The sequence below is a fragment of the Neolamprologus brichardi genome, chromosome 18, assembly GCF_056152115.1.
Source record: "Neolamprologus brichardi isolate AB-2024 chromosome 18, ASM5615211v1, whole genome shotgun sequence".
Classification (NCBI taxonomy): domain Eukaryota; kingdom Metazoa; phylum Chordata; class Actinopteri; order Cichliformes; family Cichlidae; genus Neolamprologus; species Neolamprologus brichardi.
Genome location: NC_142121.1, coordinates 18,776,159 through 18,848,226, shown reverse-complemented (window position 1 = coordinate 18,848,226; position 72,068 = coordinate 18,776,159). Strand labels below are relative to the sequence as shown.

At 40.3% G+C, this 72,068-nt stretch overlaps 2 protein-coding genes across 3 annotated transcripts; one reads left to right on the top strand and one right to left on the bottom strand.

Annotated features, from left to right (window-relative positions):
- Positions 1-11,389: 11,389 nt before the first annotated feature.
- On the bottom strand, positions 11,390-24,767 carry wnt3a (wingless-type MMTV integration site family, member 3A). Of its 2 annotated transcripts, none has more exons than XM_006786335.3 (4): positions 24,489-24,767; positions 19,543-19,784; positions 14,214-14,479; positions 11,390-14,115 (listed from the first exon to the last, which is right to left on the bottom strand). In XM_006786335.3, the coding sequence occupies exons 1-4, from the start codon at positions 24,608-24,610 to the stop codon at positions 13,636-13,638; spliced, it is 1,110 nt and encodes a 369-aa protein (XP_006786398.1). In that variant the 5' UTR covers positions 24,611-24,767; the 3' UTR covers positions 11,390-13,635. The 2 variants fall into 2 exon arrangements, with proteins under 2 accessions (XP_006786398.1, XP_087687674.1); XM_087831548.1 differs by lacking the exon at positions 24,489-24,767 and adding an exon at positions 20,154-20,223.
- A 10,995-nt stretch (positions 24,768-35,762) lies between these two features.
- On the top strand, positions 35,763-53,315 carry wnt9a (wingless-type MMTV integration site family, member 9A). The gene is made up of 4 exons (XM_006786334.3): positions 35,763-35,889; positions 49,341-49,600; positions 49,743-50,005; positions 52,333-53,315. The coding sequence occupies exons 1-4, from the start codon at positions 35,798-35,800 to the stop codon at positions 52,840-52,842; spliced, it is 1,125 nt and encodes a 374-aa protein (XP_006786397.3). The 5' UTR covers positions 35,763-35,797; the 3' UTR covers positions 52,843-53,315.
- Positions 53,316-72,068: the final 18,753 nt, after the last annotated feature.

Genomic DNA, 72,068 nt, shown 5'->3' with positions numbered 1-72,068 from the left:
TACCTGTAGTTAGTAGAGTAAATTAGAGGTTTGTCCACGTTTGTGTAGTACTAACAAGATTAGAAAGCATAACAAAGCATTTCATTCTCCCCACTGTACTGTCATTATGAACATCTGAAGTGAGTGCAATTAAAATATTGATATCTAATGCCATAACAGAGAGCTCCTTTTTGTAATCCCAAGACAAGCTTAAACTGTTGCAAATTTTCTTGTTAAAATACAATCAAATACTGTCAGCTAGCGTTGCCAGCATTGCACTGTTATTATACAGAGCCCTTACTGAAATCTACAGCAGTTTCTTTTCGTAAAAAGTAATAGCGGGCTTGAGAAATAGTTCGTTAATCTTTCCAAAGGACTTTCAAACTTTTTCTTTGGACATGGGCTGCTTTTTCACTCCTTTTTTTATCCAGCCCTTGTACTTCACCATTTTCAGATGAACAGTTATTTTCCCCCTTTGTTTATTGAACCACTTAACACTAACCTATGATTCATTCAGGCATACAAAAGACACCTAACTCAAGCGATCAAGCAGTATCTACACCTACCAGAGAATTTAGCAAAGAACCAATTTTAAATGGCATCTTTTGTCACTTAGTTACTAGCAGCCTGTCACAAAAACAAATTATTTCTTCCCATTTCTTTAGATGAGTCTCTGAAAAAAAATAATGGAGACTGACATGCATAAAACAGAGTTTCTTCACCAACCAAGTGATTCTCCAAGAGTTATTATCCAAAAAACTTGCCGTGGTGTGCAGTGTGTCCTTAAAGGAGGAAAGTGGACAAGTGGAGAAGAAAATAAGGGATAGCAGACCCAAAAAGCTCTCTATAGAAGATGAAAAGTGTATGAAAGTCAGGAAAAGGAAGGGACAGGAGAAAAAAAAGTCCTGACACAGGACCTGAGAGATGCATCTGGCACTTTAGTTCATCCATCTGCAGTTTACTGAAGCCTCAGCAGGAACGATCTCAGCTGAAAGTTGGCTGTCAAGAAATAAGATATGGGATAAAAGGCTGAGGTATTGCAAATTACACACTAACTGGACTAAAAACAATTGGCAACAGGTCTTATGGGGCGAAGAATCCAGATTTCAAATGCCTGCATACATAATCAAATGCTTGTCAATATTGAGAAGGTCAGCAGAGAGTACAACAGTGAGTGTCTACATTCATCTGAAAACATGGTGGAGGCTCTGTTATGGTTTGATGTTGCATTTTACCCAGTAAAGATCCCCAGTAATGCATTTTACCCAGTGGTAATGGGGATCCTTTGAAGGAATTACTAATGCTGGAAAATATCAGATTTTGATCCAGCATGAAATACCGTGTGGAAAGTATAAGATTGGCAACGTCTTCATTTTTCAGGATAACAATGATCCCAAACACACTGACAGTGCAGTAAAAGCACAGCTGGATAGAAAAACAGACAGTGGAACACTATCAGTCATGGATTGGCCTCCCCAGTGCCTGGACTTCAACGTTATTTAATCAGTGTGGGATCATCTTGACAGAGGACAGAACAAAAGGCAGCCAGCATCCAAAGAAGAGCTTTGAATGTCCTTCAAAAGCCTGGAGATTTCTTTTATATATAAAAAAAAAACACAAGAAAGCTTGGACAAGGGAGATCATGTTGTGTTGAAGAATAAAGGGGGTCACACTAAATATCGACTTTCACTTTGTGTGTTTGCAGGTGTTTCCAAGATTCCCTGCACCTATCTCGTGTTTTCATATCAAAATATAAAGAAATGAAAGGTGACTCAAGACGTCTGCACTGTACGGTATATTTTTATTTTCTGCATTTTCCACAGCAACAAAACACTTTACTTTGCTGCTAAATAATTGTTCAGGATAAATCATCAGTAGCCCAGTGAGAGAAAAATTCAATCACAAAGACAACCAAAGAGTTATCAGGACGATTTAGAGATTCACTTTCAAATTTTACACTTCCAGACATCACTGATGTTCACTGCTGATGGGTTTCACTTGTTGAAAAGAAACATTTTATTTAAAACTTTGCACGAATAAAGAATTTCATTTCAAAGAGTTTCATGTTGTGTATCAAAGTTGTTTTTTTCTCAGATAGTGAGAAATATCCATACCGGAATACTTGTCCTTTATCATATCCTGACTTATATTTCTATGATTTCTTGTACTATTGTATAAATCACCATGAAAATGAACACTGGCTGGAGGTGATTAATTGCAACAGTAGTTTCCTCATGGTGACCCATCGCTAAATCTCTACAATCTTCACACATCCACAAAATCAAAGTCTAAACATTAAAACATTCATTGAAGATAAATTGTGCAGAGTTGTCCATAATCTGATCAACTGCCTCCTTAAATTCAGGCAACAGAACTTTTACTACTTTTTGATATGTTTACTTTGAGGCAGACTTGTTGCAAACTGTTGTACCCGGATGACTTAGAAGGCAAACAACAGAGTAAGATATGAAAAAGAAAAATATTGTATTAAGTAAAGACTGAACATTTGGTTACTGGTAATATTTTTCCCCTCGAGGAAATCAGCATTTAGCAACATTAATAAAGAGCTGTACATTTATTTCAAAAATCTCCTTCGTCTAGGTAACTCTTAACCAACTAAGCAGCCATCTGAATGGCTTTCCATTTACGTTTACTGGTCCCATCTGGACCAAGATAAACCACAATACCTAAATCAAAGAAAAACAGAGAGCGAAAAAAGAAAAGAGAGTAGAGAATAAGGCTTTATTTGTGCAGTGAGTTTGTCAGCTTCATCTGTCAAATATTCTCTACTTTTTCACTATAAAAATGTCACATCTCATCCCACAAAAGGTTTGCTAGAAGTTTGGAGTGGAAGATAAAAAAAAAGTAGCATTAAACCTTTATTTATTTCAAATGTACTCCATAGAACTAAAGAAAAACCCCAAACAAAATCAAGTCCCAGTTTTCCTTTTTACATACAACCACAGCACAGGTGCAGCTGTTGAGATGTGACAACTGCGATTAGCACAAAAAGTTACAATGCAACTTGTCAAATTCATATTTTATAACTAGATATTGTCCCACATAATTTAGCCAAGTCATATATCTGGACTTGGAGATAATCCCTTTCGCTGGAAAATTATAGCTTTGGGCTGAAAACAATATTGTCTGTGAACATCTGCAGACAAATAGGCAGAAATAAAGCTAGATAATCTGTAAACTTAAGGATCGTAATAATACGGTGTTATCTTTTATTGAATGAGGATATTAAGTAAAAGCAGCAGAATTTATTGGATTGATCATAATATGCATTTACAACGTACCATGTAGGGAGTTGAAAGTACAGTAAAGATCCCAGAGGCAAACGCTAAATCCAACATACTCCCCGGGGAAAGCCAGCGGTAATATCCAACTGAAGGGCTCTTCTCTGTATTCCTTTTCGTCTTCATATCTCACTGGATACTGACAGCTGTGATGTGTGGACAGACGACTAGAAATAGGACAGTAGGGGGTTTATATGTTACACCCCCTCCCCGAAAGCACACACACAAACAAATTTTGATGGCATCATCACGCTTAACAGCTTTCTCCAACACATGCACAAACTTGCGCGCACACATACACACATGTGCACTCTTTTTTCTTTTTTTTTTTAAATAGCCCCCCAAAAATCCCCTCTTTATTCATGTTAAATGTGTCCCTAGAAGACTTATGCCCACCTGGGGGGCCACGGCCTCAGATGGGATAGATACAGTAGGACTCCAAGAAATGGCCTCTGTCTGGAAGGATAATATGCTTCATGTTTACTTCTGTGATGGGAATATGGACTACGTCTTCACCTATGAAGCATTATGGCCATCTCCGCCTGAGTCAGTCATTTCCAAATCAAAGTAATTTTAAGCCGATGAGACAGAAAGCTGCTGCTGTTAGTGAATGGAAGATGGCTGCCAAGGGGCAAAACAGGCTTTGCACAAGGAAGTGGGTAAAAATCTCAGTAGGGGCCTGACTCCCCTCTGAGACGAGGCCTAGCAAGGATAAAAAACGCTCAGTAAGGGGCTTGGGAACACTGATCTAGTGTGTGTGTGTGTGTGTGTGTGTATGAAACAGGCAGAAAAAAAGAATGGGTGTGAGCATGCATACATTTCTATGCACAAGAGATGTTTTATTTGTAATCTCACGATCCTTCGCATTGCGTTAACTAACTTATTTTGGATTTGGGGTTTTGTGTTGTGGGGTTCCATTAATCTTAATAATTGTGATAATAGTCGCACATTATGAAATGGCTCGGAGGCAACCAATAGACTGCTGTGTGAGTCGTACAAAGGAGTTGGTTTGGCTAAGCATTGTTGGAACTCGGATGGACAGGCATGGGATACCTCCCTCTGCGTCTCATGTACTGGATTACGGGGGTGTGAAGCAGGAAACAAACCGAACATTATTACAACGACCTGCATCGTTGCCATGAGAGGGTCCATGCTGGCCTCTTCCATTGGCAACAAGTACGACTGGGCACCTTACCCCATGCCTATCACAGTAGGGGGCGCCACAGAGAGAGACAGGCCGGGGCAAAAGGATAAATGTGCACCAGTGTCGCCTGCCAGTCACCTTTGTATGGCGATTGTCGGCGGCCTGAAAAGGTCGTTAAGGGGATTTACATAAAATTTTGCACTCCGCCCCGGGCATGTACGTAAATGTTCGATTCAATATTGAGTCAATACTACTTTAAGGTTGTTTGAGTATTTCACGGCACAGTTTCTGGAAACAAAGGTAATGAGGTGGCTTGACTGAAATGCATCAAAGCTCAGGTTTGGAAAACATCAAAAAAAATTTCCCCATAAAACTACTTGCCCAGTGCAGAATTCTTCCTTCTTGATGCCAGAAAGTATTTTTAGTTTGGTCTTTGAATAGTATATTTAGGATGTCTTTTAAAATATTCTTTTAGTTTTACTTACAGTGTGACCCTTTCATTCATTCAGTTACCACTAGTGCAGGATATGTGGGAGCCAGTGGTGTTGATGGGAGATGGTGACATCTGTGACAGATGGCTGAGACAAGCTCTTCAAAGACGCACTTCCTCGGAAAGGACGTGAATCCTCTGGCGTGGTAAGGGTGATGTAATAAGAATGTAAACTGCTGGCTCGAGTATGTGGGTATACTGGCAAGGTGTAAGAGTACACATAGAACACAACGTCCATGCCAGGGAACTGGATTTCCTGGTTAAGGATGACTTGGTCAGACGTGAGGTTACCATGGTCCATTTTTTCGAATTCTAAGTGCCTTCTGATGACCTACCTCGAACCAGATATTTCATCACCTTCATTGAACCCAAATGGGTGCAGTTTGATGGGTGTAATATCTGAAGCTGCCTCTTCTGCTCTCTTTGAAACTCACCTTAAGCATCCACATGGGCTATGACGAGCCATTGCAAGATGAAACAATAGTGAGGATAAAAGTATTTCTTTGAAAGACTTTTTTGTTTCCCTCAGTGGGTTGGTTTGAAGTTGATTCATGTTTGCTATGTATACAAGTTTTTAAGGGTTGTCCCACCCTTGTTCCCTGTTTAAATCCAGCTATATCCCATGTGAGGAGGCATCAAAGATTAGAGTGTGAACCTGTTGCACCTCAGGGTAGATAATTGGTTGGAATGCACAGCATGTTCTAGCAGGGCCTGAAGGACAACCAGCAACAACCAAAATCTGTGGCATCAGAACCGAGGCAGTTTCCAAATTTGGAAATTTATTTTATTTTATTTTTTACTTGTCATGTTGATCTGGTATTATTTGCAGTTCTCCGACATTCAGCTATCTGTGACTTTGACAAGTTGATTATGAGTGGCCCTTTGGCCTAACATGCTACCAAGGTGGTCCAGGCAGCATGTTTTGATTGCTACTGACAAGAGTTTTGTAAGCCCCCCAAAGAGCATCTTTAACTGCCTGAGTAATGATCTGGGATGCATTTCTAACACAGTCTTCAAGCATGGGCATTACAATTAATGAAATCATGCGGAACATAATTAATATTTTTGACAACTGATGCTTCCTCATGCATAGAGACTCTTACCATTGTACCATTTGTCTGGTCACTTTTTTTTTGTTGATAGAAAGGGCTTCCTTGTGTGTGTATGCTTGGTGTGTGTGCTGCTTGACGGCGCACCTGTCTGCCTTGAGGCTGCAGGTAGAGGTACAGCCTCTCATTTCTGGCTGGCACTCGTGTGGTAATACATTAGAGGGCTTGTCATTGTGCTTTACTGAAGGGCGCTGACAAGCAATTTGACACTCTTGACAGGGTCAGGGGTGTCAGCATGCTCAGACTGACAGGGAGATGGTCACACGAGGGCGCAGGTTGCTGCCCGAGTCAATTGGAGGTTGTCGCCCTAGGGCACTTTACTGCCCTGCCAAACCAAGATGCATTCATGTTTGATTTACAAAAAATAGGATAAAAGCTGGTCATGTTTTGGCATGTACAGTCTATATAATCATGTCTTCATGATTATATTTGATGGCTATTGCACAATTTTTGGCCGTATCAACATCTGAGAGGGTTGCTAGTTGAGTGGATAATGACATTGGACATTTTTTTCCCCCTCAAATGCATGTTATTATAAAATGCACAAGACAAAAACAACACATTCTACCAAGTAATGTTAAATATTGTGTGTACACTTGCACTTGTAAAGATGTTAAGATGTAAAGATGTCGGTAGAAGAACTAGGGACTTGTAAAGGCCAAAAAATGGCAAACAATTTAGCTGAAACTGCACAGGATGGAAATAATGGCACAATGAATTCTAAAGTCTCAAATCCTTGTTAAGACCCTCCATCTTTCAAACTAAACTGGATCACACCAAGAATCTCCTATCCCTTTATCCTGTTTAGATCCTCTAATCCCTCAGCCATTTTCCATTCTTTCTCTTTTTCTCATTTCAAATGGTAACTGTTTGGTTGTCCGGCATTGGAACGTTGAGAATTTGTCCTCTCAGTGAAAGGAAAGTAACTATACTGAAGAAAGGAAGAACAGCTTGACAGAGCCAAGAATGCTACGGATCTCTTTAAGTCCCATAATGAGATGTTTTCTCTGCTTGGAGCTTGTATTGACATGGAGACTAATGATTTCCACAAAGTAATAGATTGAGAGAGTAATGCGCAGGGGTGGGAAAGACAACACAAAGTGATTTAAGTCCTAGAATAGCCAAGATGCTCAGCTTCTTGCTTTGTATGAGATGTGAAGAACCTTAATAATATCACTTCTGTGGAGCAAACACTCAAAGAAGCGTTATTACAGAGTTTGTAACCAATGTGGAAGTCACAAACATTTTAAAAAGCTTGTGTTAATTGCTACAAAATAGATTCGGTACAGACACACAAATATGTGCACTCAAGAAATGTGAAGAGATCTTTAAAAAATGAAGAAGAAGACATGAGTTGTATGAAACTTTCCTGAGGTTCGGGACCTTCCAATTAGGGACTAATGTCATCTATATTAACCCTTCGCCCCCTCCCTGACTTTGCTTTATTGAGGGAAGGGTAAGGGGGTTGGGGCTACCTCAATAAAAACAGCACTAAAAAGCAATTACAGTGCTGTGAAGAATGGGACTTGTCAGTAATTTGCTGTCTAAAACTGAGGAGATTGCAGGTCTGGGGCCGACAGGAATTCTGAGCCTGCAGTGCAGTGTGGGAAAAGCAGTGGGAAGGCAAGCACCACCCTTTGTGAGGTAATTACTGGAACTACCAGGGGCCAGCGCCAGACCCTGCTAATGATAACCCCTCTCATCTCACCTGCTGGTCACCTCGTAATTGATATACCCAATCTCACTTACCCGGGACATGTACATAAAAATGCAGAACTATCTGAACCTTTTATCCATTTTTGTTTCAAACTGCATTGAGCAAATCTTGAACTCCTCCAATGTGAGTATTTATCTGGAGGATAAACTGATGATTAAATGCACCAAAAAAAAAAAAGAAAAAAAGGAAAGGAAAGGAAGTCAAATAAGAAACAGAAATAACATTTTTGGCATGATTTACATTCAGATATTATTATACTCAGTGTTACTTGGAACCAGGAAACTGTTTAACTGGTTTTATTTTTCCACCATTGCAAGAAATGACAGTCTATCCTGAAAGTCTGCATTCATTTCAAAGACTTTCAAGGCACATGTTTGAAACTCCCGACACAGGCAGGAACCAACTCTCACAGTTTGCATGCTCTGAAAGCAGCAACTAACTTACCAACTAACAAAAATCACAGCTTTCAGACTTTAAAGTGAAACTGAAAACCATGATGCTGCAATGACTTCTATTCTGCTGTAGATATTAAAATATGATTCCCCAGAAAGAAATGAATGCCAGTGAGAAAGATTGAGCCTGCAGCTGGAGACGCTCATCCTACCTGCTGAACTGCTTTGAGGTGCAAAGAGGTGAAAGGTGGACTAATGAGTGATCGTGTGTGCCTCCTGCTCACGCTGATCTGGACCCCTTGTTAACCTAGATGCTCAGCACTCAATTACCAGCTCATCTTACAAAAGCAGATCTAAACACATGTGGCTTCTTCGACAAACACTGAAGAGGCAAAAGTGATCAGGGTTTGTATCGCATACACATGGCTGTAGTGCATTAGTCTCCCCATATCACCCCCCCCCCCCCCCCCCCCAATGTTATCAGCCCAGCTTAACTAATGTTCTCTTGTAAGAACAGAGGTGACAAAATTCCTTTGTGAGCTTCAACAATACAAACAGGCACTTCAAAAGGGGATGAGGCTGCTTTACAGCTGTCACATCTCTTCTCGTGAAGGCTGCCCTCTTTAGAAATCTCTCAGATAAGCCATCATCCTCATCGAATGCAGGTGACACGCATTCCCCTTCGGGTGTTGATGTTAGGATGTTTCAGCATGGGAACAAAAACACATTTTTTTTTCTGTAAAAGATGATTTTTCTCTTCTCGTGATTCGAACGTTTATCCAAAAGTGGCAAAAAGTGACTGCCATTGTGTGATACGCAACACGTTAAATCTTTATTTAGAATTTAGTGGGTGAGGTGTTGGGTGAGGTGTGAGTGCTGTCAGGGTTTATTTATTTAGAAAACAGAAGTGAGAGCCATTATCACCTCCAGGGCATATGAATACATTACTTAATATACATTTTAATAGCCTGTGATATCAAGACGAGACTTATGATGTGTGTCTTAGATTCATTCATTGGCTGTCAGGCCCTGTAGCAGTACACCACAAATGTTTCTAATATCCATACATATAAAATAGTTTAACGTCTGTTCTACATCCGGACGCGCTGCTATGTTAAATGCGTGAATCCAAGGGAGTGATCTGAATCCAGAGAGAAGAACACCCAGACATCAAAAGACCGGCTTCAAAGTCAGTTACATAATGAAGCGCCCACACACTTCACTCTTCTCTGTAGCTCAATTTTGGTCTGTCACCTCTGCTGTGTACGGCCTACAAAGGACAGCTTTGAGAATCATTCTTTAAAGCGACAAGCTTTGCCCCAGAACATTTCAGGTTCATATTCTGATTTGCTAAGTTTCTAAGATTTAAATCTACCTTTAAATATATTTCAAGACAGATCAAAGATCAAATTGAGCGTATCACAATAAGGAGTGATAATCCCGAGTTACAGCTGAGCATTTGTGATTCTTGTGTTGGAATAAAGATCAAACAGATGCAGAATGAGGAAAACAGAAACTGGCTGTAACCAAAGTGTGACTTCTGTGGGAGTATTTGCATTGTGTCATGAGAGTGTGGGCCTTTGCGCCGCTCCGCTGCATATATGTCGCTCTGGTCTCCTCACAACAACGTGGCTTTATTGAGATGCATGCAGCGGTCTCGACTGAATGCCAGGGTGAAACTAAGGACAAAAACTAAAAAGAGGACACTGATTGCAATTAGGTCCATTGTCTTCCATTTATATGGTTATTGGGTGGCGGCACTTGCGGTCTGGTCGCGTCAAAGTTCTCACAGTCAGGATGCCATCTCACTCAGTGCAGCTTCTGCAGCCTCCTCTGGCAACTATCTGCTAACAATGTTCATCTCACTTGTGTGACAAAGCAGCAAGGAGGGTCTGACCGAAGGGGCTATTTCCTTAAACGAAAGCACACTGTTGCTGCAGGGCCCGAGTTTCTGTTCATCCTGTGATGTGTTTCATGTTCTCTACTCATTCACCCATTGAGCTGGTGTGAAAAATGTCAAAGGTTGCATTGTGGAATGAGCTGCCGACACCCTCCAGGCCGTTAGATAACTCCTGAACCTGGCTGGCTCCCAGGTTCATACACAACAGAGTTTTCAACGTGTCTTTATTCATTTTCAGTCACGGGGAGGGGTTTAGAAGCTGCAGCACTCTAATGAGTGTCTGAGTGCACCCGCGTAATGAGTTAAACTGGGACAGAAAGCCTAAAATATAGCTCGATGTGGAGGTGAGCACACTAGTGAATTCACATGAATGACAACGGAAGGGTATCGCTTTTTTGTGGTGCTTCCACTCTGGAGGGGGTGTGTATCAATCTTTCTGTGTGATAATAGGGTTAGATAGCACTGAGACCTGGCCTCTGGTGGTGACATTGTTGCCGGGCTCAAAGACTATCAGGGGTCCAGCAGCTGAGCTGGAACACTGGTGGGCTCTATTCACACCCAACTCCTAATCTATCTTGAGATAAGGTCTTTCTCCTCAACAAAGCTCCATCTTATTCTAAACTCTCATTACTAAGATTTTTTTTTTTGCCATTATTGTTTCTCAAAAAGCACAGCTGGCCTCTGCAGTTTCTCAAAGGAATCAAATTATGAGTCCAGCCTTATTTTTTCTTCTTTTGTCCCACGACAAATCCAAAGCCTGTGGTTGGGCATTAGGATCTGAATCTATTGGTGTTTATGACTAACTCGACATACCAAGGATGTGACTGTGATTAGGTTTTTAATTTTATGCTTAAAAGATAAATCTATCTATCTATCTATCTATCTATCTATCTATCTATCTATCTATCTATCTATCTATCTATCTATCTATCTATCTATCTATCTATCTATCTATCTATCTATCTATCTATCTATCTATCTAAAATTAATCTAGAGAGTCCCAGTCCAATCTGACCCTTTGGGGAAATGAATTGGCTGCCCTTGTTTTAGAATAGAATAGCCTTTATTGTAGTTGTACATGTACAACGTAATTCAGGGTGCTCCACACCTGTTGTGCATGTTTTTAAAATATAAGTGCATGGACAGCAAGAATAAATACCAGACAAGAGCAATATTTCATGCATTATACTGTCCTCAGTGACCACTGGCCTCTCTTCAGGTAAGTCAAAACTGAGCACTCATGGCCATTGATTTAGTAATTTCTCAGCTCTCGTGACAGATCAATGTTGACATTAAAATATATTAATAAAAATCTTCAACCACTTTTTTTTTAAATATTTTTTTTTATTTTGGTGTTACAGAGTTAACGTTTAGAAATCTACTACAGGCAGTAGGACAAACACCTGTATCCAGTCAGTGGAACAACAGAGATGAGGTAAAAAGGCTACAAGTTACAAGTCACACAACACCATTTCAAAACATGTATTTCCGCAAATATATACTTTTAATTACTAATATGTACATAGCATAAAATAAATAATTATAAAAAAACATCAGCTTTTAGAAATTCATAAAAACACAAGAACTAGTTTGTACAAAACTTTGGATTTAAAGACTTAACAAAAACAAATTAGAACGAACCAAATTATCCATACAGGCGATCACTCCCAGAAAAAGTGTACTGTAACAGCTCTTGTAGTATGAATGCTGGTTGCTGCGTAGTTTGCTAAAAATGATCTAAAATGTGAAACTGGTTATGGCTGTTTTATTGATATTTTCAGTCGTGACGTCATCGAATCCTGGGTGGTTTTGAACTAAACGCCTGAGACGTAGCATTACATTAGCTGTAAACATTAATGAGAAACTCTACACACTCCTCCACAGTGGAGGCAATCAGTGAAACGCACTTTTCATAAACTTTATGTAACTTTCTGTCTCAGCTTTCAGTAGTTTTATATTTTCCACATAAGTAAAAATAATTTTTTATTTTGTATTTCTTCTCAAATTAAGAGAGCACAACGTGTTTCATCTTTGCCCTGATGTTTTAGCATGACTACAAGGTAACAGATGACTAAAATAACATATTAAACTCTATTCTGGTCTATTTGGTTAAACTGTATGCAAAAATTAGTAAAACTTCACATTTTTTTTTAACCCAAACTACTTATAATAGATTTCTTTCACAGAAAGAATCAATACATGCCAAGAATAAACATATTAAACAGACAGACAGACAGACGAGGACAAACTGTGTGTAAGGACCTAAACACGTACACATATTATCGTAGCAGCATTAAAACAAAGGAAGTATTGATAGTTTCAGTGATGCTGCTTGTTGTTTAGTTTGGGAACAAAAAGCCACGGCTGAGGATGATCGCATACACATGTTTTGGTCATCACATTACAGCGACTGCAAATTACACTGCAATATTGAGAGCTTATAAAATACAGCTTTGTCTGCTTTCTTTTTTTGCTTTTCTTAAATTACCATATGTCCTGTGTTTACCAGGGAGTACGCTTCTATTTGATTAAATATCAAAGGAAAGGAATATTATATGTGTATATGGGAATACACCTTTAATAAATAACAGCTTTCCCCACACCGAGTCACGTGGCACATCACTAATACTGTTAAGAATAAGGAGAACATGCTTCATATTCATCAATGGTACTGACTATCACAGCCTCAATTGGTGGATGGGGAGGCTCTTTTCTGGTCTTTGGTCATAACTCTTGATGGGTTTTTTTGATCCAGGTGTTCTCTGGCCTTTCAGGACATGTGCAGACTGCGTGCTATATTCTCGTTTTGCCGACGCTTGTTGGATGTGGCTTCCTTTCTACTCGCGAATAAAATTAGTGGTTTAAAGCAGATATTAACTGGTTAGCTTAAGAGATTGAGAATGTAAACACGTCACAGCAAACAACTACATTCACTCAGGTGCAAGTGCATTCTTACCCAAACATCAGTAACATATAACACTTTGTAAAAGAAACACTCACGCACACAATGATCGTGTTAGTGTTCAAAAATACGTAAAAAAGTAGTCATGTCGAGGAGGAGAAAACATGGTGTTGAGTGTCTGATCATGTGACCTGCTCACAACTCTTGTTACCTTTCACTGCAAAAACAAGAGATGATTAAACATTGAAGGAAACGTTCACTTTCAACGAAATGCCTTTTTTTTAATGTTTTTTTTTTTGCCTTGCAGATTTGAAAGCTTTGGCAGTGCTGGACTATTCTTGATTAAAAGTAACTACACTGGGAAAAAAAATCACCAATATGGTGTTTGTCAAGTTCTCCTTTCCTACATCAGGACACCTTTTTCATGCTCGGTACGGATATCAACATTATTGCCATCATCACAACTATCCATCCATCAGGGTGATGTCCGTGGACTTTGACACCTACTCAGCTGTTTCAGTTAATTTAGGCAGAGACTCACTCTTTGTAGCATCAAAACAAAAACACGAGGCAGTTGTGTTTTTGTCCGCGCACATGTCACAGAGCTTTACAGTCTCTCTGGTCTTGCAGGTGGGAATCTGCATTTGTTCTTCAACCCAGTGAAGTCATTATGTTTTGGTGAGAAAAGACGAAAACCTCTCTATTTGCAGGTGTGCACATCGTACACCCTCACGCACTCTTGACAGCTGACATAGCAGCACCAGTGGAAAATACAGTGACACTTCTCCTTTCTTTTCTCAGTCCTCGTGTTGTGGCCTCTGCCGCAGCACAAGAGGTCACACCCGTCTATGCCGTGGGACGTCAGGTTGCAGATGCGATCCCGAGTGCCAAAGGAGCCGGTCTCAGGATTGGGGTCACAGAAATTGGGTGAACTTTCATAATAAACCAGGTCGCGCTCTGTAGGGGGTTTGAAGTAGTTGTACTTGGGTCTCAGGGTCTCCACCCATCCACGGGACTCCTTATGTTTCTCAACCACCATCTCAGAAGCGCTGTCATACTTGTCCTTCATGTAGTCCCCAACAACTCGGAAGTCAGGCTGAGACCACCAGCATGTCTTGACCTCGCAGCTGCCAGAGAGTCCATGGCACTTACACTTCAGAAACATGTTGTCGTTGAGAGACTACAGATTAAAAAAAAATAAAGTTTAGTTAATATAGCTTTTAAAAGCAGAAGAACTGCTACCACAGACACAGCAAAAACACGAATAAGAGAACTAACCATTCTCCCTGCTTCATTGTTATGGCGGTTCATTGCTGAGCGTGCGTCAGGCCGATTCTCTCTTGCATCAGCAAACTCCCGGGACACCATGCTTCCAAACTCCAAATCCTCACTGCAGCCACCCCACTTCCAGCCCTCACCAGGGGGCCCTTTGTGACGTGTATCACATCCACAGATGTTGGCTGAACCCTCGGCGCAGGCACGGGTCACCGCAAACGCCACTCCCGCCGAGGCAATAGCGTGAACAAAAGCTGACTCTCGAGTGGCTGGAAAGACAAAGACAGACAAGGATCACTTGGATAATGTATCTCTTGAGTATTTCCAGAATTAAATTTATATTAAATTTAAATAAAAATTAATAAGAAAGATATAGCTTTAATACATACTATATAATATATACAATGTGTAAATTTAATAAGATGTAACATATGCTGGCAGCAAACATCTTCAACCAAACAAAACAAGAAAGCATCAAACAAACTAAGTAGACCTTTACTCCTGTCTGCTGCTTGTATTTGGGTTGTATCTACTATATCGCAACAGTGTGTGGGTTAATTTAACCAGACATCAATCGTCCTGTCTCTAAATAAGGCCAGCAAGGCCTCTGCGTCTCTGTCTGACATAGCTAACTGATGAGTCAGAGGGATCAGGATCTTCCAGAGAGATGAGAGGAAGAGACGGGCCTGACAGGCCTATAATTAAGAGACTCAATTAAGCTTTTGAAAGGTTAGGAAACAGCCTCACACTGAGGGGACAGCTCATAGACACAATATGGAGATGGGTCTTTAGCGAACAGATATACCATTCCAAAAAGGGAAAGACTTTCCTTCTATCCTTTCCTTGTCAGCTGCTTTAACATGAATCATTAAGACGGAGTGGTTGCTTTGAATATATGTACTTGTATGGTCTTGCAAAAACACAAGCAAAGACAAAGAAAGAGAAGAGACAGGATGAAGTGGAAACTTCAGGAGTAAACATGAACTGAACACACTAAAGATAAAAAAAAGAGTAAAAGAAATGGTTTAAGATCAATATTGAAATCTTGCACTGTCTGTGTGAGATGTGTTTGAGTATGTGTTTGATAGAAACAGTGCACGTTTCTGTCTGAAGAACAAAAAATGATAAAGAAAGAAAGAAAAGAAAAAAAAGTAAAGGCATATAAAGCTGAGGGGAGAACGAGCTCCTCCCTTACAGCAGGTTCCAACCAGTTCCAGGACTAAAGGGCATTAGAAACAATGATGCAAGAGAAAAGGTCTACTGGCATCCCTCACCACCCATTTCATTACCACTACTGTATACACACAAGGTTACTAATGTTCAAATACATTTGAACTAATGCTCTCCTTCCTCAAATCCCACTTTGTGAATCCAACACGTTTCTTTTTATTTGGTGTTGTTTCATTTTCATGAAAAGTCAAAGTAGCCAAAGACTACGCCATGAAGGAACTGTCTACAGTGATTAATTACACATCACCATGCTTCATCTAAAGCTGACTGAGCATGAGCTTTGTTTTTTCAGTTTGAGTGAATATCTAAGGTGTTTGGCTTACATTACATCTGAAGTGACTTAGAAAACAGATTTAATTTCAAATGCCAAAAAAGGATTTTGGAACTAACATTTGTGTCTGAAAATATCTTTGAACATACTTCTGTGCTACTAAAAAAAAGCGCACAGTCATCAGCATAGATATTCTGTGAACTTGTCATAAAATTATGTGAGGGGAGTGAAATGTTGTGTGAAATAGTCAGTGGAGAAGGATTGAAGCACACGAAAAATATCCTGGCATTTCTGTGTGAAATAATAGATTTCTTATATAGTGTCTACAATTTTTCACAAGCTGCTTTACAAGATCTTCACAAAGCCTGGTGTTATCAAATGAAAATGCATTCAAGAAAATGGAAATATCTCAAAAATTTTGAAGAGCTTTGCTTAAAATTTCCCACATTTGCCCCACCTGCAAGCTTCTGATTCATCAGATTACCTTTTTTGTTGATATTGACTATAAACATACAACACCTTTCACAAAATTGTCTCACATTCTGAATTTAGTTTCGATGGTATGGTATCACGGTTTGTGTGTGGCCCATTTATACACGACAGTAAAAACTCACTGGAAGGTACTAATGAAAACTTAATCAGAACAATAACCCATTTTTTTAAACGCATGTTTTCATTTGGATTTAAATCCACCTCTGACAGCATTCACTGTACCTGGAAACTCCACCTGTGACATTAGCTTCATTGCTTTTCCTTAGTTTTATGACCAATTTGTGGTATTTCTTCTCAGACAATGCTTTTCCACCAAACTTTGCCAGACTCTGGCAGGCCAAGCGGTCCCTACAACCTGCTGGGGGGTTGAATCCCCTATTGTGTTGCCACTGTCACGCTGTGTTAGTCCCACAATAGCCCCAGATATTTTATATGAAATTTGCCCTGGCTAGTGATTAGTGGGGACCAAGTTAAGTCATAGCAACAGAGAACTATGCATTGGCTGGACCCTGCTTGTCGGCAGACAGGGAAATCCCTATTCAAATGGTTTAATAAAACAATCTAAAGGGCGTGTGAATGGGGAAAAGCACTTTTTCTCCTGCTTAATCTCATGGTTGCGAAGATATTGTGCTCTGAGCAGTGCCCAGCAGGGAGTGGGGCTAAGGTCCCCCCATCAACTCCATTTACCACATCCCTTCTTTCTTTCTTGCACAGAGTTAATGATATACTGGTGAGCCAGCTTCCCTCCCCCAGCATGGAGAGACATACGTCTCATGAAATGCAGAGACCTTTTGGCTCATCCTAAATAGTTACTCTTTCTCATCCTCAGGTCATAGGTCACAACCCACATCCCCTGGCCTTTTCCTGGTTAGTTTAGATGGAACCTAATAATTTAGATCAATTTAGGTATCTGTATTTCCTAGGAAACAAAGCATCCTGGCCAGTGCAAACGTGCCCACAGTGAATGAAGACAAGCTAGAACTACAATAGTGTCAAACTTTTCAGTATCGCTAACAAATTACATAATAGGAATTTCCAGTAAACTTCATTATCTTCAAAAAGAAAAATTGACTTCCTGTACGGGTGTTAAGACTTGTGAAACTGTGACTGTCCACTTTTTATAGCAAAGAAACCTAATCCCATCACATGAGTCATAAACTGGAGACTGATTATACCCATATAGCAGTCAGGTTTTCTGTAAATACCAAGAATGCCGAAATAGCTCTGGGATCGGCTCTGCAGACTGAGGAACACCTGTGCAGCTTTCTATTACCTTTCATCACAGGCAGATTCCAGTGGTGCATGTTTTGACACTTTAGTTAATGTAAATTAATGAGCACTGACGCAGACATAGCCTGGAGGCAGGGGTGTGGAGAAAAAAAGAGGTTTAGACCATGTGTAAGGAGAGAACATGATATAAGATATGCCTTTTTCTAAAGTAATAATACTCTTAGATGACTGTTTGTGTGGTCAACTAATGTATGTTCACACTGAGTAAGAGCATTTTTATGTGCATATAATGTAACCCATTAAACTTATCTTCAAAATGCACAACCTGTTCATTTCAATTGATTTTTTAGTTGTAGTTCAACTCCATTTACTACATTGCCTTCTTTTTTGTAAAGGCTTTACTCCTTTAGTCCCTCTTAATCCACTTCTTTAAAACAAACTTCTAATGTTCTCAGTGGAGTTGAAGTGGACACGGGCAGTGATGCACTGAACTGACAGTAACTAAGCCTCTGTAGCAAATAAAGGTGCCTACTCTTCCTTTCAAATCTGGCAACAAAAAGGAAGGAGGAAACTGACTAACAAGAATCTGAATTTCAGACAAACTGACACCAGTGAGGACAATGGCCTGGTTGCATGGACAAACACTAGCATCAATCAAATCCAATGAAATGGAAGCTCTCTCCTACTAAGTCCTATCAAAGGCCTGTGAGCCCCTGAGCTAGTCTCCTCAGCCTTTGACAAAGGCACTTAATCCAGCCACTTTGACCTCTCACATTATTAAGGGCCTGAGTGACCTTAATCCAATCAAAATGATTTACTAGAGCCCAGTAGCCGCCTTCTCTTTCCAGTCAGTACCCCTGCAATTTAGGCCTGGGAGGGGATGCAAAGGGAAAGACGTGGTGGCATTTTGCACCACAATAGCAGTGGGATTGAGAACCCCTATCGTTAGCCACCTACTTCAACTCCAGCCTCCTCTATCAACTGGCTCAAGAGTTTATTAAAAGCAATTGCCCTACGTGACCCCCGGCCCCCTTGTGTTTACATCAGTCTTCCGTAAACTAGATGATGAGTTTGGATCATGACCCTCAGCCACTGGGGCCTGCATGCATTCTTGATTTTAACTCATTTCAGAAATCAGGAAGAAGAATTCAACTATCCAATCAAAGTGTGAATCTGATGTTTTGGGAAACAGTCTCATTTGCTTTCCTGCTGGGAGATGGAATAAAGTAAAAAGATCACACTTATGTCTGCACACTAAATATTGCACTAGCCCCTCATTAATTACTAAGAAATATTTCACTCTTTAACATTTTTATTATGATCAACTGCATTAACTATTAAACATACACATATATCATCTTTCTTTCTTTCTTGGTTTTATGGCTAGTTTTCTGGGCAATGGGGATTTCTCTTGCCTGAGCTCACAATTAGACACATGCCTGAAAATTATCACTGCATAAGCTAAAAATGTATTTTGGAAAACCTCTATGCTTCAGTTCAGTTCATCTCTTGGGTAAAGTACATCAGAAGAAAATACCAGCAATCACAGGGGATCCCCTCCTAAAGAAAACTCCAACAAGACAGAACTCACTCGACTTAGGCTAATCGTGTACATCGTTGCATGCACGCAGACCCCCGAGACTTGTTCAGTCTAAAGTCTATTTAAACAAGGATTTGAATCAGCATAATGAATGATGCATGCTGGGAGTGCAGCTCTTCTAATGCAAATATAAGACAAAGGGAATATAGAATTGTTAATGGGAGAGTTAATCAGCAGAGAGACATAATAAGTCACTTTTATTGCTCTTTTTTTCAGTCGGTTTAAAGAGCTAAATACTTCCAAGAACTTTGCAGAGATTAAGACATTCTCAAATGCATATTCAAAGACAGTGGAGTCATCATAAGCTAATAATACTACTTTACTCTAGTCATCTTTTCCTGTCAAAGAAAGGCATAGTTTGGTTTTCTTTCTGCAAAAAGTGTTGCCTTCTTTTTACTGATAAGTGGCATTTCTTCAAGAAAATATCTTTATAGACTTAAGGACTCTACAAATTGCTGTTTTTGACAGAAAAGTAGCAGGAAAGAAAACTGTGTGCTTTGTAACATTACCTTTATCTAACACTGGACCAAAAATGGCCAGACTGTCATTGATCGTGGTGCAGTTCCAGCGTCGGCCTCTGAACTGGTGCTGACACTCCTGGATGCCAATCTTCACCCCCTCAGCCACACTCGGCATGATTTCCACATAGTTCCGGCAGAAACGCAGCTGCTTGGGCACCAGGCCTGGTATGCTGCCACAAAGGATAGGTTGAGTGCCCAGTGATGAGTACTGGTGGCCAACTGCTAGTGACCTACAAGCAGAAAGGAAGTCGTGTTGTCAGTGCATTTGGATAATTATATCTTATCTACCTATCTGTCTGCATCTTTATCTACTGATATAACACCACTCAAGTGGGGGACTAATTTCCCTCCTGGTGCAGTGTAATTTTACGTCTGAGTACGTTTGATTGTGTGTGTTTATCTTTCTGTATCAGATGCTACCATTAGACGTCCATTCTTTATCCCTTCAACTACCCTCTCTGCAGGCACCTGGCCTTTGTGTGTATTGAAATTGCAGCCCTGCAGTCTCAGAAGCAGGCAGTGTTTCTGTTTAAGATGAAAGTCCGTTATGCATCCAGAGGTCTTCATAGACCTTAAGCTGACAACTTGGAAAACTGCACCTTGTTATTAAGTGTCCGCACACTTAACAGGCCTTCAGCTTAGGGTAATAAGAGTGCAAACCCTATGCTGAAACTTCAGAGAGTGTATTAAGAGTAACGCTGAACCTCCCCTCCTTTTTTCTTTTGAGGAAGGTATTCTGGGATACAACAAGTGCAAACTTGGTTCACTGATTACATCTCTCTCTCTCTCTCTCTCTCTCTTGCTCTCTCTGTGCCTGTATTGCTTTCTCTTTGTCTTTATTTTCTGTGTCCTCTCAATTAAGACTTTTAGCAGGTAGTAATCACAGATATTGGATATCCATTTTATGAATGACCCATTTTTAAGAAGGACTTAAAAAGACGCTGCAGGGTGCTTGTATGGCCATGTTTTGGAATTTCCACATCGCACAAAAGGCATACTGATTTATGCCATTTTGTTTAAAGTTTTATATACTTTTCTTAGGATTCTAATTAAGGAGTGCAAAAAGTGTGGGAGGCTGATTCGATTTGTCTTTAGCCTAAAAACAGCAAAGCTCTGCCCCTCAATGACTTAAAAAACAGATTTCCAAAGCAAATCAAATATTTACTTCTGGCTTATAATTCTTCTCTTCTACCAATATAAAAGCAGTTAACAGGTTTGAATTTGGATTCTGAACTCTCCATTTAAATACATTTGATTATATATCTATCTATAAAAATTAATAAATTGGCCGCAGCTTGGTGCAGAAGTCAGCCGGGATAAGCTGGATAGAAGCATAGATGGAAAACAGATGGATGAAAATGACATTTTTTCTTTTAATGCATGAATAACTGGCCTGCAGTAATTGTCTTCTATGGTAAATTATCAAATCAGCACTTTGACTCTTTCATAATGGCACAGAACAGCCAAATTATTGAATAGCACAGTTCCTGTTATCTTTGGCAAATACCTTTTGGAGTAGCTACAAAGTAGCTTGCTGGCAATCAAGACAAGCCCTTAATTTACATCAACTGTCTATTAAGGACTGAATGCTGGAAGGAGTGTTCAGTTTGTCATCCCCTGGGCGATGCTGGAGTCATAATGGTTAATGTAGATTCTCTATAAATGCAGCTTAAGAGCAGGTGTGCAGTGTTTTGCTTTGCAGTTAGCTCACTATCTGCTGACCTGTTCACTGCTGTTCAAGGACTAATCGCTGATCAAAACAAGATTACCAAATTCCTGACTTTGGCCCTCGGGCAGGGTTTTTTTTAACCTGAAGAAAAGAAAGAGCCTCACAGTCAAATGACCCCACATGTTGACGGTTTCTGATGGCTTTCATCGTACCAACCTTTAATACCTCAATTAGGTTTTACATTCAAAGGTTGATTTTCAGCTCTCTGTAATTATTAAGGATGTCTGCCAGGTGTCAAAGGTGCTCCTGAGCCATGAACTGACCCAATAAGTTACTCCTGTAATTTCTCCCAAGAAAACATCAAAGCAATGAGTCACATTGGTTTCAACAGAATTTCTTGCCTAATTTCTACAGACTAGACCAGCCTAATTCATCATAAATGAGACAGCCAGTAAGTGAGCAATGGCATGCTTCAGAACATATCGCATTTATCTGCCTTTTGTCTGCTACAAACAACAATACATAAGGCAGTTTCCTACTACAATTGACCCCTTTTTTACTGGTGAAAGTTCATCACCCAAAAAGAACTGGTACAGATGTTCGGGTTAGGAGCAGAGCTCTCTTTTTCTAATGGATATGAAGGGAGTTGTCAGTTGTAGTTCTTTCTCTGTGTCTTCTTGAACCTGCATTCAAATTTTTTTGGCAAGTGTGCATCTCAACAGCAAGTAATCATGAAGGTCAGTGGCAATATCATCTTGGGAAAACCAGCAACAGGGTCCTTGTACTCACACCTATGAGGGTCAGCAGAGGTATTTCTGCCCAGTCACTGTCTTGAACTGTACCCCACAAGCTCAATGTAAGTCAGTGTGCTTAGGCTGCTCGGCTCAAGAGTCTCCATGCCTGTCTCATTGGGGCTGAGTAATCCCTGCCACCTCTGTTCTGTGTTAGGAAATGGCCCGTGAGAGGCGGCGGGGCATGTTTCACCATGGATGATTTATGATTTTTTAAGAAGTTATTGCACAAAAGACTGTGTTGTTGGATACTAATTCCAACAACTATTTTAAAATACCTGCTGTATTATTTAGATTTTAGGTATTTATTGAGTCTTGGCAACTTTAATCTCTTTAATTCTTTCTAAAAAAAAAAAAGAAATCCACTGATTTTCTCCTGCTTTGCAGAGATGTTGCACATGTGATGTTTAGTACAACTAATGAGGAAACACAGGATTCACTCATGCTCTTAAGGCTATTGTTTTCAAAGGAGCACCTTAGTGATGACTGTTACAGATAAATGCTTAAGCAAAATATATATGATGTATATGACTTTTTGCCTCAGTACAAAGTTTCCCCCACTCATCTAAGTTTATCCAGTACAGGTTTAATGCATATTTCAGCAAGCCCAAGCAGGGTGCCTTAGAATTACCACTTTACTTGTGGGCCCTGAGGCCTTGGAGCCGACTTTGACATCAAGAGAATATGTTTGGGAAAAGGAATGTGCGGCAAGCTTTCACCTCCAGGTATTTATCTTCTAAGGTGGGGTGGACCAGTGAAGAAGGTGGTGGGGTGGCGGGTGCAGCCAGGCTATGTCATGGCAGGTCGAGAATAGACAGACATGAACCTGTCTTAGTGCAGAGCCGTATCCCCAAGAACGACTGCGGTGCAGGGGTTGAGAGTGATGCAGCTCCCATGGCTACTTGAAGGCAAGCTTCTGTCAGCAAAACATCGTAAGCTGCTTTTCACAGAAGGTCTAGATCATAGATGGCTGGCATGCTGTTAGCAAACGGAAAGACAATGCAGGCATACTAAGTGCAATCCCAAAGGAACCACGTTATTTGACTTGGGATGAGTTGCCATGAGACAGAAAAATCACTCAAGTAATCTTTCAAGTTAAAAAAAAGTTCAGCATTGTGTCAGGAACGAAAGAACTGAAAAGTGATTTCATGAGTTACTTTTGCACTTAGACATTATTTGTATAGGCGAGGAGTGATGCAGCAAAATTTGCTTCCATTATGTTTACCCCTGTTGTTAGACCCTTATATCACTGGCACCCTCCAAAATCAAACAATCAACACAGAAGTTAGCTCTGGGCTTGCTGCAGGGTTTCAGCTATGACAGAATGGAAAACTGTTCTTCCATTGTGTCATTCATAATAAGCTCCACAAAAAAAGAAGAAAGAAAACTCTTATGAAGGGTGAATTTCAAGGTGTTTGCCAAAGTACCAAAAAAAAAAAAATGCAAAACTTTATCTTGCACTGGCATCAAATAAATAAAGTAAACCAAACATTAAAAGAAAATTAATAAAAATGTAGTTTGTGAAGCCCCCCACCTCATCTCTCCATCCCGAGGGCCCACTTTTATATCAGGATTTCCTTCCAGCTGAGCATGTAATTAGTTTCTCATCAGTCTTACCACCAGGGGACCCATTAAGAAAAGTAGATTAAGTGTCCTCCAAATATTGAATGATTTATTAGAAATCAGGCAGATATATATATATATATATATATATATATATATATATATATATATATATATATATATATATATCTGCCTGACTTCTAATTTCTAAAAGTGCTTTGATAACAGCTAAGACTGATGGATGAAGCTGAAATATTACAAAAGAGCACAACATACCAAAATACAATTATCCTGTAGTTGTTTTTTGTTTTTTTTTAACTAATTACACTATCATAATTTTAACGCAGCTCTGCTCTGCTTCATTAATGTCAACGTCACGCATTTGGTTCTTTTTGGCATTTACATGGCAGAAAGACTGAAAAAACGAAGTCGGGAGGTAAGTGCAAAAATGACAACACATGGCAACATACAATGACAACATCACCATCACCATGCACACACACATACACACACACACTGGACGCACGAGCACACATAGACACACGCTTGCAAGCACATAAAGTTTGCACCTGCTGCATTCTGGAGATCAAAATTGCTCCCGATTTGCAAAGTTGCACGTTTCATTCATCTCTTGCGTTTACAATTCAGCCCATCCTTTCGCCTGTATACTTTCGGTTTCCATGGGTTACTAAATGTCATTTTAATGACCTGATTAGAAAGTCACACTGTGCGTGTCTTATAATATTATAAAAAGTAACGTTAAAAGATCACCGTCACCACACGCTAAAGCTCTGCAGCTGACAGACAAGCAGTCACAACTATAACAACTCAAAATTACAGGTCATCCACAATCCCCGCGTGTTTTTTAATGTGTCACTATTTGTCCGGGAAATAATGAAAATTAAACTTACCACCAGATAGGATAGCTTGCCATGACATGCGTAAGCCCACAGAGCAACAGGAAACATCCAAGGTATATCATCCTTAAAGTTTCGTAAAACATCTCAAGCAGAATGCCTACATGCGCACTCATCCGCGTAGGGATTTTAACCGAAGTACTAAGAAAAAAAAAAAGAAAAACAAAAGACGAAAACGAATCTGCACTGGCAATTTTTTATTTCTCTTCTCCAAAAGAAAAAAAAAAGAAAGAAGAAAAAATCAGAGGCAACTCTCTCTTTCGCGAGTGCTCGTGGCAGAACTCTCAGAGCCAAATATTAAAAGTTAAAAGCCGCTTGCTTTTTTTTTTTTTTTTTTTTTTTTTTTTAGGACCCAATCAGCAGGTATTGCCAAAGGGGGAATTCTGATGATATGTTCCCTCTGTTGCCTTGTCAGGCAGCTTGAACTCAAACACCAGAATGAGCTAATTTTAAGATGTGTTTTAGTGCTCACTGAGAATTGCTCGGCATTAGCATGCAGCGTGTGTGTGATATATAATGTTGTTTAAAGGAGAGAGGGAGGGTCTGAAGGTTTTTAAATAGACATCGGAACCCCTGTGGATTGCGTAGCTATAACAACCTGTCCGGATTTCACTCCCTGGCTTGAAGCTTCTAAAATGCAGAAATAAATATGTGTGAATTGCTTCAGACCATAATTAAGCCTCTCCAGTCCTTTATGTGCGCCTCTTTGTCATGAATGTAAAATTAGAGGTTTGGAAGTGCTTCTAACAAGCTGAAGGGTTGGCTTAATTTAATAAATCTGGTCATAATAAAAATAATAATAATAATAGCAAAAACATTTTTTATTTAAATTCCCTACAAATAAACAGCTAATATCTTTTTTATATAGTTTAAAATCTGAAAAATATATAAAACCTCAGGATTTCTGTCAGCAGCCTATAGTTTCTGAAATTGTAAAATGTGAAAACGATGCTCTAATTTTTATTATTTTCTTCATCAGCCGATAAATTAGGCGCACCTTGGCGTTTAAAAGCCACTGATTAGCAAAGTTTTCTTTTATTCTCAAAAGGTATTACCTCATCCACTTCTAATGCTACACACTTAAGAATATTACTATCTGTATGATGAGCTGTCAGATTGCCATTCCAACGAAAATATCCGATGAAATTGGCCGCAACACTGACTCTAAAAAGCTGACTGTAGGTTTTTCCCTTCTCAGTGTCAAGTGGCTGTTGATAGCTGATATGAGGTGGACCGGTCTTTTGTCTATAGGCAGTGATGCTTGTCGTTGGAGTTAAAAAAGGAAGAAAGGAAAAAGCTGCCTGTTGTGCAATATCAGAGACTGGTGACGCGATACAGAGGGGGGAACAAATTCACTACTTCAAGTTTTAGTTAAGTTCAGTCACTTCAGTGCTTTAGTCAGCACCTGTCGTTGCTATGAAGATGATCGTAACTACGAGAGTGGTGAGTTCAGTTTCAGTAAACATCCACATGCATTATTATTGCTTTTTTTGGAATTTGGGGGGAATTTGTTCAACATCAGAAAAAATTAAAAAACTGGATTAATGTACGGCAGCTTCAGCTGCAGCAGCATCAACACATGCCCAGCCATGGATTGTTTGATAGCTGTGACTACCCTGTACAGAAAATACGCTTGCACAAAGTGAAGGTTTTATTTGCTTTACTGCACAAATGCATCTGTTCCATGTGCGTCTTGCACACTTTCTTACGGTCTCCACACCGTCATACTTGGTCTGCTGCAAAATAAGTATACCCGGTGCGTTCATTTTGCCATTCCCTGGCCGGTTCAGTGACTCGTTAATTGGCTACACAGTGGCCACTCAGCTTTGCCTGCCATTATTTTCTAATTTCCTCACGTTGCTGGCAAACCGAAGGCGCAGAAGGCTGAAGGCCAGCGCAGAACGAAAAAAACACCTTTAATGGGGTCGAAGACTAGATGTTACCGCCATCTAGTTGACATCGTTGTACATTGCAAGTCAAGCAAAGGATAAGCACATCTTTTCAAATAAAACTAACTTTACAACATCTACTGCAAAACCATTATCACTTAAGAGTTGCAGCTTCTTCCTCCTGGAATCATCTAAAACTGAAGGAGCTAGTCTCACTTGATGAATGTAAGGCAGCTTTAAATGACTTGAATGCAGTTCAAAGTCTGTAAATGTTTTGCTTAAATATGATCATTAGACAATTACTTTTACTAAAGTATTCATTCTTTACTGATACTGAAGTTTATACACTGCGTTTTGGGGTTTGTTTGTTGTTGTCTTTTACTCCTTGCCTGGACTTAACTGGTGTATGGATTTGTATGTATATGTGCTATTTTGTAAGCAACATCTGAATGTACAGCTTTCCTTCTTGGCCAGGGCTCTCTTGAAAACTGATTTTTTTTATCTTAACAGTTTTATTTTCCTGGTTAAAATAAAGGTTAAATAAAAGCAAATTGAAAATTACTAAACAAAACAAAGTAAGGTCATTTTACATGTTATACTGACCAGTCTCCAAGATATCATTTAATGTAAACATGCTGCTCAGATGTATTCATTTTTAGTAACATGCTGAAATATAACATTTAATAACAAAGTTAAAACAGGAATGATGCCGCAGAAGAAGTAGTTTTTTTTATTTATTATGTTTTTGTTATTTTAAGTACCGCATGTACTTGCTTACAACACATGCACTACAGGAGAACTTTCTCATGTTAAGTAAAAATCTCAAACAAGAGCAGAGGATATATTTCACCACAGTAACTAAAGATTGCTATTTCCTTGGACATTAATCAAAATCGGATTATTACTATTATCATGTTGTTATTATGTAGTATTAGTCATAATAGTAGCAGCATTAGTCTACAGTATGTATTCACTAGTCACTTTGTTATGTTCAACCACTCATTAATGCAACTTTGCAAGCAACTCTGTGCATGTAGACACGGGCAAGTTGACCTGCTGAAGATCAAACCTAGCATCAAAATGGTGAAGAAAGGTGATTTTACTGATTTTGAACATTGCATCGTTGTTGTTGCCAGGCTGTCTGGTTTCAGTATTTCTGAAACTGGTGATCTACTGGGATTTTTCATAAACACAGTTGGCACCAAGACAGCACAGGTAAATCCAGCCTTGTATCAAGGGTTCAGGCTGGTGGTGCAATGGTCTGGAGGATATTTTCTTGGCAAACTTTGAGCCCCTTAGTACAAAGTGAACACAGTTTAAACACCACAGCCTCAAATGACCTCCACAGGCTCCAGATGTCAGTCCAATAAAGCACCTCTGGGAAGTGGTGGAAAATGAAATTCATGTCATGGATGTGCAGCCAACAATCTGTAGCAACTGTGTGATGTCATCACATCAATATAGAACATCTCTGAGGTATGTTTGCAGCACCTTATTGAATCTATGCCATGACGAATTAAAGCAGTTCTTAAAGCAAAACGATGGCAAACTGTTGGATAAATGTTGCGGATCCTACTGTCGTTGTTGCTGCTTTAAATAACTCATCTACTATTACCATAAAGATAAATTGTTTGCTAATAAATAAATAAAACCAAAAACTAAATAAAAATGAGAAATGCACAGTAAAGTCAGTGAGTTTTAGGCAACCACAGAGGTGGAAATCTGGAATTTGGAGCAGTTATGGACTGAGTCAGTAGCTGTCAGCACTGGTACTGAAGCCAAGCCAGTGAATGTTAAATACATGAGAAAAATGTGATGCCTGCTAAGCTTATGGCACCTGAATATACTTTGTAGAAGACTTACCAGGAAGTGGAAATAGCTCCTTAAAGATTTGAGTGTAAACATGTTGTTATTTCTACATATAACTAGTCACACGATCAACATGTCTTCTTATAATAACCGGCTCACTAACAAAATGTAAATGAGCTTGTGTTCAGTTTCTTTTCTCCATCTTTCACAGCTCTACTTCATTCCCTGCAGCCCATCTAGTCAGGTTTTCCCCCGGAGCGAGCAGAAGGACATCAGGGCACCTCTGTGTGCCCATGGTGACCTCACTCTGATGGTGATGACATTTAGAAAAGCACCCTTAGCAGGGAGTTGTGTCTGACAAGTGAGTCTTGTCATTGCTCTGCATCATCGGCCTCCCCCTGTTTGACAAAACACAGCCACGCTAACATCATGCCATAGAAAAATATCTGAACTAATCACATTTTCATTACTTCACTCAATTTTCCACAAATATTTTCCTGGTGTAACATGAAGCTGTTAATGCTAATTCTTACACTAAAGTGTCTACATAAGATGTAACAAATATACAACAAGGATTTAAAGGATTTTAAGGATTTAAAGCAGCTACTGCACTCAACTATGTCTGTGCTACGTGAAAATGCAAAAGCACCACTAGATGTCACCGCTGTAGTGGAATTGTGATCCGTTCTTCTATCACTACTGAGCTTTTAATAGAAAAAATAAATAAATTTGAAGTGTGTATGCACACATTTTGGTTGGGCGAGCACTTTTATATCTCTAAGGAAGGGAGGCTGATGTCAAGCAATATAAAAGAAGATAAAATCAAAGATAAAACTATTCAATAAAGTTAGATTAAAAAAAACCCCCAATTGGTTGGAAATGCAGTAACAGATAACAAATACATGTTAAATGTCAGGAAATAATGAGCTATGTAGCTGCGTCGTTGACATTATTGAATATTTCTATCAAATCAGACTTGATCTGTGGTGGTTCACTTTGATAATGTTTTCTGATTGTTCTGGCGAGCACAGAAGAAAACAAACAAAACAGATGTAAGCTGAGCATTTGGGACGGCCTGCACAGATCTCTTTCATCATCATCTGCGTCCTCATCTGTTCTGCTGTGTTGCAACCACAAATGCTCTTTCCTGTAAATGATCATTAAAAACAATACCACATGTTTGCTGTGTGCTGCCTCAATAAGATGTGACACGCCCCACGAGCTCACACCTGGAAACAACTCATCACTTTCCCTTGTGCTTCTCTGACGATTTCCAGACATGGGAAACAAAGCTAAGGCTCTGCCCCTGCTTTGACTTTATCTTCAGGATGGGCATTACCACAGGCGTTGACGTTTCTATCTGCCCCGCTTGCCTCTTGGCAATACAGGGTGTAAAAAGCCTCCTGATAAGGGAAATCAGGAACTTCAAACTCACGTTGACGTCACATTTGCTGTGTTTAACTACACACCTAAAGCACGTCATTTATTGTAATATGGCATCTTAGCCGATCAGCAGAATGGAGGGCCAAGCAGATGCAACGAAAAGATTAAAGACATTTTTGAAAGGATAAACTAATAGAAGCAAACATGAGTGAGAATACTATGTGTTATAGCCTTCAATCACCAGATCTCAACCTAGAAGCCAGTTATAAATATAGTGAGGGAGGAATCTGCTTTGCAAATTGGAGAAAAATTGGACAAGTACCTTCAAATGAATTAAAATTGCTCTAGTTATCAGATGTCACCCAGAAAGTTCATGTTGCAAAGTTTGAGGATTTGGACTGAGTGTAGAGTCACAAATCTAAAACTAACTGCTTAGTTTATCTAAAAGACATTATTAGAGCTTCAAAGAGAAGTCCTTTAGAGAAGTATTAGCATAGAAGGGAAACATATCTAATACTTTCTGAGATACTAGATTAAAATTGCCAGAAATAAAAGACAAAAACACATCGGTGAAAGGGGTACTAGTGGATATACAGCGTTCTGTTACACACATATGTAGACATAGTGTTAAAGTCGAGCTGAATGAGATCTAAATGTAATAAAACAACTCCCTAGGAGGTCACGATCTGAAACCTTGAGAACCAAATAGATGATTGTCTCTCTGTGTGGGTCAAAGCAAGTCTAAAACAGTCTTTGGTGGAGGTCTTTGGTCATAAGAGTTTTCCTCAGAGTGGCTCAGATAATTGTCTTAGTGGTGAAATCACACATTAGGGCAGTGAGATGAAGCTCTGGGGGCCAGAAAGCACGAAGAGACAAAACAGCTTTCGTTACAGGAACAGCCTTGCATGTCATATCAGGGAGCAGTGTTTTTTATCAGCTGCTGAGAAAACAACAAAGTCTTCATTTCTCCTCTGTCTTCTTGATCTTCTTCACTCATCTTTTCCCACACATTGACACTTTTTCCTGGGGTCATCCCAGGTTGCAATCAGCAGAGGGGGAGACTTGCGCCGGCTGCAGCTGCTCGGCTGGACTCTGTCTTGTTTCATTAATGCTAAGCAAAGCAGATCATACCGTTCCATCAACAACACCTGCCGGTCAGGACCGCGACCCATTCACTATACATTTACCATCCCGTCTGTCTATGTACAGCAACCTGTAGTTTCCTGGCACAGAACTGCTGACATGTCTTGGCTTTTACTGTTGAGACTGCTTTGTGTCATTCTAGGTGCTCTCTTCAGTCGAATGAAGTCAACCTAGATGAATAGCAATGCTTGTTCAAGGGCAAATAGAAAACTGCAATTCTGCAAACACCTCTCAGGCTGGGTGTTTCACACGTGGCTGGAAAACCATGAGGTGGATTGTTTCAAGCTGCTTGGGCAATAGCAGCCTGCGGTCTGATATTAATGTCATTGTTTACAAGAAAGCATAATGTAGGCTTGCGTGAGCAAAACTGTTTTAATACAGCTGTTACATAACAAATTTGTTATACAATGAAACAATCCAAAATATGCCTTTTGGAAGGAAAGTATCCATTATGCAGTTGCATGGCAGCAGTGGCTTAGATGTGCATACTTAAACATTTTCAGGAGAGGACAGGCCACAACACGCTCGCATACAATTTGGTTCAGGTGTGTCATAACACTTCACTAGAAAATGTGCATGGATGATAGGTTAACTGCCACAAATGAAGGACCGGGATTAAGTTCCACAACAGAGAGAGCAGCTACTGTTTTGTTTTTGCACAAGAAATCCAAGAGTTAGAATTAGACAACAATCATGGTGTCTCCTAAATTAAGAGCGGCGTGTTTTTTAGTGGGGCTTTTTGCTCCTTTATTTTTTAACTTGCAAAAAAAAAAAAAAAAATCTTCCTAGTTGAAGAAACACATGTTAAATGTAGTGATCAGTAATCCCCAAACTGTTGCTGTCTCGGATGCGATTGGAGGTTTCCAGAGCTCTCGTGATAGCCCACGAAGACGGACTCTTCCTGTATGTATCCTGAATGCTGAGAACTGCTGCAGATGGTGCGCCGGTTGCCTGAAACAGCAGAGTGGCGCAGACGCACCGTCAGCCTCCAAACCTAAGCCACAAATTATGTCTGGTACATGGAAAAGATCATGTGGCCCTGCAGCGGAGTAGAGGTGGTGAGAACGAGGAGTTTGGTGGTAACTGGGTTGGGATTGGACGGATACGATTTACATTCCTCTCCAGGGATGTGATATCAAGACAAGGTCAGACCAAGGCTAATACACAAGTCTCCGAGGAGAGGGAGGAGGATTCTAATCTTTGCTCTTTACTCAAAATGACATTTTATATAGAATGCAAAACCATATTTCTGCGTGAACTGTGCATACCTTTTACGAGATGCAATCTGCCTTGAATTAAGCTAATTGCCTACATCTTTCTAGATCACCTCCTATTGTCTAATTTGCCTTGTATACCCTGTTTCTTAAAATATGTGCCGTAACACTGAATTGTTTTGAATGCATTCGCCTTCTCAAGGAAATACCCCAGACTCGATTTACATCCTACACTACATTCCAACTCATTTCAATAGTCAGACTAACCTCAAAGCCCAAAGGGAACCTCATTGTAATTGCAAAGAAATGTAACACTGCAGTCTAACACTCTAATCTGAAATGAGTATTCTGGTCACACTTGGAGCTGAAACAAAGTTGACGGAATTTTTTTTGTGTGCTTTTGTTTCTTTTTCTGCATTGTATTACTTGTCTTAATCTATTAAGAAAATGCATTTAGTTCCCTTATATGCATGTTTTGCTCTGAGAGAAGGTCTGTGAAGCAGGATGAGGCCTAGCTACAGGATCTGCAACAGCAAAGAGAGGAATACTCCAGACAACCTGAAGAGATTAGGGTCTATTACCAAACAAATTTCTACTACCACCTACAACACTTATGACAGCCTTCAGTTCAACTCTCATAGGAGCTTTAGGGGAAAAAAAGAAAGTAAGAAAGAAAAAGAAAAAAAAAAAGCACACGCTTTTGTCCTCATGGCGGTGTTCCCTCGACGCCAGAATGAAACAAGCTCTGTTTTCTCGGTTGCTCGGTCTGAGAAGAGGGGGCGAGCATGTTTTAAGAAGGGTGTGGGAATCAATTATCCCACTCAAGAGACATGCAGGACCAGTGGGTATTGCTTGGGATTAGTGTCCATTCTTGTCATGTACTGACAAACCCTCCCGCTGATCTCCTTAACACCAGGTGTTATTAAGAAGCAAGGCCCTTACAGGGGGCCTATAGGCTTTTGAATAACTGCCCTTTAGGAAGGACTGACAAGCTTATAATGATGAAAAAAAAGCGCATTCCTGTGCTTTCATGTGCTCATCTGTGTGAATTTTCAGATTATATTGAGCACTGTCCAAACTGAAAGGGAAATCATGCAAAAAATAAACTTGCAAGAACTACAGCTTGAGCTGTCTTGATGAACCTGCTTTGACAAAGTGACTAGAAATATGCATTCTGATGGGCAGTAAGATGAGAAGATCAATGCTCCACGCTTTTTAAAAAAAAATCTTTATATTCAGCATCGCCTAAATAAAAAGGGTGGAAACAGGGAGGTATGTTTTAAATACAACACAGTCTCCTTCTCTTTCTGAAGCTTTAGCTGATTAGAAAAACTAGAGTGTAAAAACATCAACACGCAGTTTTAATGTGGACTGTGGTGGTGTTCTTCCAACACATAAATCAATGTAAAATGTCAAACTACCTTGATTTTTCTATGGATTGTTAAACCAATATGTGATATTTAGAGGTGCTGTTAGGTGGATTTAAGAATTTTTTTTTTTTTTTTTACCTTTGGTCAGACAAATGTAAGCTAAGCTTGTATTCTGTTCAGCTAAGGTAACCAGCTGCATATTCTCCTAGAAAGCTAATAAGCATTTAACCCAAAATACCAAAGTTCTGCTCATAAATACTTTTCCACACTAGTTCAGTCAGTGCTTAAAACCTCTGAACGAAAGATTAATTACGCAAAAAATTTGAAAGATTAATAACTGCTGATGTGTCTTTTTGGGGAGTGATCAGCACAGATCCAATATCACCCAGAGCGTGCAATGATAATTTTAAAACTTGCTGGCTTTAATCTTTAATTTGAGGTGCTGTTGTGTTTACACACAGTAAGTAGAAAGTTGGCCCGGTGAAGTCACTTGGCCCATGCGCTGCGCTGAATGCGCTGGATATTGTTTGAGATTGGGAATGAATAGACTTCATCTTGAATCCTGGCAGGAGTGCTCCCCAGGTGTAGGTGAGCAAAACCTGGACTCGTCCCAAGTTCAGATCCCTCTCTCTGTTTACGTGCCAAAAATCAAGGTGTGTGTGGACACAAAAGATGTTAGTTGGTAGCTGAGCGATTGAAAGGTGTTTACACAGGAGTTAAGAAGGGTTGTCCCTGCCTAAAGACATTCTCAGCTGGCAAACAGTAAGTGGATATTATTTACAAATCAAGAGGTCAGCTATGTCAACCAGTGCTGCTTCTCACTCCCACTGTAATTGCACTGATTGTGTAGAAAACTATGAACGCTGCTGTCTTACCAGCCAGGTGTTTCTGGGAAAAATAAACAACAACCTAATTGTGTATCATCAGAGGATAAAATGTGCATTCATTAAATAAAGCTTTGCAATTGTATATGTTCATGGACCATATATGTTCTACAAGCATTTCAAACACCGGTGAGGCAGGGGGGATCGCATGTTAAAGAAGGCATTCTGTGACAATAACCAAAACTTTTGGTAATCTCAAAATCTTGAGCAATCAGTGCGTAGGAAGAGTAAATATTTTTCAGGAGCAGGCCTGCCAAAAGGTTCACATTACTTCCTTGAACGATTGATAGCTTGTCAATTGATTTATGATGCTCAATATGATATTTTGCAAAGCGATTAAAGGTTTCATCTTCTGCTTTCAGATTTCTTGTGAAATCGCCTACAGTTATATTTGCGGACAAATTTACTTCATTGTGAACTGCGGGTGAACTCACCTCAGCGCAGCTGGTTTAGGAGAACTGATCACCGCGTCTTGCAAAAAGGCAAGACCTGACGGATATTTAACTTCAGTAGACACTCTTTAGCCAAGATCTACAAAACAGGAAGCTGTATATGTGTGAACTACTCCAAAATCCTGATTCCAGAACCAAGGTATGACAAACTTTGGAGGATAAAAATGTCTACAGAGGGATGCACACAATCTTTTTCTTATACAAAAAAGAACAAAACAACAACAACAACAACAACAACAACAACAACAGTAGTATAATTGATTGTTATTGTAAGTAGTAATCTGAGTAAAATTATACTTGTAAAGTATCAGAAATGAATGTGAGTGACTGTGAATGCTGATGCATTACGACGAATTGCCCATAACAACAATATAAAACTTCTAACCTAAACAAATCAAGCACGAGTTTATAACACAATTGCCATGCAAAATGCACTTGTAATAATAATAATAATAATAATAATAATAATAATAATAACAACACTACTCCAGAAGCTGCTCTGGTGCTTTCAGTAAAATCACATGATCTTCCTCTGTAGTCAGCGGTTTTTCATCAGCTGTGCATACTTAAGTATACTTATAGTATTTGAGTATCTGAGTAGAGTACTTGTAACAATAACCCTCAGCTAGTTTCCAACACGTGCACATGTAAGACATTTTAAAACACTAAACCCAAAACAAAAACACACCTGGACTTCTATGTAGGGCAGTGTATAGACTACAATAACACTGCTGCGATATTTCAGTGCTGCTTGTGCTGCACTCAAACCAATTCTTGGTTTGCCATTCTGGAAATAAACAGTCACTGAGTGCAGGTATTTTATCACACCGTCCAGTCCGGCTCAGAGCGACTTCAATCTGCACCAACACCGACTGCGTGGTGCTTAAAACGCCCACAGAGGAGAAGCTGTCACACCAATCATAAATTAAGACGCACTGAGATGAATAATCTTTCTGAAACATGAGAGGGGAATTGTGAATCAGTCGGGTTGTATGTATCGCGGTGCTGCTCCCTCTCTCTCTCTCCCCTCTCTCTCTCTCTGCTGATGGGAGGAGCGCAGAGCAGCTCCTCTCTGTATAAGAAGTGTTGAACGTTCAACAAGGGATTTTACACAGCTACTCAGGAGAAACGAAATGATCTGCCCTGGAGCCGCAGCAAAATGCTGGATGGACACCTACTCCTGGGATGGTTATCGTTCACAGTTATAGTGTATCTTCTCAACTTGCCTGGACCCACCATAGCATATTTCGGGTAAGAGATGACAGACGCACTGTTAAGTCCATGATGCTACTTTTCATTGATTTGATTGGTTCAAAGCAGGTAATTTTTTTTAAATGTCGTAAGTCACTGAAAACTCTTTAGTGAGTTTAGAAAGTGGACTAAGGAAGTTTATTTTTTTTAAAGCACTGATTTCGGGTCAGCGAGGTATCACCTGGAGGCCTCGCAGCTGGTGTGTGCAGCCGGTTGTCTGCTCAAGAATTTACCTCAGTGAAGGTGCTGCTAATTTAAAAAAAGTAGCAGTGTGGGGGTTATCTTAGAATGACATTAAATCAAATATAATCTAATAAATATAGGTGGAAGTATGTATGATTTTGACCGGTGAGAGCCCCCTCCCCTCCATTCTTTCCCTGACAATTGAGCCAGCGCCCACTGTACAGTGAGCGCGGCACGTTTGAGTGGCAGGTAGCGGTCAAGGGGTTATTTTGCTGAAACACTTGTAAAATCATATCCTTAGTCGACTCTGAAAACAGCCGTGGAGCCGAAAGGTGAGTGTATATGCCTCAGACTCAACAGCTGGTAACAATAAAGCGATCTGACTGACTGAACTGGTGGCCGAAACGTCTGCTCAGCTTGCACAGAAAAAATCCCCCCATCCAGCAAAAACATCACACAACTCTGGCAGTTTTTTTCTTCTTCTGCTACCTCCATCAGATAAAAACGGGAGAAACGAAAACAGCTGGAACACGTGTCAGGAAATTAATCTGAAACGCGTTTCGTGAATCGTGTCCCGCACTTAACATTGTTTCATTTAGAAAGCGCACACGGGTGTATATTTCAAAGTAAGTCATTCCCAGGGAACGCCTTGGATTTTAGGTGTAGCCCACTATGACCTCCACTTCAGAGTGGCTACTCATGCTGCACTTTGCTTGCTCGTACGCTCTGCACTCTCAGCTTCCTTTTCTGTCTTAGTTACAGAAGAACATTAACAGTGCTGGGAAGCCAAGGTCATTCAAATGAGGTCAGCATGTCAGGTGGGACCGCAGCCATATTTCACCTGGAGCTGGAGAGCTTTAATCCGAAAAGAAACCCACAGACTGGAATGTACCTGTGCAAGTGGAAATGCACATTAAACACATTTAAGATCTTGGTGCTTTTCTGTATTATCTACAAATATCTCTGTTGATGGGTGCTGTTAGTGCTCCCCTACAGGGTAGACACACACACAGACACACAGAGACAAACGGTTGTAGACTGCAGAGTGATGACACTTGAAGCTTTGCCAGCAGAGTCAAATTTATGGTAGGTATGGGTGTTGTGCAGGATCCAGGAGTGTTAGGCGATCTGGGAACTGATGTGAATCTGCAAGAGAGCACAAGAACTGTCCCCTAAGGGCCCATTAGCCTAGTATGTCAGACCTGCCGACCTGTTGAAGTGGGTTTTACATTCTCCTGGAGGCAAATGTTATCTGAATAGTATGTATTCGCTATTGAGTCAAGGCAAAAATAAGTTTTGGAAGTAGTAAAACGCTATGTATCTCACAGTAACTGTTTTTCAGATGTCTGGGTAATATTTTTTTCTTTGTTGGGGGGTGGTGGTGGAGTGTTGCACAAAGTGTTGGCACTAATTTTGGAAACTGGGTGATGCAAGCAAGTTGTATGACACCTGCAGTAGTTCCGTGTGATGGAAATATCCCAGCCCCTTCTGAGCAAAGCATCATCATGTCATACTCATGCACGTATCAAGTAGTTTCTCTCTCTGCCTCTTGGTCTTTGGTTTCAATTCATTTCTAAAATTGCATTAGAAGGACAAACGTATCACTGCTCTCTGTTTCTGTCTCCCCTCCTGTTGCAGTGTCGCCCTTTGGCAGGCACTTGTATTAAAGATGACGTGCCAAATTGGCACCAAAATCAGCCCTAATGGTTCTAATGGTAATGCATATTTACTTATTCAGTTAGCACTTGCTTTCAATTACCTATGTCAGTCTGTTCTCTATCTGTGGCATGTGTAGTGCAGAGAGACATGTGGTATTACAATACTCCAGATTTATTATTCTGTGGCCCAGGGAGAAAGGAATATGAATGAGTGTCAGTGAATGATTTAGCCTTGCTGCTGAGGAACATGAAACATACTGAAAGAGCCTGCGCAGGTGACACAGATACAAAATGTGACTGCCCCGTGGCCGGCTTCCCAGAAACTCGACACCGATGACACTCCAGCACAGTCTTGCTCAGCTTTGACCGGGGGACATGCTAACACAAACCTGTTCAAATAAATATTCCATGAGCACGAGGCATCTTAGGGCCCCCTGGGTACTGATTTACTCAAAATAGAGGGTCAATGTTGCATACCCAATTTCCAAAGTGCGGTGGAGCATAAGTGTAACATAAACACAATCTCTCCTGCCTCTAGTCTGCTGTAGCTGAGGGTGGGGTGGGATTCCTGGCGTAGCCAAGCACCCGCTTAAATTGTCATCCTTTGCCACAAGAATGTGAACACTCATTTTCTTTCCCTCAGCCTGTTGTGGCAGGTGCTGGTTCTGCTAAATCCGTTATCATTAGAGCTTGAATTGGAGATGCTCACTGAGCTTGCCTTACTTACCTTAAGGTTACAGCACCTTGATCAGATATGGCGTTAACTGTCAGCAAAGGGGATGATTTGTTTGCTCAGGTGACCCCGTGAGGGCTTAGAGTGCTCTCTGAGACGACTCTGTTGGTTTAAATTTAAGTTTTGGTAAAAGGCTTGTCATTCTGCGGTCTTGTAAACTGTGCTGGGTGTGAGTCCTTACACTGAGTCAAGGGTTTGTTTTTCTTTAGCACACATGCGACATATACAGGAAGGCTGCCCACAGTCATGCAACTGGGATTTACTAATCACAGACGCGCCGCAGCATCCGGAAGAAGCAAATATAGCGGTTGCTATTTAATTGCTGCAATATCCTTAAAATCTCTATCATCGGTTTGATCCTGAAGAGCAGAGCTCCTTTCAGATGCAATTATTGTTTTCAGCACTCCATTAAGTGAGGCAGTAAGCCAAGAGCAACAGGATAGCAAATGGGATGTGTGTAAATTTATTGAGGAGGAGTGATGTTTCTTTTCTTTTTTCTTCAGTGTGCAGCCCGTCTGAGGATTTTATCATTTTGCTGACTTAGTTCCTGGCATGTATCAAACGGCATTTTTTTTTACGTTTCAAAGGAGCCTTACTTCTTGAGCACAGTGCAAAAATGTTAAAAATTGTTTTTTAAGCAGCTCCATCTAACCATTTCCTTTGGTTCCCTCCTCCCCCCCATCCCTCCTGTCTTCTGGCTTGCCTGCCTTATGTGCGTGCTGGCATCCCTGCAGTGGTTTGTGGGGAGCTTCTGGGTGATTACCACTCATTAGAAGGAGCAGAGTTAGTGCGGGCTCAGGCTGGCGTTGCCTGGCAGACAGTGGTGGCAAGCGTCTCATTACCAGGCCTTAAGGACTGATTAGCCCTGACGTGCAGCAGGGCGGGGAGCACCGTTGATAGAGGGATTTCCCAACTACATAGGATATCCTGTGGCTATAGCCACACCTCAAAGGGTATCACTTTAGCATGAGCCAAGAAGATAGGATTCTCTTGACAGTGTAGTGTAGTGAGATCACGCGAACCTGGAAGCTTAGATAGCTGACCGCTTGTCCCTCTTAAAAGAGAGTTTTGTTTTCTTTATATTTTTGTTTGATACATCCAGATTTGAGCTAAGCCAGGCTTTGCTTTGAGCTCTGTACCCTGTTACATCCTTCTGGAGTCCTGCTATGTTAGTGGGTACCACATGGTGGTGCAGTACTGTCTGAGAGTGCAGGATGGTCTTCCATCAGCTCTTTCTTGTGTATAAATAGGAGACAAAACGTGAAAACATTAAATGTAAATGTAGTGCAAAATTTACTTGGCTTATGCCCACTTGTGGTCATCCTGCATGATGGGTTCAAAATGTCTTTGAACTTAAGCTTATAGAGCAAAGCTGTACTTTTTTTTTGCACACATTTACATGTCTTTAAACTGGAAGATGCATAGTGTAGCTGCTGATTTTATGGGTTGAACCGTCTGTAATTACAGAGCTTGGTACTCACCTTTGTTAAGAAGAGCTCGGTAGCCCCTGATGGGGCTCATACTGTGTAATAACATGGTTGTGATGGATATTTTTGAAGATTGAATGGTTTGGAGAGGCTTTTAAAATGCGTTTGGCGTGCTCACATTTGAAGGAGGTACAGTTCTCGTGTCATCAGGATGCCAAACAGACCACAATTAAGAGGCGCTTGATTATAAAAGGGCAGCAGGTCCAGGCGTACATTTCATTGATGGATAGCTTGAAGATACAGAGAGGAAAATCTTCTTGGTTAAAATGCAAACATATGATGATCTTTGCAGATGGAGCTGGAGACATGGGCAATTTGCAAAACAGGAAAACTAATATAGACTCAAGACACTTTTAGTGGTCAGGCATTGATGAGATGATGCTAGTTAGTGTGACCACTATGTCCTGTGTTTTCCATCCTTGACCACAGGCCAGTTTTCTCTGCATAGTTTGTGGGGATAGAAGAGACATGGCACCTCACACGTGCCAAGATTAGCAGACTGTCAAAACCCTCACTTAAAACTTTGGCCTTCCAGAGAATATCTGCTTTTATCATATCCAAGAAAAATAGATTTTGATACATTTAGTGTCTTTAAAAAAAAAAAAAATCAAACAGATTATTTCTGCAGCAGTCAGCATAAAACCCTTTTTTCAGTATCATCCACCTGTTTGCAGGGTAACCTGAGTTTATCTTGCATAAACACGATCATGTAGAAAACTAAGCTGATGTGCACTCAGATGCTTCACTGGGATGGGTGTGCTTATATACTCTAAGATTCTCCCAAAAGGCTTATTTATCCATAAAGCCAGAATATTAGTTTGAGAATGGACACAGTGAGACACACACTGACGTGAACAGGCCAAGGCACGGAAGACGTTCTGCGATTCACCCTGGGGCAGATTTCATTTCACGTTGAAAGTGACCCATTCGCATGACGTTCAGCTGCTTTTTTAATCATCAAGCACTTGTCAAGAGTCAAACTTTTCTCACTCCCATTGATATACGAGTCACGAGTGAGCACAAAAACAGCCGAAAAAATCTTTGTCAGACGCGGTCAATCGACACTTCGCGTCTTTAACTTTGAAAAAATGCTGTGACAAAAGGTATTTGGGCTTTAATATTTGAAACGAGATTTAAAGGAATAACATGTTATATGTGGGAAAAAAAAGTACTGTGTTTGTATCTGCTTTGCTGAATTTCTCTGACCTTAAAGTCTCACCAAATAGCCACAGTGTGGTTCAGCACGTGGAATCGGTGAGAGCCGAGTACAGTATGTGTGCCTGAGTGTGTTTGGTGTGTCGGTGCGCTGGTACAGGGCTACTCTGTGCCATGGTGTGGGCTAGAACTGGGGAGTCATGCGGACACTGCTGCACGCCCAATCTGTGCCAGTCACACAGTGACTATAACTGAGCTGCTGACCTTAGAAGCCTCGAGTTCTCACATAGCAGTTAAACCTCTTACCATGCCCCGCACTCCCATTCCCAGGGCCAGATCCTATAGTGCTGCCACTCGGCTACCAGCTTCCACATTCACAGTCGTGGATTAAAAAGTTAGGCTGGACACTCGATTTTTTTCTCCCCTTTTCCTACTTTTTTGACCTGTAAAACAAAAGTATTTTCTAGCGAAACTTATTACCCATGCGTAGTATCATATACATTTAAAATATCAGAGTCCTGTCTCCTTCAGATACTTTATGGGAGTAGTCTGACATACCCTCTGTGGGTTGTAAATGACCAGAAACGACAGCAGATGACATAACTTTGGGTCATATCCTGTTAAGTCATACAAGATAGCGGACTTCCCCCCTAGCTTTGTGAACAGCAGTACTTCTAGACATTGCACGACATTCCCACTACGCAGAAAGGCTCATTACTCAACTAATAATGACTTACTTAAGTCCCAGGCCAGTACCACTTTGTTTTGTCGTGTTACTGCACTGTGTCAGTCACAGCTTGTTAGAAGCAATCACAACACCCAGCGCTTTCAACTAGGGACTTATCTTATCTTAGCCATATACACAATCGTTTACTCTTTCCCCCATTTTTTGTTTTAATGATTCGGGGAATTAACAGTTTCTTTCACCATGGAGAAAATGCCTGAGGTCAGTGTAGGATTTCTTCTCTTACACTTCTTCTTGGAGGTGGACAACAGCAACCAGAGAGTCATTCGACACTGATACATGGTTTCTCCAATTATTCATGTCTAAGCTGTGGAGCACATTGTCAGCAATGGTTAGAGAGGGCCAGTGGGAAAACACTACACACGCTCACATTCCTACTACCTCTGGCATGGCCTGGGATACACCAGATGGGACTTGGGCAGGGTGGTCTGAAGTTCATCCAACATTTCTGAGAAAAGCACACAACTTTCTTCCCCCCCCCCCCCACAAAAGGAGCATTTTTAAATGCTGTTATGGCAGCAGGAAAAAGTGAAAGGAAAAGAAAAAAGGGATCTCCGATGGTAAGCCTAATTTACTGCAAAAACTCAGAGTTTCAGAGTAATATGTTTTCTTACGTTGCACATATTAATATCAGGTGAGCACGGCAGTTTGTCTTCATTACAGTTAAATTTTTCCAGGACACATGTTCACGTCTATCATTGTCTTGTGTAGGTTAAGGTCGTAGACGGCAATAGTTTTGTCTAGAGACCGTTTTGTTTTGAGCCAACAGCTGGGTTGGAATGATTGACATTCGTTTAGAGTAACTGACCAGTGGGAATAGGGGAAGTTTGGAGAAAAGGGGAAAAAAGGAGGAGAAGAAGGAGGGGGGTTGGTTGTGATCTAGGAGACAGTAGACCACACAACCTGCAAGTTGAGGCTGATGGAGAAATTGTGGCTTTTGTGCTTTTTTTTTTTTTTCCCTGTCTGGGCGCATTTAGCCACAACTTGTAGGTGTTGACTTAAGCTTGTAAGACTCCACGTGCGTGTGCACATAGATCCATGCGTGTAGCTGCGTGAATTCTTGCCCCAAAAAACAGAAAACTGAAAGTTTTTTTTTTGTTTGTTTTACTGTATTAACTTGTTGTTTTAATTAAGAAAACATATTTTCAATGATATTGCTCAGCAGGTGGTTTTCTTATCTCCAGGGGGTGATTACACACTAGGTCAGCAATCTGTAATATCACGTTTACTGAATATGGATATCTCCTACAGAGGCTGCAGATCCTAACATAGAAAGCATCCATACAGAGCCGCAGCTCGAGCCCTGTACATTCTCTTAATTCTTTAAGACTCATCCCTTCTTATGTATCGTCAGCAAAAATTTCTGTTTGACCGCCAACTGTTCAAAATGCAAACGCACATTAACAAAAAGGAGAAAATAACCTCTTATTTAACAACCAGATGTTTGGCGTGTTTGCTTGATTTAGATTTACTTTTTCTAAGGTTTTCAACTTTAGACTCTTGAGATTAACGTCTATACAGAGACTGTTAATATATGTCTCTGTGGGCACATGAGCACCACGAGTAATTAACAAGCTGCGTTTGTAGTCTGAGAAAGAATTTGTTTAGGCCTAGCACATTTAAGTAATAGGATTTTTTTCTGACTATGACAGATAGTAGGTATCCTTAGCTGTCTACATACCTTACTAATAAAGAAAGAGCAGAATTACCAGCTGAGGGTCACTTCCAGGAGTGCAATGTAAAGTCAGAGAGCGAGTGATGATAGCAAAGTTTAGAGTTAGTCAATGATTTCCTTGAAGGATTGACTGTCGTGCTCCGCCGCGTGAAATGAGCCGTTTTCGCTGAACCCGCTGCATTGGAAAATGTATATAAAGTAAATGTCACGGGCAATGGGAGGTGCTGACAGGTGGAGAGAAAGGACTAAACAAACTGCACTGTTACCAAGTGAAAGACAGTGGAGGAGGTGCAGCGTGAGAGTAGGTCAGTGATGTCTGCACAGTGTGTAGAGGCAAGAGTGTGAATGGAAAAAGCAAAGCTGAGCAAACATCAGCAGGAATCCCACCTCACATGGGATAATAATGAGTTTTATATGTTGGTGTTATATTCCGTGTGTAATTGGTGTTGCTGTGCCAACACCTCAAACAAAAACACGACAGAAAATGGGCCGTGATGTGAAAACACATGTTCGTGCTTTCTTATTCACTGTGGGGAAGATACTGCGAAGATGCGTGCGCGTTGCTTTGAAGCGCTCACGTTTCGTGATAATCACGTGGATTCAGGATGGATGCTTTTAATGGACGTGATATAAACGACACGTAGGAGTGAAAACTGTTGGATGTGTTGATGTGAACACGAATCAGACAAGGTTAATTATAGGCAACTTTAAAAAATTGGATATCTACACGGTATATTAGCAGCTGTCTTTGCGTCGTTCACCTTTGAGCTTTTCTGTGAATTACATTTATTCTAGAAAAAGTGGTCCCATATTTTTTAAGAAACGCTCTCATGGAGCGAGCGATTGTTGTTACCGTTGCAGGAAGACTCCAGTTACTCCTTTTTGTCCGAGTCTCAGAGTCGACTTTATGATTGACCCAGGTTGACTCTTATCCAATTCTTTTCCTCTTAGCGAGTTGAATGAGTTCATTCTTCAGCAAACAGCAGTGTGATTTATTTATTTATTTATTTTCTCAGATCATCTTATTGGAATGTGTGCGACCCTTTTGTGTGATAGCAGGGGTCACTGTCCTTCATCCAGGGAAAATATTATCTTGAATCCAGCGAATTTGAATCGGATTAAAATGAACAACTCCTCTCCTCAAGTATTAAAAAGTGCATCCATTTGTAAACATTTTTTTTTTAAAATATAGAAGAAAATAAAGCACGGTACATCTGCGATACTATTTGACTGCGTTCTCGTCTGCCACAGAGTGGAAACATTGCACAAGAGTGAGCTTTGGCCAGTAGTTTCTTCTCCAGAGATGTGAAGAAGTATTTCTCTGCTCGAATGTCCGTCTCCTCCTCGCTTTGCCCTCAGGCTTTCTTTGCAACTAGCTAGAAAAACCCCCACCTTTCTTTGAAAAAGAGACAGCGGTGCTGAGATCAGTGTCGTGTCATCTTTGGCTTCCCTCCAGGTTCACGCTTACCATCGTTTTTGTCTCAGACAAGTAGACGTTACCGAGGCATCTGAGGCCTGTCGTTCTAATACTTGCAGGCATGTAGGGGTTTGGGAAGGTCTGAGCTGATACGTGTTACTGTGCATGTCTTTCTGAGGAATGTCCACAGCATATTGGTATTTGTATATTTCAGCTGCCATTAGCAGTCTTTCCAAAGCAGTACACTTAATCGATGTCTCTGCGTTCCTTCCCAGACATTTGCATGAGCAAAATGTTGTGTGCATTAAAAAAAAAAGTCTTACATGTTCTTTAACATGACAGGTTCTTTGCTCCGCAGCGTTATTCAATCCCTGACATTCGCTTGCAAAAGAAGTGCTGAGGAAAGGTTGGCAATCGTACGCGACACGTCAGGCACGTTGGATTTGTTTGTTTAGAGATTTTATGTTTGTTTCCTTGACATTGCAATCAGAGTGTCTTAACAAAGCGTGAAACAATTTAGAGGAAAATGTCAGTTGTTCAGAGAAAGACACCCTTTGCCTCACTGCGTACGCCTCAAACCATACATTTTTCTTATTCTCCAAGTGTGTTGGGAGGGCGATCTCTGTCAAGACACAGCTTGCCAGGTTTCCATTTGAACTTGCTGTCAGAGAAGTTAAGAATAGGCAAACACACTTTGCAAAAAGAAAACCGTTCGAGCCATTCTGAAAGCAAACCCCGAGGACTCCTTTTTTGATTTGACTACACGGATTCTCAACCAGACTATGAATTTATTGTAAAGAAAAATATCAAATAACATCTGTGAACTATTAAGTTCACTGATATTAAATTGAGCACTCGAGGGGAAACATTTCAGTCGGTTATTGGACTTAATAAAACAAATCTTGTGTTGAATAAATCCTGTGACCTTCTGTTCGTGACTCAAGTGATCATGAGTGGTGACAGAATATTCTCTGAAAAATAATAAAGAAGTCTAAAATGTGAGTAATGCGAATCAACGCTTCTGGTACATTAACTAACCAGGTGTAGACAGTGAGCAGGTGCTCTGCACCTTTACAAAAATATTGCAGAATTTATTTCCATCTTCTTTTCAGACTGCTTGGCTGTAGTAAACTGTGAGGCAACGTTCCCATTTGCTGCGGTTACACTTCACAGTTATAAAGTTGGACTTCTTTTAATTGGTTTGGCTGTATGCATACTTTTAGCAACCAGGAACGGATGGACAACAATTTATGACTGTTGGTATATTAGTGCTGTGATAGTGGAAATATGAAGGATTAAAGTGTTAATCTTAAATACTAAATGTGTTTTGTCATCACAGCTGAAAGCAGCAAACATTGGCAAATGCAGTTCCGATTGCTCTCTTTTCAAAATAAAATAATTCTTTACTGTCTCTCAAGTACGCTTTTTCAGATGTTGTGCCTTGGTGTTGACATGTGCAAGCTGTAATCCTTAGTGCCTTAGTGCACTGGAAAATTCAGCCTACACTGAATGCCAGGAGTCCAGGTCATTGATAAATAATCTCATTGATAAATACGGTGTCGCTCCTTGCACAAGTATCCTTCAAAAGTCTGAAGTCCGGCTGCAAAAAGCACACAGGCCAGAGAGCTTGTGCATTTTGTGAGTTCAGTAAATCCATTTATTCTTCAGTTTCACTTTAACAGTGTAAAGGAGGCCAGAAATTACACATAATGAACAACTAGGGTGCCAGTCTGTCAGTTGGTGTGACCAAAATGGTCACAGGCTGACAGTCATGTCCCCCGTGTGTGTTTATGAAAGTAATGCCCTGCGCTCTCCATCACAACCTCAGAACGCTGGTTATAGGTTTTGCCAGCTATGTGGCAGTCCCCGCTTTGTGTTTTATATATGCATCCCCTAAATAAACGGACGAAAGGAGTGCAAGTCTGCCACATGTTCTCCATACCATGTTTAGAATCAAAATTCTTGCTTGCTGTATTTAAAGTACTTTGCAGCCGTAGGATGAATACAGGTGCCTCGTTTATGCAGTTGTTCTTAGAGTCTTAAGCTCATTCCTGATGGTCTGCCTTTGTTTGATTCATAAATGTTGCTGAGCGTAATAATAAACAACAAATTTTGTTTAAGCATTATTTAAAAATATAATTTCTAACTTGTACTCTCTTCATCAAGAGCGCTGGGATTAACTTTAACCATTGGCTGTCTGGAGCACCGTGTCATTTCCCAGTAGCCTAAGGGCCACTTTGGGCTACTGTGAACAGTCATCTTGACTGTTTGCTACATTATATGTAGCAAACAGGAGTGAGTTGACAGACCTCTCAGACACCCTTGACTCCTGCAGACTGCATGCATCTCCACAGCATGCTTAGCATCAGAGTTCACACCCCAAAGACTTGCACAGATGTGCACTTGAATCTGCTCATTCTCGCTTTCTGCAAGGGAGTGCTTCTTAACAGGTAACACCTGTTAAGAAGGTAACACCTGTTAAGAAGAAGACCATCCTTTTAAAGGATGGTCAATATAAAAGGTTAAAAAAAAGGGTCTGGGTCTGGGTGGACTGTAGCTTAAACACACACATTTCTTGTGGCGGTGTATCTTAAGTTCAGTTTCGGGGGATTTTGTTTGATACTTTTGTTTGTCAAAAAATAAAGCTGCAGAGTTCAAGGTTTTCTTTGTGGGCATTTTGAGAGCACTGTTAGCATACCTGAAAACCTCAGTGTTGAGATTGGCTGGTTGGTCCCATTGTGTTTATAATGTTGTTAACATTTATTCCAGATAAATGGGCCAGTTTCAGTGACGGGGTTTTGCTACATACCATAATTAATGATAACCGTGGCATTATGTCAAATCAGATAACAATATTATGTCAACATCACATAATAAAAGAGCACATGAATTAACTAGTTGTTCTTTTGTTTATTCTTGAGTTTATTTTATTTCATTTTTTTTCTTTGTAGATACCGACACTTTCACCACCAACATTCTTTCCAGTTTCCAAAGTGGATGTCCAATAATCTTTTGACATAATAATTATGTAGTAAAAAGCCTGATCACCAGGTAGTACTCGATTACAATTTGCATGAACAGAGTGGTGTGGAGTCAAATTGCTGTTCCAGTCTGCCCCTAAGTGAAACCCCTTGATGACATCATAAATGAGAGTTTAGCCCAGAGTGAGTTGGGACAGAAACACAGAACTAAAAAGATCACCACGTTTTATGTCCCCTACAGAAAGTCTAGATTTTCAGATGTAAAGACTTTTATACGATATATAAGACTATTTATAATGACAGCAGCAATACTGTGTGCCATGTTTAAATCTGTACAGCGAGGTACAACCTGCCACCCATCTGAAGGATCTGGTATAAATATTTAACCAACCATTTGCTGGCTACTGTTTTACTGTAACACATCAGACACGATCACAGAATACAAATGTTTAAAATGTCCCCACACTAACTGAATGCCTTGTTATCTGCACATTATAACCTCGTACGGCAGTATTAAAGTGGTCAGTATGCAGCTGATGCTGGAAGTTTATTGCTGTAAAATGGAAAAAAATTGATTTCAGGAACTTTTGGTAGAACTTCAATATACAGCCCATAACCTACGGTCCAGTTGCCCATGTAAATCTTTGTGAATAGGTTGCAATTGTCAGTACAAAGATTTGTGTTCCTACTGGTACTTAAAATGTCACTACACTAAAATAACATAGTAAGTAACCTTTTTTCAGTTTTAAAGGAGAGGAGAAACTAATTACAACTACAGGTATTTTTAAATAAAGGAGGTCTGATCTATAATACAGCCCACACCACTAATAATACTGTGTACTTCCTTATAAGGGGCAGAGATATTGATTTACCTGCTTCTGAAATAACCTAAAGTTGCTGAGTACATTTTCTTTTTTGAAAGTACTCCAAAGGCACTCTTACATTAAGTGCCCCGTTTCTTTTAAATTTCCCTGTGGATAAAAACTACTCACAAAAATGCTAACAGTATAATTTGTTTCTCCTTTGCTTTAAAACAAAAGCTAATTATAACTCCATTGTTCTACAACAGGATTTTTAGGTATCCAAAATTCAAAAAAATTACATGGTAAACCTGACTTTTCCACCACTGCAGAGAATTTGCTCTTTACTCAGACCTCCACCGAGAGTTGATCTCAATCTCCAGCAAATGTTGAATTCCCCTGAACATTAACCACTGAACAGCTGAATTCATTTGAACATTAACCAAACTTTTGAGCATTATGTGAGCAGCTGTGCTTCCTGTGCTGTTTATGCAGTATAGCTTTGCTACTTTTTGTTTGTTCAGGAAGGTCAGTATCCTGTTGTTCTGTCTGAATACTTTATCAAGACAATCCCAGTATCTTTCTGTTTCCAAATGGCTTGTGATGTTTTCTTCCAGGTTGACAGGTAATGAACCGTTGTCTGTCCTGCCACTGAACTCTTTACCAGAGGAGAGCATAGGCAGGGCCCACTTCAAGCTGTGTGACCGGCTCAAACTAGAAAAGAAGCAGCGCAGGATGTGCAGACGAGACCCGGGCGTGGCGGAGACTCTAAGAGAGGCCATCACCATGAGCGCCCTAGAATGCCAGTACCAATTCCGCTTTGAGAGGTGGAACTGCACCTTAGAGGGGCGCCACCGAGCCAACATATTAAAAAGAGGTGATTATTACTGCTTTTCTTCCCATTTGAATATGCATTTTATTCTTGTGTACTTAAAACCCAATGTGTGAGTGAGCCAACTCTTTAGAAAACCCTTTATTTTCCTGTCTCCCAATTGCCACTCTCCATCGGGCTTCTCTAGGATTTAAAGAGACGGCCTTCTTGTACGCCATCTCCTCAGCGGGTCTAACTCATGCCATGGCCAAAGCTTGCAGCGCAGGACGCATGGAGCGCTGTACATGCGACGAGGCCCCCGACCTGGAGAACCGTAAGGCGTGGCAGTGGGGAGGCTGCGGAGACAACCTCAAATACGCAAACAAGTTTGTCAAGGACTTCCTGGGCAAACGCTCGAACAAGGATCTACGTGCACGTGTGGACATGCACAATACGAACGTGGGCATGAAGGTAAGTGCGTCAAATGGTCATGACGTACCGACCGATAGCACTATTTACTTACTTGGTCTAACCAAAGACACGATCTAGCTGCACCATGGGAAATGGGGGATTCATTCGTTCTGGAGCTTGACCCGTGCTTCGAGCCAAAAGTCAGCCGACGCAACAAAAGCAAATATCTCAACATCTGCTGCTTTGATCTCAGATCTCCAACTCCTTCTACGACATTGTTGCGTCTTAGAAGTGTATGATGGTCTGTTACAGCAACAATATTAGCTAATAATTTATTGAAAACATTAAATTCGACTTCATATTAATTTGTGACAGTTATTCATCTACATGTCAGCGATGTTGGAAAACTTTTAAGGAGTAACAGTCAAAGTAAGATTTATCAAACTCTAATTTCATAGCAGTATATTCACCCAAAGTGTCAGCTTCACTCGCCTTTTATTAACGCTGCAATTTCTACAGACTTTGAGTTATTCCATACACATGAATCTAACTAGGAAACACACTAAAGTTTGAAGAGGGTCAGAGTTCATATGGCGAGACAGACATTATGTAAACAGAAAGGTTTGCTAATTGCTTGTATGAATCATTTAAACGATGGGAAAATAGCATTAATACAATATACTCTGAGTTCTTTTTGTCGGCAAACATTAATGTGAAGTACCGATTCATTTTGCGCCATATCCCGGATACACTGCATTTCCATATCTTGGCTTTTGCTTTTGTACTGGAGTTTAAACATTACAGCACTGCTGTTTGACTCAAAGGGCTCCATCTTAACTGTCTCCAAATATGTAATTAGGATCACCAGATGGGACCTGAAAATCAATTGAAAATTGTGAAGTGTTTCAAAAATCCAACACACAAGTTTAAAAGAAACCCAGAGTAATGCTGCTGTAAATTTTAGTGAAATCTAAAAGTGTTCATTAGTCAATATTTGGTTTTCTCTCTCAGATTAGATAGGCTAAGAGTCTAATTTGTGCTCTGGTAGAATTTGTGGTGAGCAAATATGGGTTTTTCATCTTGGAAGTGTTTTTAATAGCAGAATAAATGCTCCTAATATGTCAAGCCAAAGCAAACTAATGGTCTGGAATATATTTCTTTTACTGTGCTTTGTGCCTCTTGTGGCCTTTTTCATTTTGGTTTCAAAATGAATTACAGCTAAAGCACACTTCCCAAATATTAACAGATATAAAACTCTCCCCCAAACGAATGCGAGCTCTTCCTTTTCAACTTGGCTCTCCTAAATCCAGTCTCCTTGGAGATTTTATTTGTGATAAAAGATTTACAACATTGTTTTGGCTCTTTCTTTGTTTTTTTCTTTTCGTAATTTGCACGTGTAGCGAGGTGTATCGCATTCGCTCAGGATGAATTCCCACGCCGAGGACAATATTGGAATGTGCGAGCCTCTGCATCCCCCCGACATTTTAAAGGCTGACCTATCAAATTTTCTTGACCTGCTGGTGTGATGAATATGCACTTCCTGCTCCCCGATCTCTCTCACAGTCTGAGAAAAGATTTGTAAATTGTTTCCAAACCCTGTATAAGACAATATGTTATTGTCATTGATTCTCGTGGACACACTCTGCTTTACACATTGTGGTGGATGCAGAAATGAACTCTGGCTGACTGCTAGGGGGTCAAGTGATATTAAAGTAACGTGTTGTGGTCTCTTTAGCTGATAATTCCTCTGTTTCACTTGCAATTATGTGTGATTTTGTGTAAGACAAAAAAACGGTTTCTTCGGTATTCTTTCTCTTCCCAAACGTTTGCGTGACTTTGCTCTGGGTTATGCCAAAATTACCGCACTATAGCGCTGGGTTGATCAACTCTGGGCTTAAAAAACACATTTTAGCAAAGTACCCAGTATAGGAGGAAGTATGAAGGGTTCCCATAGTTGACTGAATGGATTGTTTTGTGGCTTCTTCTTACCCATAACCTCCCCTCACTTATCATAATAACCACAACTGTTTAATCAAAGTTTCATCTGTGGTTATTATAACAAAATCAATCCTCCCACAAACTATAATTCACTTTTTCTTTTATACAAGAAGCCTCAGACGCCATTGTTCTCCTTTAGTTCACAAGCAATAAGTGAAGTTTTTCCCCTTTAATTATGATATTAAAGAGAGCAATGAATGTAAAATATATGTCTATAACCTTCCCAAGCCGCCGTACTCCACCCAGTTCATCTAGTTGTGAGAATACTTTAATGAATTGGCTCTTTCAAGTTCTGTTTGCTAAACAAAAGCTTGTTAAATTGCATACCTTTCATTGTGTGCCTTCACTGGTTCTCAGTGGCTAACAGTATTGCTCTGTGTCTGGTCCAGGTAATCAAGGCTGGAGTGGAGACCACTTGCAAATGCCATGGCGTCTCTGGCTCCTGCACCGTCCAGACCTGTTGGAGGCAGCTCCAGCCCTTCCATGAGATCGGCAAGCAGCTGAAGCAGCGTTACGAGACCTCCGTCAAGGTCGGCAGCTCCACCAACGAGGCCACCGGGGAGGGAGAGATCTCCACGGGCCGCAACCAGCAGCAGCAGCAGCAGCAGCAACAACAACAACAGCCCCTGCCCGGCCTGAACGATCAAATCCCCCGCACTATGGACTTGCTCCACATCGAGGACTCACCCAGTTTCTGTAGACCCACCAAATATTCACCGGGCACCGCAGCCCGCAAATGCTACAAGGACAAAAACTGTGATGCTATCTGTTGCGGGCGAGGCCACAACACTCAAAGCAGGGAGGTGACCAGGCCTTGCCAATGCCAGGTGCGCTGGTGCTGCTACGTTGAATGCAAGCAGTGCACACAGAGAGAGGAGGTCTACACCTGCAAGGGGTAAACGGGGCACCGTTCAGCCCTTTCAGTCAGAGGAAGGTGGTTGTGTTGAAGAGGAGCATTTTTTTTCTCATGCAGAGTTTTGCTTTCGGTGTCGGAGCAGCGTTCTGCAAGCAAAAAAGGAGCGAGCCAAGAAGCAATAAGCACTTTGAGGGATTTCTGTGGGTTGGGTTTCAGAGGTCCTGCAGAATAAAAACTTTCTCAGACAACTGGGTCAACATCTCAAGCTCTTTATCACAGCGTTACCTTGAAGAGAGACGCTTTCACTTTCCTTTAAGAAAAACAAAAATCTTTGTCATCAATTCACAAGAAAACCGATTAACGCCCAGTTAATGAGGATACAACACAAGGACAGTTACACCAACAGACTGATTTCTGGGGCTTTGCCCAAAGAGGAATTGTGTGTGTGTGTGTGTGTGTTTGTCAATTTTTACGTGTGTACAGTATTTGTAAGCATGTGAACATGAGGTAGATAGTGAGGGGGGGGGGGGAGCAGAAAAATTAAGTGACGACTTTTTATGGCGATTCAAAACCATATACGGAAACTGAAAAAAAAAGGAAAAAGACAGGGTGTAAGAATTACTCTACACGCACATATTTACACTCACACACATTGTGTGTTTGCATATATATGTACATAAATTCAGTTATATTGTAATGATATTATATAAGCCACTTATCTAACTATGTTAAAACAAACCACTAACCACACAAATGTTTTGTTGTTTGTGTGCTCTTGCTCAGTTTTCTTTTTGATTCATGTTGACAAGGCCCTTTGGAAAGCAGCACGCTTGTGTCTGACATCTTTCTGTGGATAATTTATAGATCCTTTGGGACTACTCCTTCATGAGGAGGAACAAAAATATCTTTAATTTTTTCTTTTTTTGTAATATTGTAATATGAAGCTGTTAGTACATACATTAACAGAAGATAACTAAACCAGTCAGTTTAGGCTATTCTCGGCCAGTGTTCAGGGAATAACTTAAACCACTATATGTGTTTGACTAAACCAGAAAGAGCATCCGAATCCAAGGTGGAGATGACAGCGGCCTTGTTATTACAGTCAAAAGCATAGCAACAGGTGATCTCTCGATCAGCAGAAGGCCCACGTGAGACTCGGATCAAAAATTGTAGAGCTTTGTGAAGCTTAAATCTACTTTGAAGTTCTAAAGAAAACTGTGGAGAACTGGAGGAATTTAACTCCCTGCCATTTCGTATTCTTCCTTCGTCTTCTGCTTCCTCAAATTTGATTGAGCCATATGAAATACATTGACACGCAGTGTGTACAGTGGAAGTTCAAACAGTATGGGGCGACTGACTTTTTGTTCAAGTGAAGATGAAAACATAAGCCTCTTAGCTAATATAAAGATCTATTATAAAACTAATATTTGTGTAATTGTTCCGCAAATTTATGTCTACGTTTTACTAATCGGCTGTCTTCTTTCTGAAGTCAGTGAAGTTGTTTTTATAAGTTAACTTTACCTTTTCATCTTGTTGCTGAGCACCTTTTGACACAGTTAACACAACGCAGCATGCTGACCCCACCATACAAGAGTGACGGTTTGACACTGCAGGAAGTACTGCGTGGTATGAAATAATAAACTTCAGTCTGGCTTTTTCTTAGCCTATCATAAAGAAACAGAGGAAACTGCTACTTTTAACAAAATTAGCCCATCAGCACCTCTAAACTCACTGTTTGGCCTCCTATATCTTGTTTGTTTAATCCAGGAAGTTAAACCACGCCTCGTCTTTGTTACGCTTTTTTGTACATATTAAACAGACAGGATGTAACTTGTTAATCAGTGAACCTTAAAGGTACTGAAAGGTGGCTTTTGATACCTTCGGGCACATTTCAGTCTCGCTGTGTCCAAGTTTGCGGCGTTTATGCAAAGCTAACTAGCTGACTGATAACTTTAGTTTCTCTTCTCGTGACCTAGAAGAACATGCAAATTGTTTCCATTACAGTTTTATGAGAAATGCCTCTGTACACACAAACAATGCAGACAAACTTTTGTCATATTCTCAGCACTTAGCGCTCAGAAACATTATATCTTATCAAACACAGGACCTTATAGGCCATATTTTAGATTGGTGTGAATTAACTACTGAGTGAGGGACCCAGCTTTGTATTATAGCACCATTCACGCACTGAAGCCCAAAAGCCCTTTAAAGTATTTAAAGATCTGTATTTATGGATACAGTGCAGTGCAGAATCTTTTTTTCTTCTTGTTTTTTATTAAAAAATGTAAATAGCAAAGGTTTCTTCTCCTGTGGTATAGAGTCAAAAGTGAGGCACATGTTCAACTCTCACAAGCATCTGAAACACAAATTGAAATTAAATAAATGAGTGAAGCATTTGCTGAAACGGCATACTGCTGCTGAAACGAGATGGTTACAGATTTCAATCATCAATGCTGCACAGTGCATTTTTAAAAAGGAGTTTCACAGTGATCTAAATCAAAGCTCCCTCTGATAAGAAGAGAACCGCGCGTGGCTTATTTGTCTAAAGGAGATGAATTCCAAGCATTTTGATATGAGATGGCATGCCAAATAAAGACTGGTCAAAACATATACATAGAACTTTGCACGCTACATGGAAACCATAATAGCTATGCAGAGACGCAAAGCACAAATGCCTGCTCGCCACAGCTTCTGGTGTGTGTTTGCGCCACACACTCCGCCTCGGCCCAAACACGGTGAGGTTCTCTACTATTGAACGGATTCAAAACAGACACGACAGGAAATGCAAACAGATTGCATTTTTGTTTGTTTATAGATTGTACATAGGCGTAGAAATTTATTCCAGAAAAGAGGAGCATGATGCAGCAGTCCGCTGGGTTTTTAGATGTCACAGTCATCCACGCTCTCAAATCCAAAACTCTGCACTGTTTAGTCATCAGTGGATCATGTACAAAATTCTATGTTGTAGAGAAAAGAAAGATAAATTATTTTTTAAATATATTATGAGCATGTGTTTAGTGTAAATAACTTCAAAGTCTAAATTGATTTTATATCCTGTATTTTTTACTCTGTTTTCTTTTTGGGTGTTTGTTCCTTTTGGGGTGGAGGCTTCGAGAAGCAGTGTATACTATCAACATATTTCATTTTATATCTCAAGATTGTTATCTAAGCACTAACAAATCCTAACAAAATTCAAATCAGCTCACTTTTAGTTGGTTTAATTCGCTCGCGGTAATGCAGTTTCTGAAAGCATGCAAAGAAAATCACAGTTATCAAGAATATTTTATAGAACTTAATCTTGTATAATCAGCGGTGTTGTGAAAGGACTGATGATCAGTATGGACTTGTTCACCTTTGGGTCACTTTACATGTACATGTACTTTTTGTTAGGATTTGTGCTGTGCTTGTAAAACAAAGATAAAATACACCAGCTATGTATTGTCCTTTGTGATAATATTACACCAACAAAGCTTTGTCCATGTTCACTTATTCATGTCTTATGGGAACTCTAAATTATTTTCCTCTACCTCATGTGTATAGCTTGTAGGTTTAAACAGATCACAAATGACTGGTAAGAATGTATTTAAGTTATTTAACATCTTTGTATAACAAAGGCGGAAAAAATCTGAAATAATAAATGGATTTTTAAATTATTTAATATGTACTTGCATTATTTGGTAGCATTGAAGTTTAATTAGTATATCATGCCTTGAATTTAAAGTTCTTCCATTATTGATGACACATATTTCAAGGTTTATGGTTCTTTATTTGTCACATGCATAGTTATACATATATTATTATACATATACACAAATACATATATATTTGCTGGATTTAGCCTCTGAAAATATGAAATTAATATGTTCACTCCTGGCTCCTTTCTTAGGTACACCTGTTCAACTTCTCATGAATGCAAATATGTAACCAGCCAATCACATGGCAGCAGCTCAATGCATTTAGGCATGTAACAAGTCAAGACAATGTGCTGAAGTTGAAACCTGGGGAAGAAAGGTGACTTTGAGTGTGACATGGTAGTGACATGGTGCCAGACCAGCTGGTCTGACTATTTCATAAACTGCTGATTAACTGGGATTTACCCACACAACCATCACGTCTGACACTGTGGTCAGCAGCACAGGAGCACCACAGGGAACTGTGCTGTCCCCTCTTCTCTTCACCCTGTACACCTCTGACTTCTGCTACAACTCTGAATTATGCCACATTCAGAAGTTTGCAGACGACACAGTCATCATGGGGTGTATCTGGGATGAACAGGAAGAGGAGTACAGAAGTCTGGTGAGGAACTTTGTCGCATGGAGTCACACAAACCACCTGCAACTCAACACCTCAAAGACTAAGGAACTGGTTGTGGACTTTGGGAGGTCCAGAGCAGGTCCACTGCCGGTTCAGATAGAGGGGGAGGAGGTGGAGGTGGTCAACAAGTACAAGTACCTCGAGCTGTGGGTGGACAACAAACTGGACTGGTCATGCAACACAGAGCACCTGTACAAAAAAGCCCAAAGCCGACTGTACTTCCTCAGGAGTCTGAGGTCTTTTAACATCTGCAGGAAGCTCCTGAGGATGTTTTACCAGTCGGTGGTTGCTGGAGTACTTTTCTATGCTGTGGTGTGCTGGGGGAGCAGCACAGCAAAGAAGGACTCATCCAGGCTGGAAAAACTGATCAGGAAGGCTGGCTCTGTGGTCGGCATGAAGCTGGACACTCTGGTGTCAGTGGCAGAGAAAAGGACACTAAAGAAACTGCTGGACATTATGGACAATGCTGGGCATCCTCTGCACACGGCCTTAAACAACCAGAAGAGTCTGTTCAGTGACAGGTTGCTTCTCCCAAAGACAAGAACCAACAGACTTAAAAACTCCTTTGTCCCACACACCATCAAACTGTTTAACTTCTCTCTGGAGGGGAGAGGGAGGGGAAACAGGAGGACAAAGGAGGGGGGAACAACTAAGCTGTAGTGCCTCTCCACTTCACTGTGCAATACTTTTTGTTAATAATCAGCGGTGCAATAGACTCCATATTTGATATGTGCAATTCACTTGTATTTTTATTTTTATTTTTATTCCTATTTATTCTATTTATCCCCTTTGTATATTTTATCTATATATGTCTTTGTATTTATATATGTGTGTATATATATATATATATATATATATATATATATATAATATTCTTAACTCTGCAACTTCTGTCGATGCTGTGCTTTTTGGAAAACAAATTTCCCAGAGGAACCCACCCGAGGGATTAATAAAGTTTTATCTAATCTAATCTAATCTAATCTCTAGGGTTTACAGAGAATGGCCCAAAATAGACCTGGGTTCAAATCCATCATCTAGCAGTAGAGTTTGCATGTTCTCCCCTTGTCTGCGTGGGTTCTCTTCAGGTACCCCACTTCCTCCCGCAGTTCAAAGATATGCAGTTAGTGGGGTTAAGTTAATTGGTTATTCTAAATTGCCTACATGGTTGTCTGTCTCTCTGCGTTGGCTGTCCAGGGTGTACCCCACCTCTTGCCTTATGGTAGCCGGGTCAGGCTCCAGCCCTGCACGACCTTGATAAGGATAAGGGGAAGCGAATGGATGGATGGATAATTCAAAATAGAGAAAACTTCCGGTAGTTGATCATGATCAGCAGTCCTCCAGAGGTCAAAGGAGAATGGCAGTAGAAAGCCAGTACTAACCCAAATAACCACTTATTACAGAACAGCACCTGTGAATGCATGTCAAAACATGTCGAACTTTGAAGCCTGTCTACAGCAGCAGAAGGCCACACTGGGTGCTACTCTTGTAAGCTAGGGACAGGAAACTTAAGCTACAATTTGCACACAATCACCAACTGAAGATTGGTGACCAATAGAAGATTGAAAAAACATTGCTTGTTCTGATAAGCCTCAATTCCTTCTATGCCATTTAGATGGTAGTGTTAAGATATGGCATAAATAAAATGAACACATGGATCTATCCTGCCTTCTGTCTCCTTTCAGGCTGCTGATGGTGGTGTAATGGTATGGTGTATATTTTACACACACATTTAATATGGACCAAAATCTCTGCGCAATGTTTCTAGTATCTCACTGATGTTATGACGCAAAGAATTAAGGCAGTTCTCATTGCCTAGGAAGGTGAGTGCAATTTTTAATTTTAAATGTTCAGTTACATTTGAGTGGGTGGCTTTTCTCGGGCATTAAATTGTAGCAATTTCAATAAGGATTTCTTTAAGTGAATGGTATTGGCTTAAATTTCCAAAAATGGAGAAAAAAGAGAAAAAAGAAATAAAGATTCAATAAATTGTTTGCTTTTTTTTGGTATAATTATTATCTGTGAGTAGTCAAAATCAAGCCGGTATTGAGAACATTTCCTCTGTTCTACAACAGCAAATAACATGTGAGACCCAGAAGGTCTCCATCTGGGAACTGTTGGGAAAATAAAATCCCTGAGACCAACCTTTTAAATAAGAAAAGTGCATTTGCCACGTAATAAGACGTCACGGTTGAGGTTAGGTGTTTTGGGGAATCTGATACAAACCTTGCCGGATCGTCACTGTTTCATGCTGTATCCCCCCGCTCCCCCTTTGCTATGACAATTTATATTGATTTAGTGTAAACTGATTATAAAAGCCTCTGACATATTACACTGTATATTACCGTAACACTGATGTTTTTACATCAACTCCAAACAATGTAACCATTAAAACTATTGAATGCAAGACATAAACATTTCTGTTTTGGATTTACCGTGTTCGGACATTTGCTATGAGCTGGGGAATCACCGTGTCGAACTCATATTATTTCAACAGGCTCTATCCCCCGAGCAGAGTGGAGATTTCAGAGTTTTCTCTTTCAACAATCTTTCAAATATGTGGAGGCCTCATCATGTAAGTCTTAAAGCTCAATTAATCCAAGAGGAAAGTGGATCTGTGATCTTAGGCTAATAGAAGCTTCACATACAGTTGTGAAAACAAAACACAATTACCAGAGTATCTGCTCTAACACCTAAAACATCAGCGCAAAAGCCTTTGACATGTCTGACATGTGTACCTAAATTAGCTGCGTGGGAGCAGCACCTTCTTGGTGTTAGCAATTCGTCCCCTGGGTCCTAGCTGCTTTGCTTTGAGAAACTAGGAAGCTTTAATGTGCCCCGCTTGCTGGACTCCTCCAAACTTCCTGCCCTGTACCAGCCTCTAATATGAACTGCAACTCTGCGGTCTGCTGTAATAAAAAAAACGTTTTGACAGCTGTTAGCATGAAGGAAGAGGGTGCAACTAAAGCACAAAGTGGAAAAAAAGTAGAAAAGAGCGTCATTCTCCACCTCCTCCTGACAACCTACCATTCCCACTGTCATCCTCCTAGTCTGCTCTGGTTGTGGCTGTCAAGCAGAAAGGCAGAGACTATTTTTGACCTGCTGAAAGTGGCAGATGAGTTGTTTTTCCAGCATCACCTCTCTGCACACGGTGCATTTATGCTGCCTTGAAGGGGCTTAACTAAAAGGTGTTGATTGTGGAGTGGTTTTAATGGATAAAGAAATAGGATAAATAAATACGAACATCACAAATAGTGATGTGTGATAATGCAAATTTCGGTATCGATCCAATACCAAATAAGTATAGGGCCAGTATTGCCAACAATCTATAAGGGCAACTTTTATAAGGGAGAGAACACTTCTCATCATCAATTTGCAAATTCTACTTTCCACTTTCCATTTTACTTTCCACAATAATTAGTTAATGCAACAAAAAACACCTTTCAGCTCTTTATGTATTTTAAAACTGGGTTTTTAGACACCTTAAATATAAATATGCCTGCCTCTAAAGTACTTTGGGTCAACCTCTGTTGTTTAAATGTGATATAGGCTATAAATAAAAAACCACAAAAGGTTTCAGACATTTTTTATAGTGGATGTTTGAGGTATATATTCTAATCCCCCCATTTAAAACAAATTCAGTGGGCTACATACTGAACTTCAGGATAGAAACAAAGTAACAATCCTATAGTGATGTATCAATCCAATACCAATAACAGCGTTGACATCAATACTGTTGAGATTTGGATGTAAATAGTATTGACATCAATAGTGACCCTTAGTCACAATACTAAGAGCCCGTTCTCCACAAAGTTGTATCCATATGCAACTAATTTGCAACACCAAGTACATTAATTTTTTTTAATTTTTAATTTTTTTTAATAGTTAATTTTAAGTTGACGTTAAAATATTATTAAAGTGTTTGACCCTTAGACAAGAGTCAACTGCATTGGCTACAAAGTCATACTCTGAACAGTTTCATTGTACTTTAAAAGGTAAAGTCACTCGAAATCAGTGCATAAAGGAATATGAGATTTACTATAATTAATTAATTAATCTTCAAGCATTAGCTTTATAAACATCAAAACATTGCTTTAACATATGTGCTGAGCACTGTGAAAACACCTTAGCTCATAGCTCCGGTCTGAGCAACTCACAGATTTCTGGGTTGTTTTTTTTTTCAGTAAGTTGGGAAAAAGCGAGTTCCTCTCTGGAAAGTGTGATAGGGGTCGAAAGAGTTTGTGCCTCTTGCCTTCTTCCTGCACCCTGCCCAATAGCATACCCTGTTTATAACTGTTTTTGATTGTTGTTAAGTACCTGTCAAAGCTCCTGCTTGTTCCTCATGCTGGAAAAACATGTGAGCTCAGAATCTCTCAAAACATGGGCTTTTTTTTTTTTTTAAAAAAGGACCATAATATGGAAAAATACTCAGTATAATGTGTACTGAACATCTTGTGGTGTAGATCTGTTGTTTGTACAAGGATGATTTTGGTTGAATTGCTTGAAGAATTTCAGTTGAGACAAGTGAAAAGGTTTAGAGAGGCTGTGTCCTCAAGCAAGGCAGCTTACATAAAGATTAACACTCCATATAAAATGAACCAAGTCTGATAAAAGATTTCAACTCACCCTTTACAATCAGCAGTACATTTAACAAACAGTTAACAGTTGCACAGGAAAGTTTTCTTCACTGGAAGTTGAGGTCAGTCATACAAAAGGTTTAAAAAAACCCACAGATCTGAGCTCTACAGTAAAAACTGTAGCCAAATTAGTTTTAAAATCAATCTAAACTATGAGGTTGTCAAGTCATGAAACTGTGGATTTGCTACCTGAGTAAGGGATGAGTTCTTGCCTGAAGTGGAGGAATTCAAATCCTGCATGAGAGTGCAACACTGCTCTGTTGTGGTGAAGACGTGACCTTGAAGGTGAAGCTTTTATTTTACCCATGGATTTATGTTCCTACCTTCACCTGTGGCCGTAAGCTGAAACACTGAAAGAGTAGGACTGTGGATACAAGCTGCAGAAATTAGTTTTCTCTGAGGGGTGTCTGGCCTAAACCTTGGAGACAGGGTGAGGATTTGGGATTAGGTATTTGGGAGGAACCAAAAGTAGTGCTCCTGCCTTTCCGCATCTAGAAGCCAGGTGAGATAGTTTGGGTATCTGTCTGTGAAGCTTCATCGTATGGTTTTTAGGGCAGGACCAACCGGAATAGACCCCGGACAGACACGCTGCAGATATCGCTCTACTGGCCTGGGACCACCTCAGTATCCCCTCCGGAAGCAGCTGTGACTCAGATTCAGATAAACATTAAAAAAAAAAAAACACTGAAAATGAACCGGCTGCACAAATGACTAAGCACCATCATGACCGCTGACATGTAATATATCTTTAATATGTCTTGTGATACTATTTGCTGTAAAATCTATCAGTGTTGTTTTTTTCACTGGAATGAATCACTCTGTACTGGAGGTCCCCATGCTTTTTTTTTTTTCAAACCTGTGAGTAGGGGGAAAGCTCATAGACCATGACTGAGGCCTCTCCACAAACTGCGATGGATAATGATGATAACTGGCTCGGGAGGTTTTCAACACTTGCTCACAATCATAAAAATGTCAGCTTCACATGACTAAGCTCATTTGTCAAAAAACACTCCTTCTGTTATAACATGCTCCACTCCTACCTCTGCACAAATGAAGAATTCAATATGGCACATAAATTGGAAATAATAAAAAAAAGAAAAAAAGAAAAAGTGAGCAGACCTGAGTTGACATTCACCTTCTGGAAAAAAAAGAATACTAAACAAACAAATAGTTCTATAAATAATAATGGAGCATATGTTTCTTACATTGGCAAACATACTTGAAGACCAGGGAAAGCCCCAGAGACCCCATAGCAGGGTTTCTAGGGGGATGGGATAAACATAGATCTGTTGAGATGCCTTTTTTCTTGGGGGGGGGGGGGGGGGGGGGGGGGGGGGTTGGGGGGGGGGTTGGCCATCTTTCTTGCTTGCAGTTGCACCAGGAGAATTGTATTGCTAGCCAGGAGAGGTGCAGGGTTAGAAACATTTTATTCTTGAGGAAATTCCTCCTATTACTCCATTATTCATCATAATCTCAGAGGAGATGGATGCGCTAACTGCTCTAACAGAGACTGTTTTCAGGAAAACAGTTCATCAAAGTAGATATCCTAGACAGGACAGTGTTCTGATGTATTACCAGTAGGATGTATGCGATGGATATATACTCCTCAGTCCATCAATTCACCTAGACAGTAAGTACTTTGGAGATCAGTGAATGGATATTCAATACCATAACTACATAACATTAAATGTCAGAATAGAACAGTCATTTACAATTGTGAAGGAAAATTTCCTTTAACCAGGTCACCACCTGTTTTGTGCATCAGGGATGTATGAAATATTAACAACTGGGACAAATTCTGTTTAGTTTTTCCCCAAAAAATGTTGATGTTATATAAGCACATAAGGGAAAGTTGTACAACTGCAATTTGAAGGAGACCTGGAAGTTTCTATCAGCAGCTGCGCTGACCTTCGAAACACTCATTTGTGCGCGTGTGTGTGGGGCGATGTTAGGGAAATTAGGTGTAGTTGCGGTGACTATGTGTGTGTTGGTGGATGGAGGGTTAAAATGGCAGGCCGATGAAAGCGTGGGGGTTTACAGAGATGGGCCATGAAGCTGCTGTCCAGCTCATGCTTCAATTGTGCAGTAAAGATTCCCCAGCTGTCCTAAGGATTAGCCTGTGCGCTTATGTGATTAGGATACATGGCACCGTGGCTAGACCAGGCGCCTCTGACCCGGAGAATGCAGAATGAGATGAGATGGGAGGAAAAAGGATGAACGGGTGATGCTGTGGAGGCCAAAAACATCCAACGTAAAACATGGGTTTGTTGCTACCTTTAGGTATTAAAGGCTTAGATATTGCACCATTGCAACACAACACGAACATGTGCTAAATTACCAGAAGGGTTGAGTGATGATGATAAAAACAAAGGTTTCCTGATAACCCAGTGCATAATGCTGATCCTGGATAACTGCAAAGTCAGCGGTTGGATTCTGATGACTTACATTGCATGCTGCCCCCATCTTTCTTCATTTTAGCTTGCAAAGAAAAGCGTCTGGACTTCTTTAAGTTACTTGAAGACGTTTCACCTCTCATCCGAGAGGCTTCTTCAGTTCTAAGGTCAAATGGTGGAGAGTCCCAGATATAAACCTGGTGGGAGTGTCCCCCCACAGAGGGACAAAAGGACCCCCTGATGATCCTCTAATCGCCTGAGCCAAGGTGTGGAACTGGGTGTGGGTCCCAATCAGCCAGAGTTTCGGGTGAGTTCATTGTGAAACCTGGCCCCACCTTATCATGCGAATTCCTGAGGTCAGATGGCCCAGGGTGTGAGTGGGCGTTAAGGCGTCTGGGAAGGGATCTCAAAACTGGATTATAGATGGCAGAGAGTTGGTGTCGTAAACCACCGCCTCTGTTCAAAGATGGTCGCTCACAGTGGACATAGATGGCTTCTTTCACTCCTCTTTCAAACCATCTGTCCTCTCTGTCCAAAATGTGAACATTGGCATCCTCGAAAGAGTGACCTTTATCCTTAAGATGCAGATGGACAGCTGAATCTTGTCCTGTGGAGGTGGCTCTTCTGTGTTGTGCCATGCGCTTGTGAAGTGGCTGTTTGGTCTCTCCAATGTAGAGGTCTGGGCATTCCTCACTGCACTGTACGGCATACACCACATTGTTAAGTCTGTGTTTTGGCGTTTTGTCTTTCGGGTGAACCAGTTTTTGTCTGAGTGTGTTGCTGGGTCTGAAGTACACCGGGATGTCATGCTTGGAGAAAACTCTCCTGAGTTTTTCTGATACACCGGCTACATAGGGGATGACAATGTTGTTGCGTCTGTCCTTCTTATCCTCCCTCGCTGGAGTCTGATCTTCTTTTCTGTGCCTCTTTGCTGACTTTAAAAACGCCCATTTAGGATAGCCGCACGTTTTGAGTGCTTCCTTTACATGTGTGTGTTCCTTCTTTTTCCCTTCAGGCTTAAGGGAACATGTTCTGCCCGGTGGTGTAGGGTCCTAATTACTCCAAGTTTGTGTTCCAGAGGGTGATGGGAGTCAAACAGGAGGTACTGGTCCGTGTGTGTGGGCTTCCGGTAAACTTCAATGTTGAGGTTGCCATTCTCTTCAATGTGCACAGCGCAGTCCAGGAAAGGCAAACAGTCGTCCTCTGTGTCTTCCCTGGTGAACTTGATGTTTTTATCCACAGCGCTGATGTGCGCAGTGAAGGATTCCACTTCTTGTGTCTTGATTTTGACCCAGGTGTCGTCTACATATCTGTACCAGTGGCTGGGTACTCTTCCTTTGAAAGATCCAAGAGCCTTCCTTTCCACTTCCTCCATGTAAAGGTTGGCTACAATAGGTGACACGGGGGAGCCCATGGCACAGCCATGTTTTTGTCTGTAATAGCCTTCGTTGTATTTGAAATATGTAGTGGGGAGGCAGAGGTCTAACAGTGTGCAAATCTGATTGGGTGTGAAGTTTGTCCTGTCCTCCAAGGAGTTGTCTTCTTGTAGTCGTTTTCTGACAGTCTCCACTGCCTCCGTGGTGGGTATGCACGTGAAGAGAGAGACTACATCAAAGGACACCATGGTTTCATCTGGATCCAGGGTAAGTTTCTGGACCCTGTCAGTGAAGTCGGTGGAGTTCTTGATGTGGTGTGGGGTGTTCACCACAAGAGGAGCAAGGATGGTAGCAAGGTGTTTTGCAATGTTATAAGTGGCTGAGTTTATGCTACTGACTATGGGTCTGAGTGGGACAGCTTCCTTGTGGATTTTTGGAAGTCCGTAAATGCAGGGTATGGCATCCCCTGGGTAAAGGCGGTGATAAGTAGGGCGGTCAATGATTTTGTCCTTTTCCAAGTCTTGAAGGCAAGCTATAACTTTCTTTTTGTAGCTGCTTGTGGGGTCTCGCTTTAAGGCTTCGTAGGTATTGGTGTTGGAAGCAGCCATAAGAAGATGGGTACGCTTTGGTTATAAACAGACTTAGGTATATAATACTCAGGTAGGCTGTGGAGTTCAAGCCTACATGTTCAAGCAATTGGTAGTTCAAGCCATTAGTAGCTTAATTGCTACTAATGTGTACCAATTACAGCACTACTTCAGGTTAATTATAGCACACCTCAGTTGTAATAATTCTTTATTTGAGCTACTGTTGCTTTTCTATCACCTAAGTGTACCTAATAAAATGATCAGTGACTGTGTGCTATAGCATGCATTTTACGTGTGCTATAATTGCTTATTTGTTTATTTATTAAAAAGCCTAACCAACTGCATGTATTTTGTGTCATTAGGGTAGGTCTTGGAGTATTTGCCTGTGGGAAACACTGATGCAGACACAGGAAGACTCAGTGCTTCTCCTTTTGCATCATCTTGCTAAAATGTGTTCCTGTTGGCTTCAGAGACCTCAGTATGACAAACATGTGGAATGACAAACAGTGTGACAGCATGGTGTGTGTGAGTGGCTCTCCAGCCCAGAGTCCTACACAGCTGCACATTGCCCGCTTGACTGTACCAGACGCTGTGGCACGGGTTCAACAGTAACGCTGACCTCATGGGTCACAACCAGCGTAGCCTGCTAACAGGAGGCGGTGAAACTGCTGCTATTGGATACAAATTAAGACGGAGTAGCACAAATAGGGTAAAAGCGCGAGGCATATGGAAAGGCCGCTCATTCATTCAGTCATCGCCTCAACTGTTATGCCACAAACGACAAATTTGGTGTGGGAATATGAGCAAAGGAGATAGTAATCCCGTCTATAAATGCAAGATAGTTTGCTTTAGTTGGATTCCCACCCTTGCTGTTTTTGTGACAAGCATTTGCCAAATAAATTGAATCCCAAAGGATAGTGGGGTTTCGTTTAAGAGAGAGGCACTTGAGGATCTGTCACCACAATCTCAACAAGTGTGGTTGGCTGCTTCAATAGGAGCCTCTCATAAGGACAGAAGAAAGGAAAGACCACATTGGTGACGGGGGCGGGTCTTCATTTTGTGTGAATTTGGTCATTTGTTGGCTGAGGTCAGCTCCTTAAGATTAGTATTGGTGGTGCTGAAGGTGCGTGAATGTGTGTGTGTGTGTGTGTGTGTGTGTGTGTGTGTGTGTGTGATGAGGTTGGACTAAACTGTTAATCCACTGATTTAGCTGGAGTTAACATGCTGGCCGGGGTCCAACAGAGACTTAAGTCACAATTGGAGCGGGGCAGATATATTGAGAGGAGATGGTGGGAAAGTTGAAATACTGCTTTTCTTTGACAAAAAGAGGGAATTTGAAGAGGAAATTGAAGCAACAGTCTGCGGTAGGTTTCTTAAAAAGTCATTTACTATTTTTCTACACTAAACTTTGTAATTTGCTTTTAGTAATATTTTGATATTTCACAACAGAAATACAAAACAGCCACCCCCATTTGGAAGTATATGTACATTTTTTAGGCAGACTTATTGAAAAGACAAATTGCAAAAACTTCACAATCAACGCCAAAAATCTTACACAAATGTTTTGCTTTATATCGCACTGACAGGCCAGTATTTCGTTGGCAATGCAAACATGAGACACATTGTCATCATGCATGAAAATAGTGATGAATAATTTCATTTTAAAGATAATGGAACAAGGGCTGCATTGTCAAATATATTGACCTGTAGACAGATTCAGAGATTCTTGGAACATGTTAAAACAGGACAGTCAAAGCACAACCATTCAGGACAAAGAAACATTCCTGGTGTCAGTGATACTTGTGTTTTTTTCACGTGTGTGTTTTCAATTATCTTAGCAGTCTTGTTGAGAGAGACAAGCAAGATTACCATGGAAAAAAAACACCCATCATACTAGACAGCTATTTCTGGAGCTGCTGTAGCCTCTCAGGAATGGTCCTCCACCTTGACTTATTGAATTATGGAGAAGCTGTCGACAGGTTGAGCAACTGTCTCCTTCTCTCTGTGTTTCCTTGCATACACTTTATTCAACACTGTGCTGCAGCTGTCAGTGTGTGCTCCATTACTTGGCTGCAGCTAGCAAGGGTAGAAGGTTGCACCTTGCAGTCTCAAATCACATTGACCCCAAGTCTTTATCGTTCACCCCTCTCCTCCTGACCAGCTGAATGACACAAGAAACATGCCCACGTATCTTTTTGTAATTTGGCACCTATGATATAATTCCAATACCAACATTTAATGCAGAAAGTAGCAGACTCTTTATGTAGGTAGGGGTTAGAAATATTTGTATGAATCTTGTTGGACGGCAGACCCGGGAACCAGTGGTGGATACTCATTTTAAAGTTTTAAACAATGTAGGAAATGTGCAAAAAATCCATGTAAGCAGAAGCCTCGGGCTGCTTTAAATCTTTTGACTAAGGGAGATCTCATGCGCTTTCATTTGTGGGTCAGACCCCCACATGGCTATCCACCTGCTGACACGAATAATTGATCGATTTAAAAAAGTTTTTTTTTGGTTGGCCAAAGACAAAAGTTTAATTTACTCTAGCCAGTTGATTTTTTTTCTAGACTGTTGTGTGACAAAAGCAAAGTTGTTTGTTTCCTCAAGCCATGTAGCATGAACCTGAAGAGTTAGTCTAAATTACTGTTGAAAGATGAGGTGTTCGTCTTTAAAATTACATCAATGAAATATATTGTATTAAATTACACATTACTATGTTTTGAGTGAATGCAGTGGACGGTTTTACAGTGCAGCTAAAATGCAGTCTATCAAATCTTAGAAGATTTAATTTATGGGTAAAAGCAGTTATAAGGAATCGTGCAGGAAAATATAGAGTACTGTGCAAAAGTCTTGCACCACCACTCATTACTTTATGTTTTGCTTCCAAGGAGCCAGGCTTTGTTGTAAGCAGTCTTGAGCAATAGTTCCCCAGGCATTTGGAAGGTCTTTGGACATTGGCTGTTACACTCATTTTTAGTCATGTTCTTGTAACTGACTGTTTTCAAAGGAATTTCTTTTTGCTTTCTTTTTGCTTGTTAAACCACTTAACGCTGACCCATGGGTCATTCAAGCATAAAAAAGGCACCTAACTCAACACTGCAAAATCTCCAGTGTTAAATTGACACCAGAAAGTGTCTATATGTGTCCACTCTTTTGAGTGTGAAATTAACACTTTTGAGTGTTAAATTAACACTTTTGAGTGTTAAATTAACACTTTTGACAGTGTTATATTTCTAACAGTAACCTAGACAGTGTTAAAGATTAACAATGACTAACACTGAGCAGTGTTGATTTTCTATCACTGGAAAATAACTAAAAATGCTAGTAATGTTTCAGTGTTAGAAAAACAACACTGCTATGTTAGTCATTGTTAATCTTTAACACTGACTAGGTTACTGTTAGAAATATAACGCTGTCAAAAGTGTTAATTTAACACTCAAAAGAGTGGACACATATAGACACTTTCTAGTGTCAATTTAACACTGGAGATTTTGCAGTGAAGGGATAAACCAGCATTGTTTCTACACATATCTGACATCTTAGCGAAAAACTGTGAATTTTAAATTGTATCTTTAGCAGTGTTGGTCAAGTTACTTGAAAAAAGTAATTAATAACTAATTCAGAAGTAACCAGTAACTAATTACTGATAAAGTAATCCAGATTCTTTACTGATTACTAATTTTCAAAAGTAATTAGTTACTTAGTTGCTTTTTAAAAACATAATACACAACCTGAATAGGTAATAAAGCAATAGACCTTTCAGCCCAATTCTATTTTTTTGCATAATCCATCATATAAAATGTAATCAAGTGAAAAAGTCTCTTTTTAAAATTGTTTTATGAGTTTTAATCTTTTAACTTTATGCACATTGCGTCAAGCAAAAATTGAATTATATGCAAGAGTCATTTAAACCTATTTTCTGCACATTCTGACATATACAATTTAATATTTTTTGTGTTTATACTCACTCAAATAGATTCAAGTAAAACACAGCAGAAAATAGTAATCCCTTACATTACTTGTTACTTGAAAAAAGTAATCGGACTACAGTAACACGTTACTTGTAACCGCCCATCTCTGATCTTTAGTCAATTTGTTCTTGCACCAGCAAGCAGATTTTGAAAGAGCTATTAGCCAGAAATTTGACATTTCTCAACATGGTGTGCAGTGTGTGCTTAAAATATCTGTGGAAAGTGAAGGACAAAAGAGTAAGTAGTAACCTGGAAAACTGTCTGCAGGAGATGAACAGTTCTTTACAAAAAAAGGGGGAAAGACCTCACACAGGACCTGAGAGATATTTGTGACCTTTTAGTTGGTCCATCTCCTGTTTGAGAAAATCTCATCAGAAATGATCTCAGTGGAAGGGCGGCTCTCAAGAAGTCACTTTTAAAGAAGGGAAACAGGGAGAAAAGCCAGAGGAATGCCAAATTATGCAAGAACAGGACTCAAAATCAGTGCCATCATGAATAAATGTGTATTCACCCAAATGGTTTGGCAAGCAGTTGCTATGTGTAATTGGTTGCAGAGAGATACATAGTGGTGTACCAAAACCTTTCTGTGATTGCTTTGGTTGCTGGCAAATTGCTAGCTGGTGCCCAAACTTTGGTTCAAAGTTTCAGAGAACTTTCAATGTTCTCTGTTTCTCATTTGTGTTATATTTTACCACTGACCAGTTTCCCTACTGGTCAGTGGTAAGTTAGCAAGTCAGACAAGTCAGTGTCTACCATGCAAACTATGGGCAACCGTGGCAATCTGCGAGCAATATATACAATCACAAGGAGGTTTTTGGTACAGAGCATTCTTTGCAACTGATTTCACTCAGCAACAGCCAGCAATTGCTCACAGGCCTATGTGATCAGGGTCTTATGTTTACATACATGGAGGAGGAAAATGCATGAGAACTCTACAACTTTTGAGATGTGCAGATGTAAGTGTTTCATTCATTTTTACTGCCTCAAAAGACAACTGCTGACAACAATGACACAACAAGTCACAACAATGACTCTTTGCAAGCATCTGCTAATACAGCCTACTAACACCAAGCTAAGAGTTAAGAACCCGTAATAATTTTAAAGCTGAGTGTATGCAGACCCAAGCAAAGCAGCCAGAGTCTGATTCCAGGTAACAAATACAGCAATCAGGCTGTTTCTATAGTAGAATCACTTTAGTGATTACTGTGACACACTCTTTGGACTGTTTTTTGCCAGCTTTGTGTTACTCCTTACACACTAAATTAAAGAGGCTGTTCGTCCTTTCCCTCTGTAGAACTGTACCCTAAGATATTTTTTAAATGGCAGCACATCAAAGGCTATGTAAAAAATGCAAAAGTAACGTAATGAGAAGTGCAACACATTTATTTCTCATGGGAGTAATTAAGTGAAGTGATACATTATTTTCTTTTTATCTTTTTGAAAAGTAACTTAGTTTAATTAATTGCTTTTGTGAGTAATGATCCCAACTCTGGTTTTGCTGTCAGTGCTGCAGATGTTCATGCCAGTCACTCTTATTTTCTGTGCGGCCTTAATCCCATTGTACTGAACAACTATTATATTTACATTTATTTCACAGGAAAAAAGCAAACCATTTATTTTTTATTCATAATAATATAATTTATTTTCAGAAAAATAGCACTGATACTGTCCTTTTGTATGTCAAGCCAATGTGGTCAAGCCAATTTTCCCCGTTAAAGGCACACATTTCCAAATGATAATTATAAGAGACTATTTCAGCTTTTGCTTGTTCTGTGGCCTCTTCTGGTCAGCTCGGTCAGGCTCATAGCTCATGTGATATTTCACCTCTCTTGTACTGGTTGTTTGTTTTGGGCCTGCTTTCCTACATAATGATGCAATGTAACCGGGTGAGTTTTTATTAATTTGACCAAATTCTTCTGTGTAGATCTGCATTCACCCTTTTGCTTTCATCATTAGTGATATCATCTATTTGTTATTTCCTCGAGCTGCCACA

What these genes read in the sequence shown, in the direction of transcription:
- wnt9a (XM_006786334.3), top strand. Translation starts at nt 35,798, where the DNA reads ATGCTGGATGGACACCTACTCCTGGGATGGTTATCGTTCACAGTTATA. An exon ending in CCCACCATAGCATATTTCGG is followed by an intron (nt 35,890 to 49,340) that starts GTAAGAGATGAC and finishes GTTTTCTTCCAG; the next exon opens with GTTGACAGGTAATGAACCGT. An exon ending in ATACGAACGTGGGCATGAAG is followed by an intron (nt 50,006 to 52,332) that starts GTAAGTGCGTCA and finishes TGTCTGGTCCAG; the next exon opens with GTAATCAAGGCTGGAGTGGA.
- wnt3a (XM_006786335.3), bottom strand. Translation starts at nt 24,610, where the DNA reads ATGAGTGCGCATGTAGGCATTCTGCTTGAGATGTTTTACGAAACTTTA. An exon ending in TGGTCCAGTGTTAGATAAAG is followed by an intron (nt 14,480 to 19,542) that starts GTAATGTTACAA and finishes TTGTCTTTCCAG; the next exon opens with CCACTCGAGAGTCAGCTTTT. An exon ending in ACAATGAAGCAGGGAGAATG is followed by an intron (nt 14,116 to 14,213) that starts GTTAGTTCTCTT and finishes TTTAATCTGTAG; the next exon opens with TCTCTCAACGACAACATGTT.